This window comes from Trematomus bernacchii, unplaced genomic scaffold, assembly GCF_902827165.1.
Source record: "Trematomus bernacchii unplaced genomic scaffold, fTreBer1.1, whole genome shotgun sequence".
Taxonomy (NCBI): Eukaryota; Metazoa; Chordata; class Actinopteri; order Perciformes; family Nototheniidae; genus Trematomus; species Trematomus bernacchii.
The window spans coordinates 743,583-815,671 of record NW_022987608.1 but is presented as its reverse complement, the minus strand read 5'-3'; the positions used below and the strand labels follow the sequence as shown (position 1 = coordinate 815,671).

Sequence of the window (72,089 nt, the reverse complement as noted above, 5' to 3'; positions counted from 1 at the left end):
ACACACACTTCAACACTTAAGTACACCACACACACACACACACACACACACACACACACACACACACACACCACACACACACACACACACACACACACACACACACACACACACACACACACACACACACACACACACACACACACACACACACACACACACACACACACACACACACACACACACACACACACACACACACACACACACACACATTCTCCTGCCTGATGAACTATTTTAAATTACATTCAAAAGCTGTAATATCATACGTTGTGGCTTCAAACATAAATACCAGTTACATTTTCCTAAAGACACAAAAGCAGCACATAAATACACTTGAAGTACAAACAAACACACACTTCTACACTTAAGTACACGTGACACACACACACACAAACACACACGCAGTGAATAGCTGGGACTGAAATAGCAGCATTTAATCATTTCAGTGAAAGAAACTTTTATAGTCCACTGTCTTTTTATGGTGTTGACTGCGCTGCTCTTTAGTGCCTTTGTTCACTTACACTACACAAAACACAGTTTAGTCTACAATGAACACAGTGTGTGTGAGATGTGATGCACACATTGTGTCATTATGTGCCGATGTCTTCTCAATTTATACATGTCGTTTGTCTTCTGGCCGGCTCAGTTTCATCTTCAATCGGGTTGCAATGGTGGACTTGTTGGATCCAGATTTATTTTAGAAACATAGATAACCAGATACTGAAAGAATACAAGGAGCAGTTTGAAGTGTTTTAAAGGTCCCATGTCATGCTTTTCCGGTTATCACCCGTCCCCTTGTGGGTTATGTCGCTCTCTCTGCATGTAAACGGTCTGCAAAGTCAAAAACCCTCAAAGTACACCCTGTAGAGAGTAAAACTCTGACACAGAAAAGACCTGTCTATGCTGCCCCAGAACGCCTCGTTGGACATTTTTCTTTTTCCATTTTTTTCTTCCTGAGTATAGTGACGTAACGCCGACCAAATGGACCAATCCACGGAGCCTTATCTTTTCTCAGCCACGGCTCCGCGGATCTACGCACACACACACACACACACACACACACTCACAGCCTGTATGTGCTCAGGCTGAGTTCCGCGGTGTCTCGCTGTCTCGCAGACCCCACGCAGCAACCAGGAAACGACACCAGTAATACAGCTCACACTGTCCGCTCCTCGAGCCTCACAGGGCGGAGCAGCGAGCCCCGCAACGTCCCGCCAACACGGCACCCAGACCCCACGCAGCATTCTCATCTGTTTGTCATTACTGGTGTCATTTTCTGGTTGCTAACAAACGCCATTGTAACACATAATCACTGATGTTCCGCTGTAACGGTGGTGGACTCATCAGAACAGAGTGGGCGAGCTGACCAATCAGAGCACAGTGGGCTCATAGGGAGGGAGGGGGGGGCAGGAGCTCCAACAAGCCGTGTAGGACAGAGAGTGAATACACATACTATACAGAGACGCTGTATGAGAAACCAATGTGATTTTGGAACATTGAACAATGTAAATATATTCTAGTCGACCTCAACAATGGAATTATGATCAGTAGAAATGGCCATGTACTCACTCTGGTACTACGCTTAAGGAATAATGCACATTTTATTAAGAAGGTGAATGAAGATGGGGAAGAATGAGATTTTTGGACAGTCCAAAAATGAAAAACAGTTAAAAAAAAATCAAAATGCACGACTGGAAATATAAGGGAAGTATTTTTCGACAAACATGAAAATAACGTAGGAGGATTATTGTAATTTTTTGGAATGATAAACCTGTATATAAAGGGAGTCTGTGCTACTGTTGGTAAGTACAATCACAGACAGACACACAGAAACACAGAGATGCCAAGGACACAGCAAAAGGTGAATAAATCAATTACATTTATAACCTGCATTAAGCACATTGGACAGTCTGGGTTGCAATTGAAAAATGGGGAATGTGTGCAGGCATGCATCACACACACACACACACACACACACACACACACACACACACACACACACACACACACACACACACACACACACACACACACACAACACACACACACACACACACACACACACACACACACACACACACACACACACACACACACACACACACACACACACACACACACACACACACACACACACACACACACACACACACACACACAGTCAGAGCACGGGCAGCTGTAAGCATCATTTTAAGGGGTGCCATTATGCAAGGGGAAATGTCATTAGCGATTTTACAATTTCACGGATCAGTGCTGCTCTCATGTATATATGGGAGATGGCAGAAAAGCTAAGGGCCTGAAACTCTGAGAGCAAAACAGTGACTGAGAGGAGAGAGAAATCTCTGTAGCAGACTCTCCCTTCCTCTGCACTGGAACATCACCGAAAACCCTACATTTTTGCTGGAATTAATTCCGTAGGTTGTTTTTTTTTAAACACAAAACAATGGCAACAAGCTAACACTATAGGGTATGACAACACATAGAGAGGAAGCTCCTCACTGTGGACTGGAGCTTTTTAAACACTACAATTTAAAGGTGTGGTCATGTTTGGGCCGATCACACAGGTTGTAAACAAACACAAAGGGTTAGTCCAAGTTATTTGGGTAAAGTAAAGTAAGAAATACAGTCATATAATCACCAAAAATGTCAACGTTGGTGTTTGAACTGCTGCAAAAATCATACATGTTTTGGCTTGTGAATCTTTAAATTGGGATGTTTCCTGTGAAAGGGGACTACTTTCTTAAATAACCAGGCAAAGCTTGTTTTGTTGTATGTATCAGGTTGTTTGCTGGACATTCGTCATTCTGAAATGTACAGTTTTTGTCCTAAATCCAATCATTATTCTAAACTTTTTAAGTGTTATATTATCTGTATATCAGCTAGCTTTTAACAGAATCAGGGAGATTGTTCATGTACAGAGTCTTTAAGTGCCATGAAAAGCAGTATATAAAACAAATGTATTATTATTATCCAACTAAGCCGTGTAATAAACTAACTAACACCGTCCAGAAACGTTTCTGTTTTCCATTTAAAACCATCCAAGAGGCTTGAAAGTCAAAACAATGAGTGTCTCACCCTGGGAGATGGACGACTCCCCCTTCTCACATTTCAGACTCTGCCAGAGTTTGCGGATCAAAAGAAGTTATAATTAAGCCTCGTCCTCGAGAGACGTCTCAGAGGATCCAACAACAAGCTGTCAGCGTGTCAGTCTTTGGGAAGAGGACACAGAAACATAATGAGCGATGCTGAATGAGTGACTAAGCAGTGAATTAAATACAGGGTTCATACACTTTTTCACCAATGATTTTCAATGACTTCTCCATGACCTTTACCTAATTTTCCATGACCAAAAAAAATGACTTTTTCTCAGCGGTACCACTGAAAATGGTTTATTATAACATGGAACAGGAAAATAAGGTCTGCATATGAAACATGTTGTAAAACAAATAACTTATATCAAAATAGTAGGCTCCTACAGGCTAAAGCCACTGTAGACTAGAGGGCGTGATTGTAAACATCTCTCACCAGAAAAATACAGCGACAGTTAAAGGTCCCCTATCATGCTATTTTTAGGCAATAGCATAGGTCTCAGATATATAAAAAATATATAAAAAACATGTCTATGAAGTGTTTTGCTCAAAAAACCAAACAGATCACCCATTCTAGCCATGCCTCATATCCCTCTATTTCACTTCCTGTTTCAAAAGTGATGATTCTGGGTATAAACAGGTCTCTCTTGAGAATGAGACCCTGTGTCTCAATGAGATTTTCACCTGTATAAATAATATAAAGGCTAAATAAAAAAAAAATATATATATATATATAAACTGAAAAGAAATAAAATAAGAGGGGGCGGAGCTTATGCTGGCTCATGCGGTACCTGGCAGATACTGTCTAAAATGCTGCGGTGATGAAACGATAGGATTATTAGATCAAGGATTATCTCTGAAACAGTATGGAGCTCAAAGGCTTTCTCTCTTGCCGGTTATACCACAAGGTGAGTTCCTTTTTATTTCCTGCTTCTTCACACACATGCTCTCCAGTACAGGTTAGCTCTGAGTGTTAGCGATGCTAATGTAAACACCGACCATATTACGTCCAAAACAGTCGGGCATTGTTTCTGATAGCAACGTTTCTGATAGGGCCGTGGGTCCACATTTCAGATATTACGTCATATCGGAGGCAAACCTGGATCAGCTCCGTTGTTCCCCCGTTTTTAGAGATTTGGGTACGGAGGAAAAGAGAGAGGGTTTTATTTTCTGACGCTGCGTGAGTTCCCTGACACACCGGGGACACATGTTTATGTAGAGAAGACATCAACAAGTGCATTTTGCATGATAGGTCCCCTTTAAATGCCATTTTACGTTTCATTACTATACGATACAGTATTTATTATCATTATAGTATTACTATTTCGGCGATTAGATCAGATATAAATTATATTTGATGCAACTTTAGTTACATTTTCATGACTTTTCCAAAACTTTGGGAAAAATATTGTTTTCCATAACTTTTCCAAGGCCTGGAATTTGCATTTTCATGACTTTTCCAGGTTTTTAATGACCGTATGAACCCTGTAAATATAATGCACAATAACTTTATAGGGAAGGACACTGTGTTTCTATTTTTGTTTTTACACCCCTTGTGATCCATGGACAATAGGCGCTTTCACACCGAGTACTTTGCCATACTTAGTTCCCAGTACTTAGTTCATCAGAACTCTTTAGTTCCGATGAACTAAAGAGCAGTTCGCGTTCACACCGGAATAAGTCCCTGAGGGAGGATTACGCAAATGAAGCCGCTGACGTCACTTCTTCTTCTTCTGCTTTGGGTTTACTGGCAGGCCGCAAACAACTTCACGGCGTATACTGCCACCCGAAGTCCCCGGCCGGAAGTCCCTGGAGTTGGGGACCTTCAGAGTAAATCACCAGAACGCCGACACCTCCTCATCACTCCACCGCTCCCATGTTTTTTTTTGTGTTACCATAAGTTAGTCTCTCTGCGTTGGTGCGCTGGGCTAATGCTAATAATGCTAATGCTAATAATGCTAATGCCAGCAAATACAATGGCGGCTTCAAAACACTTTTCAGAGTTTTACGGGGCGTGGTTTGCAATTCGCCCAGCCAATCAGAAATTGGAACCTTTTTCTCCAATGAAAGTACCTGCTCTCTAGCAGGGACTGATAATAGGAGACCTTTAAGTGTTTCCCTTTAGCAGAGAAATGCTTGAAGTGCAGCTCTTCAGAGTGATTATTAACTTATTGAAACATCGATCACAAAGAAGTAAGATAAGATAAGAGGTATTTTAATGATAAAAAATTGGGAAATGTTTGCGTTGCAGCAGCATAGAAAACAAAACAAAACAAGGCATTGCACATAAGTAGAAACTAAAGAGTAGAAATAAACAATACTAGAATTTAAACATCTAAACATAGAATTAAAACAGCGTTACAAAATATACAGTAGACCGTGAAGATAAAATAAATCTATGAACTTTTACAATAAAACACTTTTGAAAGGCTTTAGACGCAAAATAAAGCAGGATATTATTTACATTAAGAGTGAAGGGAATGGAATATTAAATTAAATATAAATGGAAAATGTAAGTAATTCCCATCAGTAGATATTATATACTTTAATTGTCCTGTTATACTCTCATGGCATGTCTACAAAGGATGATGGGACATTAAGCTAGTCTCACTGTGACACATATTCCATAATTGAAATAAATAATGAAATATAATACCATTTCTAGATTTAAATGTAATTTATCTGGTCCTGTTCAACTTTGTTGAGCAGAAAAATATCGAAAATGGTTTTAAATCTTAAAAACTGACTGATTTTTTGCATTTGCAGTGTATAAACATATTTTATTATATATTCCTAATGCTTTTGTAGTTTTACCTGAGCTAGATTAGAAATAAGAAAAATATTCTTGTGTTTTACTTGAAGCAGAGTATTTATAGTAATGCTTATAGTACTTTACCTGTATACATAATCTTTTTACATAGCGTTTATACATAAGGTCAAGGTGACTGCTGGATCAAAAAGACACACCACAATAAATTGACAGAGCGAAAATATACAAACTGTTTAGTAAAAATGTAGTTATTTATAATTTTAACACAGCAAATCTCAATCACTAAGCTCCTGCACCGGTCACCTTAATGTTGCACAGTCACAAATTAAAATCCATTTAGACCGTGGAGGATAATTTGTTCGCCAGCTAAGCCGCCTAATGGGGGTTCGATGCTGAGGTTTTTGGTATAAACGGCCAATTGGATTAAGGGAAAGCTGTGGAGAAGATACTGTTTGGAGGATTACTCTTAGCAGATGTGAATAACACATCAAAAGGGATTAGAGAGTGTCGGGCGGCGGTGGATTTATGCGCTGAGGGAGAGAAGGGGCAGAATCTCTGCAGCTGGCCGTCTTTGTGTTTGTAAGAAAAGGAGCTTTCTGAAAACATGAGATCACAATGTCACCGTGAAACATGACATGTAGGAAGAAGTACACTTAACTGAATCCTACACATACAAACATAACAAGTATTGAGGGTTTTTAGGCCTTTTCTCTCAACTTATTGAACAAAAAGACAGAAAAAGACACATCACATCAGTGTTCATTCAATGAATTCAGTGTATTATGAACAGAGATATATATATGTTAAGACTGGAATATGTTACTCATTGTAAGAAGCTGTGTCAAATATCATAATGGCAAAAAGCTAAGTGCTACAGCAACCAGAGCTTCCATGTAAACTGGCTTGGGTTTGTTTTCTTATGACGCTTTTCCACTGCAGCACGTAGTACGGTTTAAGCAAAAAAAAGCGGGCCCTGGTCCTCCAAAATCAAGGTTCCCTCCATTAAGCTGTGAAACATCACAACCAACCAGCCATCTTAAAGGTTATGTTATTTTTCACCCACTTTATTTAACCAGATTGAGTACGAGCAATCTAGTTTAATTTAATAATGTCTAAAGTGCTAACCCAACTCCTTCAGTGTCTTTTAGCTGCTGAGTTACACCTGCCTAAGTGGATGTGACTGGATAATTGGACTGTTCCATTTACGGGAAATCAGAGGGGTGTTCACAGGAAACACTTTCCCCAAGCAACCCTTCTGTCAGTAAAGAAGTATTTGTTTCTATCCCTATACAACAAAGGACTATGTTTGTATTATATATACTTAACAACTTCTTCATCTTTGTTGATTGTATTACCCAATCCAAGAGATTTGTTATAATTTGGGTAAAGAAAGTCCCTATTTTTCTCAACCTTCACCTGTTCTCCTAATGTTTTTGTGGAATATGTTTCTCACAGAGCTGAGAGGAAAGCTGAATTGGGATTTCTGAACATAATGATTGAGAAAATGGACGGTTTTCACATTTCTGACGTCCGACGGAAATGGTTGAAGATCAAATTGTCAAATTTAAGTGGCAAGACTCTTGTTAGTTTATTCAAACAGTGTATTTCCAGTAAAGTCTGTACGCTTCTGAGCTTTAAGAAGAAGCAATATACTAGTAAATCATTGAAGAAAAATAACCTATTTTTTCTGCTTTCTACTTCTTTTGAAATGGAAAATGAACGACACCATCAACAAGTCACCTATTCATTCACACCATATTTCCATCCTTAATTAGCCCGCACAGAATAATAATTAAAGACCTGCTTCTTCCAAGTCTAATGAGTGAGTCAGAGGAATTAAATAATAAGAAGCTGTCGGCCACACACACATTCCTGCATCAATCTAATTATCCCAGTGTCCTTGTCAGGTTGCTCAGCCTCTGAAACACATCAAAGACGGGGGGAAATGGCGCTTTGCAGATCACCTGCGATGTCAGTTGGCAGTGGGAGGGAGGAGACGATTAGGTTTTCTTTTTATCATTCAGTATGCGTGGCGTGTTGGAGGGATTTCTATCCTGAGAGCAGAGCGGCAGACACAACCTCAATCTTCAAGCTGCACAATGACCCGCATTTAAATTCAGTCCTGGCTCTCCTGTCACTCCTCCGAGACACACACTCTTCAAACCCCCCCCCCCCCCCCCACACACACACACACACACACACAGACCAAATCAATATGAATACATGTCACGGATATACACACACACACAGAGACCCTTCACATCTCCATATGGTGAAAAACCTACGCCTGCAGTGCATACACAAACATGGACAGAGGCACACACAAAAATGAGATATATCTACACACACATCTACACACACTTGCCTACCTATGTTTACAAACCATCTTGACCAAACTACAGTGCATATAATAATGTATGGGCACTATAGCAGCAGACAAAAGGTACATTTCCTCTTTAAATTTGGACCAAAACCCACATTTCGAAATGGATGTTAATCACACTTGGGCTCAACAAACACACATTACATGCACAGTCAGAAACAGCTCAGTGTGCCTGAAGCTGTGTGTGTGTGCGTGTGTGTGCGTGGGATTGCATTGATCGTCAAACACACCGGCAGCGGACCCTCCACTAGGGCTGTGCGATTATGGCAAAAATCATAATCTCGATTATTTTGGTCAATAATTGATATCACGATTATTAAAAACGATTATCCATTTACTTTGAAAACATCCATATATTGAAAATAAAAATGTGAACAGTATGTTTTTAACAGTTGATTACTCTGAACTTTAAGTATAATTCAACTGAAAAACCAATAAAAAAAAATAATAATCGTTTTATTTCGATTACATTGTTTTCGTAATCGTTGCAAGCCAAAATCGTAATCGAGATTAAAATACGATTAATTGCACAGCCCTACCCTCCACGCTGTCTTTTGCATTTTTTGGAAGAGGCAGCGTCCCAGTTTATTAAAAAGCAGAAGCTCAGAGGAGGATGAAAAGCAGAGTGTTAAATTGGAGTGGATATATGCGGGATTTTTGAGCATTTTCCCAAATCCCCATTGGAGCCACTCTCTACCAAATATGTAAATGTGCTTTTTTTATAGCAGCTTTCAGAGCAGAAATACAGCAGCTTAATGCAGCATCACAGCGTGGATTAAATGCATTACCTCTGAACAGATATAGAAAGATTTAAATCACATTTTGCTTTGCATCAACAGTGTTTTAGTCTTCTCTTCTCTCTTTGTTGGCTGCTCAGTTGATTACATTCATATGTGAGTAGGAGGGAGATGGTGGGTGGGGATGTGTTGCTTTATCTGAATCCACCACCAGATTGAATGTTGTTATAATCACACATCTTAATCAGAAATTAATGTTACTTCTAATTACCTCAATTGAATACTTAGCTCAATCTTGCTGAGTCTTAAAAATAATCATAGAGGGTTTAAGATATTAGGAATTGGCAAAGAATGTTATTGTTAAGGAATTAACAACCGTCGTATTTAGGTAGTGTTGAATACTGAATAAATGTGTGTGTGTGTGTGTGTGTGTGTGTGTGTGTGTGTGTGTGTGTGTGTGTGTGTGTGTGTGTGTGTGTGTGTGTGTGTGTGTGTGTGTGTGTGTGTGTGTGTGTGTGTGTGTGTGTGTGTGTGTGTGTGTGGTGTGTGGTGTGTGGTGTGTGCACGCGTGTGTGTGTGTCGAATTTATTCATGTATTCGTGTGTGTGTGTGTGTGTGTGTGTGTGTGTGTGTGTGTGTGTGTGTGTGTGTGTGTCGAATTTATTCATGTATTCAAATATAATTTTTTTAGTCAATTTTTTTTCTTTTGTTTACTTCTTTATCTCATGGCTAATAGGATTTCTTGGCACTGCAGAATCAAAAATCTTTTTCGAAGAAGATGACAATTATTTATTATTTCTATTCAGTTCTGGCACTGTTTGTGTGTATTGGGGGAACAACAAGTTCAAAGCTTTCACAAACTTTCTCCTCGTTATCGAAAGAAACCCAACATTATTTGGGGATATTGTCAGTTTGTCCCAGAACACTTCCAGCTTCAAGACATGACATAGAAACACATACACAAATACAGAAACTAAATTAAAGAATAATAGATACAGTATGCAACGCTTTTTATTTGTAGCGATGACAGTGAATATCTGTACCGATATCAAAAACAATCTGTCCATTATATTTTTAGTGCCCTGTCATTTCAGTTCCTTATTTCTAGCCGTCTTCTGGTAGGCGCAAATGCATGAATACCCCTGTGGCCGTAAGTGTGTGTGTTTGGTGAGTGTGTGCCCAATTGTTTATCAGTCCTCCGTGTGTGTGTGTGTGTGTGTGTGTGTGTGTGTGTGTGTGTGTGTGTGTGTGTGTGTGTGTGTGTCACCAAGGGTTTACCAATGTAGTGCAATGTAAGCTGGCCTGATCAGTAACCATAAGGCTCTGAATTTAATATTGTCATGAGCGCAAAAACTGATAAATTACCATCAACAATCGTCTTGAAATTCTCTTGAATAACGAAAAAATCACCGCATCACTGGAAGTAAGGATGTCTTAAGTTGCCAGTTTTCAATCCTCTCAGTTGACAGGCTGTTAAGAGCAGAAACTGTGATGAGAAACAGATTAAAGTCTCTGGATAAAACCAAACAAACATGTCTGATGACAGGTCAAACGTGGGTGAGGTGGCCTGGAAGTTAATTGTTGATTATTTGAATAAATAAATTACGAAGTCTTTTGCAATTTGGGAGGAATTAGCGTTATCCCCTAGTGTATTATCGCCACCTCCAGCAGCACTTCTTATGTAAAAAAGTGAGAAACAACTGAAAGAATCCCAAAAAGCGAGCAGCCTGGGAAACTGGTCATAAAGTAGAGAGTGAATTTAAGCGTCTAAAGAACTGAAAACAGAGAGAAGAGCAGCTGTTGCACTGAACTCAGTGTGTAAAGAACACAATGACCGCTCTTGTTTCCTGCTTTCTGCTGAGAGCAAAGGACTCGAGTCCACATCAACACACACACACCAAAATATGACAGCAAAATTGAAGGTTGGCAGAGCATGAGAGAAAAGCAAATGGAATAAATAGACTTTAAAGGACGATGTTGAATCGATATGACGTCATTGAAAGCATTGAAACTAGTCATATTTATTTAAAGGTTAGCATAGTTTTTTGGAGAACAAAGCTCCTTTGGGGTTGTATAAGTATTGCACACACAGTGTGTGTGTGTGTGTGTGTGTGTGTGTGTGTGTGTGTGTGTGTGTGTGTGTGTGTGTGTGTGTGTGTGTGTGTGTGTGTGTGTGATGCAACAGTCTGTCTCAAAGTATCATAATAAACCAGTGTAGAAGTTTGAAGTAATACTGTACTGTGAATATTAAACTGCATGTAGTCATTGTGCAGATTGGTCCATTTCAGAATAATATATATGATATGTTTTATAATGATTGATCATGAAAGTGTTCTCAAAGCTGGTAAAGGTGCAGCTAGTTTGAATGACTTTGTATACTGCAGGGTAGCTTGTGAATTTACTCCAGGTGGAACTAAAGTCTGATTTAACACTTGATTATATTTCACATCATTCATCCAGATCTGTGAAGTAACTAAAGGTATTAAACACATGTAGTGGAGTCAAAGTACAAAGTAGCATAACATGGAAATACTCAAGTAAAGTACAAGTACCTCAAAATTGTACTTAAGTAAATCTACTTAGTTACTTTACACTGCCCTTCAATCACTTCAGAGGAATTTTCTACACGAGTACAGCAGTGACCACATCTTTGTACTGTAAGTCATCGCCTGTACGGGAAAAATTGGGGACTTTTTTTTTTTGCTGCTGTGTGTCTGATAAGAAATGAATGAGGGCGATAAAGTAACTGCAGGCCTTCATACTTCCTGAGTGATCAAAGCAGCGCTGCATGACTGATCTGGTGATTCATGGGGAGCTTACATCCTCACACAGCCGGGCTTTTCCATTTCGGAGAAGCTCATTAAAAAACAGTGCTGTGGAGGAGTCAGCCCTGCACAGAAACACTCATTAAAACAATCTCCCAAATATTAATTTAAAGGTCACCTATTATGCAAAATCCACTTCTTCATGTCTTTTCTACATCAACACGTGTCCCGTCTTCTTCATGTCTCTTCTACATCAACATGTGTCCCCTCTTCTTCATGTCTCTTCTACATCAACATGTGTCCCCTCTTCTTCATGTCTCTTCTACATCAACATGTGTCCCCTCTTCTTCATGTCTCTTCTACATCAACATGTGTCCCCTCTTCTTCATGTCCTCTTCTACATCAACATGTGTCCCCTCTTCTTCATGTCTCTTCTACATCAACATGTGTCCCCTCTTCTTCATGTCTCTTCTACATCAACATGTGTCCCCTCTTCTTCATGTCTCTTCTACATCAACATGTGTCCCCTCTTCTTCATGTCTCTTCTACATCAACATGTGTCCCCTCTTCTTCATGTCTCTTCTACATCAACATGTGTCCCCTCTTCTTCATGTCTCTTCTACATCAACATGTGTCCCCTCTTCTTCATGTCTCTTCTACATCAACATGTGTCCCCTCTTCTCCATGTCTCTTCTAAAACAGTATAATAGAGGACCTTTAAGACCTAACGTAGTATTGTTCATCCAAATCTAAATAAGTGTCATATGTCTCATTTATGCACTTCAGCTGCACCTGATATTCTTCTTGGTGAAGTATTCTTCATTTTGGAGAAGCTTGTTTCATTACACCAGTGCTGACAGAAACACACTCATTAAAAGAATCTCCTAAATATATTAATTGAAGACCTAACGTAGTATTGTTCATTGTTAAACTTCCTGTGTGTTGGGTATACAATGTACTAACATATATGAGTTGGGAGGGTTATAAGTAATAAAAGTAATTGAATCTGATTATTTTCCGTTACTTTTGGATAACCTCATTATCAAAGGCAATGCACATTGTTTTGTATCCTGATTACGTAATCTCGTTACATGTAATATTGCATATTTTATATCATATGACCTCTGATTTTAATCACTCACAGCACACACACACGAGTTTCGAAGTGTTGCTGCCTCTACTTCCTGTGGTGTGTGTTGCAGTGTTGACGGTGTGTGTGTGTGTGTGTGTGTGTGTGTGTGTGTGTGTGTACGCCTGCTTTCCACATGTTTTATACTGGGAACACACGCTGCTGCTGCTGCTCATTCATTCAGAGACAGATAAAACAAGCCCTAGTAGTTGCTTTCTTGTTCCTGAGTGAAATCAGTGAGGCTGCACCGCTGACAGGACTGTTTTCAGAAGCAGATCAATACACAGAGTTATACTGAGCGTTTCAAGCAGCGCGGTGATGTGTATTTGAGTCAAAATAAACTAGTGTGATCATGGTAATGAAGTACCATGGGACCCAGTGGGGCTCACTCAATCATTTTTGGGAATAAAATGCGCTTCTATAGCACAGAAGAAGACGTTATATAATAACTTACTTTACAATAACAATAGCAGAATTCAATAGAAAAGACAAGAGTTGGTTCAAAGTTATAACATTCCTCGGCCATGCAATTGAAAAGAAATTGTATGTTAAAATAGTTAAAATTCACTTGAGTAACGGAGCGTCCACACAGCAGCGTTAAAAAATCTTGAAACGCTTCTGCCCATTCACTTTGAATGGGGTGACGTCACTTTGCCTCACTTTTCGCCGAACTGCATTGTGGGCAGGCGAGCGGAGATTTTCAGGATTTTCAGGATTCAAAGTTGAACAATGTTCAACTTTTGAAGCTGAGGTGGAAGCGTCAGCCAATCAAATCCCGTGTATGCAAATCTGACAGTTCAAGCGCTAGCCAATCAAACGGCGTGTAAGCTGGGAGAGACATACCGCAGGTCATTTCCTCATATTCCAAAACATGGAGGAGAAATTAGGGGTAGCGAATCACCCGGTGCTTTATGACCAGTCCCTAATTACCTACCGGGATACAAACCGGAGGAGCCAGGCATGGAGGGAGGTGGCAGAGACAGTGGTAGGTTTTCGCCTGTTTGGGGAGTTTATATCCAGTTTACTTCAAACTTTTTTGCTTCGTATGTCGGGGGCGGGAGATTCATGTGATTGGTTGTTGGTCGCAAAAAATCCCCAAGCTTCAGATACGCCCACCTCCAAGATTTTTTTAACGCTGCTGTGTGGACGCTCCGTCACACACACGATTGACAGTTCTGGAAAAATGTGAAAATGTACAAACACAGCTGCTATAGTTCCTACAATTAAACCGTTTTCAATTCAATGTTTCACGTCATAAAGTCGTGTGAATGTAAAGGACTAGTTAGGTGTTATTTACTTTTTAATGAATGGTATAAGTGTCTTTCTCAAGCCCTTCAGCACAAAACCACTTCTTTATTGCGTCATCTACACTGTAATTCAAATCCAACGAGTCGTCATATGGCTATTCTTTAACTGTAGTCACACAAGGATGTTGATGTCTAATCCGTTGCATAAGGTATGAGTACAGCAGATCAAAAGTTCAGGTAAAACCACTCCTTTCTGCAGCTTATCCTCCTCTCAAGGTGCTCTGTCTGGATTATTATCATCTTTTACAGAAGCAAAGACGAGACCCGCCTGAACTCCACTCAGCCTTTCTTTGCTCCTTTTCTCTATGGTTTAATATCGATCTGAGCGTGGCCTCGGCTGCACAGATAACAGTACCTACATGATAGATATTTCAATAGGATCCCTGTCTGTAAAACCCATTTCTCTGCTGTCTCCCCGTGAGAACTAAGTGCCTCTGGGATGTTAACTCTTATCTACGGTGTATCAAGCTGTATTCGTGACTGCCCACATAGAGCTTCAGCCCGAGGTTATATTCTCTATGACTGTACTGTTGCTCAGATCTGCCTTTTCGCCCTCTCTACCTGTCAAACACTGCAAGCTCCTACACTAAAAGCCAACACAAACGCCTCGTTGGTACCGAGAGGCAGAGACAGCTGTAGTGGAAATAACTAAACTTAAACTCCCACTGTACATTTTACATGTATGTTCAATTTAATATTGAATAATCAATGTATTGCACAATAATATCCTGCATTATATTTGTTACTGGAAAAGTTGCACATGTATATAACCTATTTTTTTCTATTTCAGAAATATTTTTGGACTGTTTATTTCTTGTGTCTTAATTTCTCTTATGTACATTGCCTTGTTTTTTATGCTGCTGCAACGCAAACATTTCCCAAATTGGGATCAATAAAGTACTATCTATCAATCAATCAATCAATCAATCTATCTATCAATCAATCAATCAATCTATCTATCTATCTATCAATGTATCTATCAATCTATCTATCAATCTATCTATCAATGTATCTATCAATGTATCTATCAATGTATCTATCAATGTATCTATCAATGTATCTATCAATGTATCTATCAATGTATCTATCAATGTATCTATCAATGTAACACACACACACACACACACACACACACACACACACACACACACACACACACACACACACACACACACACACACACACACACACACACACACACACACACACACACACACACACACACACACACACACACACACACACACACACACACACACACACACACACACACACACACACACACACACACACACACACACACACACACACACACACACACACACACACACACACACACACACACACACACAATAGTAACCAGATTAATTACTTCACTTCCTAATTAGCCCACTAAGCAGGAGAGGAAATGGTTTCTGACTGGCCTTCTGTTTCCTCTCTATCTCGTACAACAAAGTGTGAGTGTGTGTCCGCCTCGTTTGATCTGAAGTCAGCTCGGCTCTCTGACAGCTGCCAAATCAATGGCCGTCACATGTTGCCTTCACTTCCTGTTCGTGTGAAGCTCTACAGAGCCAGGTCTGGAGGAGGAAGTGTGTGTTGACCCGTGTAAAGGGTGACCAGATCCAAACATACCTAATTGGGTTTATTTTGGGACAAAGTAGGATATTTTACGAATGCTAGGAGGTAGTCCTTAGGTTTTATTCTGCCCCTTAGCGAGTAAACTCTATGCTTTGCCCTCTGGTTGATTCAGGAGCACACAATAGGATATGCAATTTACAGGATAAGCCTATTTTCTTATTCCTCTTATCATTTTTGCTTGAATATATAGGAGAAAATTGTACGATACCCTAGCTACAATTTGGGACATTTTTTTCTCTTTGTCGCCTTGATCTTAGTTTTTAAACACTGAGTTCTTTAAAGCTATTCTGTCTCTTTTTTTACTGGTTGGATGCACGCTAAATCAATATGCATATCACATCCTAAATTTCAATGATTGGATCAGGTGACGATAGTACTGTATCAAAATAATAACCTGTTTAATATGTTCACCTTCAACTCACTTCAACCTTACACTTATAGTATCAGCAATAACATAATTACTATAACCAAGGCATCATTACACAGATAATATGAATACTCAGGTCTACCCCTAGGTCAGTGACGGAAAATAATCAGTCCTTTCACGGTCAAAGGGAAGCCATTTGAGAAAAAGAGATGTATTTTCCAAGTCAAGTCAAAAAAGGGGAAAGTTAAAGTCTGTATTTGGGGTTGTGCACGTGGTGCTTGTTGTTGAGTGTAAGAGCGGCGCATCCTGGTACTTTTTGTGATGTTTATCCTACCTTTCACAGATCTTCAAATCCTGGGATGTAAGGTCTCATCTGGTCGCCATCATCTTCAAATCAACTCGAAGAAAACCTGACCTGCAGTGATTGACATGGCCAGAATTGTTGATTAGAAACTGTCTTTCTGATCCAGCAAAAATGCTTCCTTTAACTTGAACAAAACATGTACAAATAAGATAAGATAAGAGGTACTTAATTGATCCCAAATTGTAAAAAAAAAAGTTGAAAATATACAGTAATAATGTGAAAATCTGCAATAAACACATTTTAAATAACCTTTAAAGTAAAATTAATAACCGGCTCAACAAACTAAACACTATACAATGTAACTTGACACAATGTTGTTAAGACTTGTTCTTATTTTAAACCAGATTCACTATACAGATGAAATAAAATACCTTTTAAAGTAACTTAAAACAGCCATAGAAAACATTGAGCAATTAAAAACTAAATGTACTGTTTTTATATTCTGTCATGTTAAGTTGTCAACAGAGACTGTTTATAATTATAAAAAGCTTTACCTTAGCTCTGCTGTACAACAGTTAGCTAATTGCTATGTATCATTGCATCAATTAATGCTAATGTTTTTAGCCGGTTAGCTTAGCCTAGCACGTCATGACGTAGCAGGAGTTCTTCTGTCAGTTGTCAGCTTTCAGTGAGCAGGGCTTCTCACAAACACATCTACAACCTTACAACGAAGTACAAAGTGTTACCGTTTTGATTTGACGACATTAATTGTGTTTTTGGTTTTTATCTGATAGATAGACATATTGTTAGCTTTCTCTACAGTGGCACCTCGCGTCGGACAAGCGTGAACAGTCTAGCCTGCATTCTGATTGGCTAAGGCACTCCCCGTGATGAAAAGTCTGTGTAATGATTGGCTAAAACACTTCTAGTTGAAAACCTTTTAATTTTTTAATGTTGTATTCAAGAACATATATGCCATCATATATCGGGGGTAGACAAAAAATACATACATTCAATTACCATGAGTTTAGATTGTATATATATATCCTTTATTTAACCAGGGAAAAAGACTCATTGAGATTAAAATCTCTTTTTCAAGAGTGACCTGGCCAAGAAGGGCAGCATGAACAAAGTTACAACAGATAAAACACAGACAAGACAGGCAGACAAATACATCTGTAAAACACAAATAAAATGGCACATTAGCCAGTCAATATGCGAAATAAAACAAACTATTAAAAATCTTTAAAAACTGGCAACATTTAAAACGATTTTAAGATATACGAGCACTCACATTTACCAATGGTGTCATGTTCTCTGTCCTTTAAGATGGACCTGAATTCCCCCATAGTGATTACATCTGAGAGTTTCAGCTCCTTCTGTACATTGTTCCAAGCTGTGGGGGCAGCATGTTTAAAAGCTGTTTTACCCAGTTTTGTTCTCACTGTAGGAACCAGCATCTGATTCTGAATAAAATCTTGGGAGCGCAGGCCATATAGATTTTCTCTTTGACACATATATTGTCTTTTTATTCATAATGTTTTTAATAGTGCTACTATATTGTTTTAGTTCTTGATTCTATGTTGAACACTCTGAGTTAGCTGGGTGCTATATAAGGATATGTGCAAAACTACAGATTTATTTGCATATTTAAAGACTAATACAAATAAAACTACTTGTGTTTGGGGCAAGTAAACGTGTGCTTTTGTAATGTACTTTACTACAGTTAAAAACCCTGTATATTATTGATTTTAAAGGTATCAAATGACTTTGTGCACACTGATTATAAACAAGTTGTACCCTTGTTTTGGACCCTGCAGTTTTCAGTCTCTCTGCCTCCCTATTTATATTCCCCAGTAATAAAATGCCACACTGATGTTTCATAAAGTGTGATGTTGTTTGTAAAGACCAACCAGATATAACTGATATTGCATCATCTTGACAAGGCCTCACTGCCCAAAGCTAAGAATAAGCCTGAGTCATTTAGCAGCTATGTTTCTGTTGGACTCCCAGTTTTTTTGTGCTTTATTCCCTGTGGGTTTTCTCCCAGCCGCCCCCTGTGTTGTCTGCTTGACGGTCGTCTGTCAAGGAGCCCCCTTATCTTCGTTTGTTGCCATAGAAACTATCAGCAGCCAGCAGAAAAGTACAAGTGGGTGAAAAACGTCTGGGAAAAAAGGGACATTTATGGTGTTAGCGATGGTCGGCCACGCCACGCTGACAGACAGCTATACCAACAAAAAACAGCAGAAAAATATATATAATAAATATTTGCAATAAAAGATAATTAAAGCAGAAAAGAATAGCAATATTTCTACAAACATAAGAAGCTGAAAATCAAATAAAAGTAGAATAAATATTTGCAATAAAAGATAATTAAAACAGAAAGTAATAGCAATATTTCTATAAACATAAGAAGCTGAAAATGTAATAAAAATCGAATAAATATTTGCAACAAAAGATAATTAAAACAGAAAAGAATAGTCATATTTCTACAGACACAATAAATTGAAAATTAAATTAAAAATTAAATACATATTTGGAATAAAAAGATAAAATAAAATAGAATAACAGTAAGACTTTTGGGATGCAATATTCTCATTGTTCTAGGTATTTAAAGTCAAACTACAACTAGATCCTGTGTCGGTGATACATCTGAACCCTGTAAAATACTCCACAATAAACTCAGAGACGTTGTATGGGAAATGGCAGCCCTTTATATCATATTTTAATTAATTGAAAGTCCTACCCCCTGATTAAGTCTATATGTCCCCCCTCTAGTTATTATTATTTTTTAATTTATTTTGTATTTCATCTTAATTTTTTATATATTCTTTTGTTTTTAGTTAATTATATATATTTATATTTATTTATTTTTGCTCTTTATCATGTGAAATGTATCAGGATGTGTAAGCGATACAATGCTGTGACCAATTTTCAGTATGCACAAGAGGTTTTTTCTTGTTTTTCCATTGTCTACAGCTTTTGTTAAATAAAGCTCGCTTTTTGTTATACTTTGTACTCCTTCTCCTCATTCTGCATTTTGGGTCCTGATAACCCCCAATCCTGACACTTATATATTGTGATACTCAGATTAGGTTACTGATTACATTTTTTTACATGTAACAAGTAATTGTAACGGATTAAAGCATTTTTAAAGCAACCCTCCCCGTCCTGACAAATACAGCAGGTCTAGTCATGTGAATGGAAACTAAAGAGTTAAATGTTAGCAGGAAGTGTAAACTCCCAGAGCAGGAGGGGGAAGGGACTTCTGCTGAAACGAAACTCAACCAGGAGTTCAGGACAAGCTTTCAAAGAGCACAGCTGCTGTTTAACCTGCTACTTTACAGGTAAGAGATTCATAATTTTATAGAGGAAGAATATGAACTACTTTTATAGCGGATTAATTTATTATAAGTGTTGTAATTGTAGTATTACTTTTTGTACAGATATGGCAACTGCTAGCAGTCTGCTGTCCGAGGAGAAGTTCCTATGTTCTGTCTGCCTGGAAGTGTTCACTGAGCCAGTTACAACGCCATGTGGACACAATTTCTGCTCTGCATGTATCCACAAGTACTGGGATGGCAGTGCTATTTGCCAGTGTCCGCTCTGCAAAAGAACATTCTCTCAAAGACCTGAACTACAAGTCAACACCATTGTCTCTGAGTTAGCTGCTGAGCTTAAGACGTTAGTTCAAATCAAAGCCTCATCAGACCCCCCACTTCCTGGAACAGAAGCCGTTCTTTGTGATATCTGCTCTGAGATGAAGGGAAACGCAATTAAATCCTGTCTGACGTGTTTAGTGTCTTTCTGTGAAGTGCACCTCGAGCCACACCAGAGAGTTGCTGCTCTCAAGAGCCACACACTGTTAGACCCAGTGAACAATCTTGAAGACAGGATGTGCAAAGTGCACAACAAGATAACAGAACTGTACTGCAGGACTGACCAGGCCTGTGTTTGTGTCTTGTGTATGAAAACCCATCACAAGAGTCACGATGTTGTCCCAATCGAGGAAGAATTTGAAGTAGTGATGGCAAAAAAAGATGAGACCATGGCAAATTTCAAAAAGATGATACAATCCCGGTCCGAGAAGATGGCTGAGATAGAAAGCTCAGTTGATGTGAGCCAGAAAGAAGCAGAGAGAGAGAAAGAAGCCAGTGTGCAGGTCTTCAGCGACTTGATCAGCTCCCTTCAGAGAAACCAGGCGGAGCTTGTTGAGGTGATTGAGGAGAGGTACAGAGCAACGGAGCAGAAGGCTGACGGCTTTCTCACTGATCTGAGGATGGAAGTTGCTGATCTCCAGAGCAGGAGCAGCCAGCTGGAGCAGCTGCCACAGTCTGAGGATCACCATCAATGTGTTCAGACTTTCCAAACCCTGTGCTCTCCTTTAAACAAGGACTGGACCAACGTCGGTGTCCACTGCCAACTGTCCCTCCAGGCAGTGAGGGGTGCTGTGGGTCTGCTGAAACAGAACGCTGATCAGATAGTGGAGGAGCTTCCTGAGATCAAGATGAAAAGAATGAGAGAACATGCAGTGGACTTGACCTTTGACCCTGAAACAGCAAATTGTTCACTTATCATAAGCCAGGATGGAAAACAGGTGGTATATGCAGACACAGAGCAGATTCTTCCCTCCAATCTAAAGAGATTTGAAATGTTTCCGGAAGTTTTGTCAAAGGAGGAGTTTACAGCAGGGAAGTTTTACTATGAGGTGCAAGTGAAGGGAACAACTGATTGGGTTATTGGAGTGGTGAGAGAGTCCTTTGAAAGAAAGAAGAAAATAGGTTTGTTAGTAAAAAATGGTGGCTGGGCCATTGAGTTTGAAGAGGGATCATACTATGCACATACATCACAAAAAGTTAAAATGACACAGAGAGAACATCTTCAGAAGGTGGGCGTCTTTGTGGACTATGATCAGGGAGTGATTTCTTTCTACGACGTGGACTCTAAATCACAAATACATTCTTATACTGGCTTCCACTTTACAGAGAAAATGTATCCATACTTCTGCCTTTACAAAAACAACCATGGAACAAACTCTGCTCCTTTCATCATAACCCCTGTACTGCAAACACACTGAGTTCATTACTTCTTTAAAGACCACAGAAAACACTGGTCTCAAATCAGTTAACACCTCTGTATTGTCTAAATTACTTTTAATCCATGATGGATATGTAAAAGGAGTAAGACACTGCTTCATCATTAGCATGTTGTCCCTCTCTCTTTATTGTATGTGTGTGGATGTAAACTAATGATACTAATGTTACATAATGTTGTCAGATCCTGTTCGATCACATTGGCTGAGGTCATCAATGTCATTTATCAGGATGTAATGTCATTTTAGTTGCATTTTAAAGATGAGGTCATTTCAGCAAAAAGCCTGCATATCTCAAGTTTTAGATTTTGTTTTTGTGCTTTTAGTCAAATATGTAATATGTTATACGTCATTTTTGGCCACTTGAAACAAGACATTATATAAACATGGACTTCCCTGGTTATGATTTATCATAACACTTACTTAATATGACTTAAGGGACATTACTGGAAATACCAGTCAGTATAAATTCGTAGTTCTTCTTTTTTCTTGTAACTCAAAGGGGCTTTTGTGTAGTTTACAAATATTGCTGAATTCACTGCACATGTGAACTAATTCTGTCGTGTAATTTTCTACCTGTCATAATATTAAAGTCATCGTTGTAAAGCATTTGAACAACTCTTGCTCATTGATGTTCTCCTAGAGAGAAACCGGTCCTGTTTTAACTGCTATACATTAACACAAAAAACATTAATCATCACCAAATCTCATTTAACACCCTTTCAAACTGAACATATTGTATCAGATTACTGGTATACATGAACAACTGCAGTAAATATGCAGAGAATAGTCACTGAACATGTACTGCGTGTGCCAGGTGTGATCCATGTGGGGGGATGGGCACATAAGAGGGGGAAGTGTGTGTGTGTGTGTGTGTGTGTGTGTGTGTGTGTGTGTGTGTGTGTGTGTGTGTGTGTGTGTGTGTGTGTGTGTGTGTGTGTGTGTGTGTGTGTGTGTGTGTGTGTGTGTGTGTGTGTGTGTGTGTGTGTGTGTACACCATGGGTGTTACAAAGTTGACTACATCATCCAAAACTCAATGAAAGAGGTGATCAGCCATTTGATATGTTCAAAGGTCTCCTGTGAAGGATATCATAAAGCCTTAATGCAGTCGAATGTAAAACAAAAAAGTTATGATTGATGAAAGCAGTAAATCGGTCAGATTTGACCCGAAGACAACAGGAGGGTTAAGGTAATTAAACTATATCTGCTCTCTCTTTTACGGCCATCAAACATTGTATATGCTTCCAGCTGATCTTAAAACATGTTTAGATTTTCACACTTTTTCCCTTAGTGCAAAAAATGCATTCTAGGCAACCAGTCTTGCCAACATTCTGTAATATGAGATTTAAATGAATTTAAAAATTATATTTATATTGATAAAGTACTAGTTTTTATATTTGATACACCTGCATTTTGATCTGTTTTAATTGTTAGCGTGATAGGAGATAATTTAATGTGTGTTGATTGTTAGACTACAGATGGAAACTATCTGGCATATAGCATCTCTTCTCTTTTTGAAATTAATGTATTTTAAGCATGGTCCTTGTTCAATAAAGACATATAATAATAAAAATAATAATAATAATAACACTTATATAATAATATTAACAATAATACATGCATAATAATAAAATAATAATATAATAATAATAATACTAATATTGCATTAATAATAATATAATATAATAATACTAATATAATAACAATCATATAATAATATAAATACAAATAATAATAATTGAAATCAGATTACCTAATCAGGATGCAAAAAAAGCTAACTGTATTCCCTTACTGTTACATTAATGAAAGATGTAATCAGATTACTGTTACATTTTAAAAAGAAATGGGGATTACAAGCAGGATTACACTGTTACAATTCATCTTAAAATAGAAATGTATATATAAGTAGACGTCTTTTTTGAATGCAGTTGGTGAAGACATTATTTATTAATCACAAACATGTTTTTAATTAGAGTATTAAACTAAATCATCATTTGTTAACCTTACTATTCTGTAAGCCTATTCTATAATTTAAGAGGACACATTTGTTATCCTAAATATCTTGGTTTCTTCTTTTCTGTTTTCTTACATTATACATTTAAATGTGCACTCCTTAATAAAGAAATTAAAACAAAAAAATCCCCACAATGCCCAGCTTCATCTCCTGTGCTATGGTTTCTCTCCACAGAAATCTGTCTACTATGTATGTGTGCGTGCTAAAATATTTGAAATAAACAACAACAACAGTAAACAAAGTGCATTGGTTTGTATCCGACACACCAAAGCACGTGTTGTCGTACTCTACTGAGGTCACATTTAAGAGATGGGGTCACATTTCCTGGCACTTTAAGGCATGAAGACGTGACATTGAAAAGTAGATCACGCTGCTGCTGTTTGTTCCTTTGTATCTTTGTAAGATTTGGGCACATTCATGCTTGCGTACTTTACTGAGAAGAGGATGCATATGAGGTGATGGTGCCAGTAAATACCAGAGTGTATGAGTAACATTCATGGCATGTTCATCTTCTCAAACTTCATCTCAATAATGGATGGCGGTGGTTCTCAACCTTTCTTCTTCTTGGAGCCATTATCTACCCCTAAGGCTTTCACTGTGCTGTTATCCTGTGAGATATAAAATATATTTTAATTTGCCGTATCCTGGATCCAAGCGCTTTGAACAAAAACCTCAAAAAAGACAAATATACTATGTTCTCTCAAACATTATAGAGACTCGTAAACTAAGAAGATTGGACAACAGGCAATGTAAATATAGAAGAAACACATTTGCATTGTGTAAAAGGCGCCCTCTGATTCTTAAAAGATACCAACAATGCAGCAGTAAGTAAGTAATAGCATCCTATTTATGCACATCATCTACCTCACACGATTACATTTCCTAAAATCGCATGTTGAAGACCGTTTGATTTTTGTATTTATTGTTTTAATCTAAGCCGTCTTGTTCCTACCACTTTTTACTACAAAGTGCCGCCCTTGATAGCAGCTTAGTTTAAATCAAGGGTACCAATTACCGAATCCTGACAATAACACTGGCCAATGCTAGCTCATTAGCTTGTGTAAACCCATCTTATCCATAATTAATGGATTTAGCTGCAGCTGTGTTTTCAAGCTATGGCCCCCGTGGAGCAGCAGCTGTAGTCTTTTGTACGGTTTATTCATTCTTTATGACTTGTAACACTGCTCAACACATACTGGGATACCTGGGGGATTTAAATGTAGATGTGAAGGTATCATCCCTTTGGAAATGTATCATGAAACTAAAGCTCATTTCAATGGTTAAAACATTTTATCTACATACATTTATCTACTTCCTGATGGAGAGTATAAGATTAGAAGACACAGAAACGTCAGTATCTGTTTCTGTTCAACCAACAAAACCATCTTTCTCTGTATTTGAAATTTGTATTTTCTACGGTTTCTTTGCAGTAAAGCATCAGATACATTTAATAATTGGCACACAATCATTAAACCTCATGGAGTTAATTAACACATACATATTCTAAGCTTCATTGTGTTGCCTTTAGATATAAGATATACATTTGCATTTTTAGAAATGATAGGATTACATATAACAAAATGAGATACAATCGAAACTAAACATTAAATAACTTGATAACAATCCACAAATCAGAATAGAGAACAAAAGACAGAGAGAAAGACAATGCTATGAATAGATAATACAATATAATATAATGTTCTGTTTCTAACCAAATGTTCCCATCTTTCATCATAATATGAAATTGATTTCGATTCCATATATCTCATTTACCAGATTCCTCTACTCCGAATGTATAAAGGTATTATCCTTTAATCACTTACTTTTAATTGTGTTTATTAATTGTCACTTGACCCAAGTTAGAGTAATATGTGTTTTCATCGCATTATCTGTGGAACAATAGCCGCTTTCACACCAAGTACTTTGCCGTACTTAGTTCCCAGCACTTAGTTCCCGGCACTTAGTTCCCAGCACTTAGTTCCCAGCACTTAGTTCCCAGCACTTAGTTCCCGGCACTTAGTTCCCAGCACTTAGTTCCCAGCACTTAGTACCCCCATGGAACTAAGAGCCGATCACGTTCACACCGGAATAAGTTCCCTGAGGGAAGATTACGCAAATGAAGCCGCTGACGTCACTTCTTCTTCTTCTGCTTTGGGTTTACTGGCAGGCAGCAAACCACTTCACGGCGTATACTGCCACCCGAAGTCCCCGGCCGGAAGTCCCCGGAGTTGGGGACTGGCTTCAGTAGAAGCTGCTGGGACTCCCAGCAGCTTCTACTGAAGCCTTCCCAGTAAATCACCAGAACGCCAACTCTCTAGCAGGCACTAAAAAGGGGGGTAAAAGTTCTCCCGTTCTCTTTTTGGTGTGAACGCAAAATTCCAGGAACTATCGGAACTAAACGGGAAAAGTACTCCGGTGTGAAAGAGCCTAAAGCTACAGCTAGCAGCTAGTTAGCCTGCCTTACGATGAAGAATGGAAACCGTATGTCAAAGCTATAACAAAAGCTGCCTTCCTTTTTAAAGCTCACCTTTTGTCTCTTTACCTCTCACTATGTTACAGGTGGTCATGTGCCGAACTATAGCGCTAAAAAACATATTTCAAGCTGTGGTTTCCCGTCTTAAAGCACACAAGAGTAAATCTGTTATGTCAGATTGAAGGGTTTTAGGTACAGCCATGAAAGCCTTTGTAACAGATCACAGCGGTCCCACTTTCATGCATTTATCCCCTCCCTGCATGGGCTTTTTTTCTGAGGTTTGCAGTAAAAGTGAGGCTTTAGTATTTCTAAACCTGTCACTGATCTCTGAGTTCTAGCAGGAAGAAAAGCACAGGGGTTTTCAGATAAAACAAGCACAGTTTAGCATCAGTGCAGCAAGCATAGAGGCGAAAATTATATTAATTCTGCACAAATTGACACTCCTAGTATTCTGGTTTTCATGCATTACATTTAGTTTTTTAATACGCTTGTTTTTAAGGTAACGGTAGCTGAAGTTAATAATTAAAATCTGCTTTTTTTTAACACAAGGCAGTGAGATATACAGGAAGGCAGCAGCCTGGAGGTAAGCGTTAGAAGTTGCTATCATTCATAAAAGCCAGGAATGACAGGAAAGTCTCATCAGCAGCTCACTAGCTACACATTTGTTATGCAACCGCTCTATTTAGGGCATTCTTCAGAGGAATTTGGTCATCAATAATGAATGTCTTGCCCTGTTTTAGAGACGCTGCTGGTTTAATCTTGACTCACAGTAAGGAGCAGTAGCCTTAGAGCTAATTTACTGACTGTACCCTATGTAGGTTACTGTAGGTGCCCACAGCGTACGTTATCCTCTGTGGAGCTGTGTTTGTGTGTGAAGTCGTGATGTAACTGTCACTTGTCCCATTTTGTTATAATGAGGCTCTTCATTTGGCTCTGCTCTCCGAAAGAAATTGTAGAAAAACATGCACGTTGTAGAAGGTACTGTAAGGAAGTAATCAAAGAAAAGGTTTGTTCATTTATTATGCAATGTAGTCACAAGAGTACTGGATTTAAAGAGGCTCTATTGTGCTTTTTGTGGGGTTTCCTTTTCCTGTAGTGTGTTATATAGGTGCATGTAAATGGTCTGCAATGGCTAAAATCCCGGAAAAAGTACCGGAACATAGTGACATCACTTCGTTACACTCGCGCTGCTATTGGCTAGCGCTCCAACACATTGTATGTGATAGGTCAAAGGGCGGGACATCTCTAAGCAGGTTGACCAATCACAACAGAGCCGGACAGATAACCAATCAGAGCAGACTGGGCTCTGGTTTCAGACAGAGGGTGAAAAGAGGTGCTGCAGCACAGGCAGTATGAGAACAATAAAGAGCTTTTTGAACATTAAAGCATGGAGACATGTCCCAGTAGAGACACTACATACTGATATACACCTGAACATCAGCAGGAGAGGACTCTTTAAAGTAGAGACACTACATACTGATATGCACCTGAACATCATCAGGAGAGGACTCTTTAAAGTAGAGACACTACATACTGATATACACCTGAACATCAGCAGGAGAGAACTCTTTAAAGTAGAGACACTACATACTAATTAGAACCTGAACATCAGCAGGAGAGAACTCTTTAAAGTAGAGACACTACATACTAATTAGAACCTGAACATTAGCAGGAGATGTCCTGTTTAAGACAGCCAGATCACGGGTGAGAGGATGAGAGTGCTGAGAGCGAGAAGTCGTTGCTTAGAAAACTAAAACAGATAGCTGAGGGCAGATAGATTTGGGTTTTTCTCATTGCAAGAGACCCCTCTTTAAATGATTCATTGTCATTTCACCCATTGTTGATATACGACTGTAGAATAGAGCAGCTGGCACTTTAACATTCTGCACAGGTTGCTTTCATTTGAACTCAGCTCTCGTCTCTCCTATCCGTCACACTGGTCAGCGTTCAGTGCAATTAAAGACTAAACGACACCCTCCAGCTGAGCCTGACTGTGCTCACTTCAAAATGTTTAGCTCAGACTAACTAATTAGCTCAGTGGAGTGTTGGAGAGAAAAGTAAAACTCTGCAGGGTTTACTGAGCTGTGTGCCTCCGGGTTATAAATCAGTGTACAGTATAGCTGCAAGAAACATTTAAATTCAGCCTCTTCTTAACGCTCATATCTCACTCTGCTTTCTGCACAACATTCATAAAAGGTGACAGCATGCACGACAGAATAGAGATGGGGAGAGGAAAGGAGGGGGAGGAGGGTGAGGAGGGTGACAGAACGAGGAAGTGATGAAGTGTGTTTGATTACAGGGTGACATTGAAAGAAGTCTCTCTGCCCCTTTTTACTCCATCCATCTCTTTCAATATTCACTCAAAACGTGCTCTTCACTTCCCTCTCATCGTCTGCGAGGGTCTCCTGGACGCCTGGTTTCACTTCACCGGTGTCACGGCATTTTCCCAAGGCGAATGTGAATTAGATCATTGTCCTTTATCGCAACGCTGCACAGCAGGAAGCAGGAGGTGACGCACAGATGAGAGGAGAGCTGACAGGAGATGAGGAGAGGGGAGGAAAGTAGAGAATGAGAAAAAGAGGAGAGGAAAGAAGACAAAGGGTAAGAGATGAAAAATGGTTGATGGAAGCGATGAGAGGGCAGGCAAGGAGACTAATAGAGGGGTAAGGGGTGGGGGAGTGAGAGACGGGGAAGAATGAGGGGAATAAATGGTGGAAAGAGAGGAAAATTCAACATAAAATATATTGATTTGATTTATTTTGAATGTGTAAAACAATAATACAAAAAAAATACCTACACATCCGAAAAGGGGTGGGAAGAAGTTTACACTTATAGACAGATAATGTAATATAATGTAATTATTTTGCAGTTGACAGAAAATGGAAGGTTATGTTTTCATCGGTTGTCAAAGGACAGTTGTTGTAATGTCACCCTAAAAAATCAATCTATTTAAATATGAAGTAACAAGTTAATACATCTGTAAAATCATAGAGGCTTACAATACTGCATATAAAACCAAAACAAACCCATATTACATAGCAAGAAGACAGGTTGAAGCAGAAAAACAGAGGGCTGTTCAATGCAATTGATTGTGTTTTTAAAGGATTGAAATAAACTGAATGTTTTGTTCCGTAATTGTTCGATGGTTGGCGCAATCTCTTCCTGCTGCACGTCATGTTAAAGGGCCTGTCTATGCTGCCCCAGAACGCCTCGTTGGACATTTCTCATTTTCCATTGTTTGCTTCCTGGGTTCAGTGACGTGTGAACACCCAGATCAACAACAAATGACCGGATTGGCTCAAATGGACCAATCCACGGAGCACCTCACACACCAGGATCCCTTGGCTAACTAACAGGGAGTCCCATTGACTTGCATAGAGCTCCCTGAACGCTGGTAATAGACGAGTTGGGATGGTGGAGAAATGCTCTCCGCAGACCCATTCTCACAGCGTTATAAACCTTTTTCTTACTCAATATCAAGCCACACTTATTGTTTTTACTTCGGCTGTGAGTGTTTGTGTGTGCTCAGGATGAGTTTCGCTGTGTCTCTCTGTATCGCCGACCCGGAAACCTGTCCGCTCCTCGCAGCAGCAACGAGCCTCGCAACGTCCCGACCAATCAGAGCACACTGGGCTCACAGGGAGGGGGGGGGGGCAGGAGCTCCAACAAGCCGTTTAGGACAGAGAGTGAATACACATACTTTACAGAGATGCTGTATGAGAAACCAATGTGAGTTTGGAAAATTGCACAATTTAAATCTATTCTAGTAGACCTCAACAATGGAAATATGATCAGTAGGAATGGCCATGACATGGGACCTTTAACATATGTGCAGTTGTCCTTGCTGCGAAAAACTGACAATGAGGGGAACAAATGGTGGAAAGAGAGGAAAATTCAACATAAAATATATAGACAGATATGTATTTATTTTGCATTGGATCAAATGGAAGGTTATCTTTTCATTGGACAGATATTGTGAAGTCACCCTAAAAACATAGAGGCTTACAATACTGGATATACTAATAAAAACAATAAAACACAACACATTACATAGCAAGAAGACAGGTTAAAGCAGTACAGAAAAACAGAGGGCTGTTCAATGCAATTGATTGTGTTTTTATAATGTGTTTTGTTCTCTAAGTGTTCCTGCGATTGAGTTATATTGTTGTGCAGATTTAACCTGTTAAACCCCGAGCCTGTTTTCCAGGTCTCAGGCTCGAAAATGACATTCCCAGAACAAATGACCATATCTTCACTTCTAAAAGGGGAAAATTAATAATCTTTTTCCTCAAAGCAATGATAAACCTGTGAGTTGGATGTAGAAGAGTCAGAATCAATATAGATTTGTTTTATTTTAAAGTAAATTCAGATTGAACATAGTAAAAAAATGTAAATTATTGTGTCCGTCCAAAAAAAAACACATTACAGATAGTGAAAACCACCCTTGGATGATGGGATGGTAGACTACAAGCTTTAGGAATCCAAACTATAACATATAATAAGTACCCTGTATCAAGATTGATGCAAAACAAGTGAAATCTGACCTTTATAGAGAGATTTAGCAAAATAAAAACACTTCTGGGGTCATTTGGGTGGATGTGACCTATCTCTGGCCCCCCTTGGTCTTTTGAACCGTAAGAGCCAATAGAATCGAGGGGAAGTTCCACACACGTTACCAAATAAGGAGTGAGAGTGAGGCGTAGCCAGAATACCCAAAACCGGAAGCTGTCATACACTCTGGTAGCTATCATTAGCAGCTAATATGAAAACTCAGTTTTTGACATAAAAATGGAATTATGGATTATCAGTCATTTTTTCAAAGTGACACAGACACATTGGATTAACCTATGGATTAACCTTCAGCCGCGTTTTTCTCGTTTTAATGCCATTGAACACAACTTTTGATCAGAATAACAGCAAAGGTAAGAATTTCTCCCGTGTTTGCTACCTAAAGCTCCGTGTTGTGATGTCTGCATTTGCTTCCCATGTCGCAAGTTCTGATCGCTCAGTGATGATACTTTAGTATTAAGTATTTATACCTAGAGTTCTGTGCTAAGTGCGGTAGCATTTTTTCGCTCAGGGCTAATTTAGACGCTTCTTGTGAGACTTGTGTTTTGTTTCGGTAACAATTGTTCGTATCGTCAGTTAGCTGAGTTTCTTCCCGTTAAATGAGTATGACACATTCATAGTTTATTAAATGTTAAGAAGCCCTGAGACACAGTTTCGTGAAAAAAAAGCCCCGGGCGGGCGGGGGCTACGGGGCTTAACAGGTTAACAGAAAATGTTTGACTAAAATAACTTTTCCTGACCTGGATGATGCATCTCTTCTTGCTGCACGTCGTATTAACATATTTGCAGTTGCTGTGAAAAACAGTCTGAAAATAAGCATAATCCGTCCCCTTTGGTAGCCATTGTCCTCTGTCAATAGATAATCATTCATATGAAAATGTCAGAGATAATTGCATACATATATTTGTTTCTAAGTAGAAGCATATAGAACAAAATGAACAAAAGGAAAACCTAACCTGGGGCTGTTTTTTCTTTCTCTCCATTGTGAAGCAGGTAGAAACGAGGTATCTAATTTTCAATACAGAAGAACAAACACACCCATATTATAAACCCACCTGCAACCACAGACTTACAACTGAAACTCTTTCACATTCCTAAAGACTGAACAATGTGTATCCCACGTCATGCAAAGCAGAAAGGGCAATGAAAAGAGAGCTGCAGAGGATTGAACATTTCAGGTCTGTTGTTTCCTTACAAGGACAAAAGGGTGTGTGTTCATGCAGATTTGGGAAATGTCAGGTCAGCTGCTGTAAGTTGTCATCGAGCCTGAAGGAAACACACGATCTCTCTCTGTCTATCTTATCACACTGCTCATACTCCTGAGGATGGGTCACATCACAGAGAGTACATTTCACTGTGTGTGTGTGTGTGTGTGTGTGTGTGTGTGTGTGTGTGTGTGTGTGTGTGTGTGTGTGTGTGCGTGCGTGCGTGCGTGCATGCGTGTGTGTGTGTGTGTGTGTGTCTGTGTGTGTGTGTGTGTGTGTGTGTGTGTGTGTGTGTGTGTGTGTGTGTGTACTTGTATGTGACGATAAAAGAAGATTACAAAGATCAGTGGGTTATTTTAGAGACGTCGACTCAGTTTAATAAACTCAATCCAATCCAAATGTATTAATAAAGCACTTTTTAAAACCTCTTGACCAACGTGATGTACAAAGAAATACAAAAATCACACAGCACACAGCTCACAAAACCAAAATTAAGTAAAGATAAGAACACAAAATAAACAAAAGTACAAATAACAGCCATATAGTAAAAACACATCATTCACACTTTCCTTCTTACTACGATGATACTCCGGCACAATGGAGTCTAATCGCCAAGCACCATTACATTCATCTGTGTATTTCTTGGCTATAAATATATATTGTCACATCAAAAGCATGTCTCTCGTGATTGAAATGATATGCAATTTGATCTTTTCAAACTTGGGCGCTGAGCGTTGTTTATTTATATTGCCACCTGCTAGCTTGTGCTGCTTAAAATATCTAATTCTTCAAATTGGTTGCACATCGAAAGGTCAGCGAGGTCAAAGTCATAATAATTCAAGAGACTACTTTTGACGTTCTCTCCATAGAAAAACAATGGCAGACGTTTTAGCGTGTATCTTGTAAAGACAGCAATCAAACTGTTCACCAAACATTCAAGTAAGGAAGCAAAGGCCAAGAATAATTGTGTCTATCTCACCTGTCTTAAAATCTTTAAAATCTTTTCTTGTGGATATTAATATTGCAACAAAAACTTGGGGAAACATGGACGGTCATCTGACAAAGAACTTGAATATATATATACACACACACACACACACACACACACACACATACACACACACACACACACACACACACACACACACACACACACACACTTGTACAAGACTTATCACAGAGACAAGACACAGTTGGAGAGGGGGGGAAACACAATCAGACAATCAGGGATAGGCGGGAAAACACAGGAAGTAAAATAGAAAAGACACAATTTCAAAATAAAACAGGAAACACAAAAACGTGACAGCAAATTGTGAAATATGAAAGATCCCTTAATTTAGAAAATATCAGATTTTCCATCTGACCCTTTCCAGAAATGAAATGTTTTGAAAGGAGAAATAGACAAATATTCTGCAGTGTTCAGTGTGTGCTAACCAGTCCTTTTTTCCAGATGAATTTGCCTGCAAAGTGTTTCGCCGTCTCCATTTGCATTTTAACTGCTGTTTTAACTGCTGTCCGGCTCCTGGGAAAAGATAATCCTGGTGTAACAATGGTGGTGTTATCTCATGCAAAAGAGGAACTGAGCTGTTTCAGACAAACAGAGGGAGGTCAGTGATTGGCTGAGACACAGCTGTCGGCCTATCGGTGACCTTGAGGGAGCGACAAGGAGGTTTGTCTGCTCAGCTGGCTGTTATCACTGGCAGACGCCATATCACCTGTGTGTGTGTGTGTGTGTGTGTGTGTGTGTGTGTGTGTGTGTGTGTGTGTGTGTGTGTGTGTGTGTGTGTGTGTGTGTGTGTGTGTGTGTGTGTTTCCCCGTCTACGTGCCTGCATTTGCACAGCCTGAATGCATCTGTGTGTGTTTATTTGCACTCAGGAGTCTGCAGCGGGCACCACCTGCATGGTTTGGTTGAATGAGAAGATAATGTGGGTCATAAATACACAAGTTTCCCGGTTTGCTGACTTCATGTTTTCCTAGCAGCTAAAAAAACAAATGAATGTTACAGGAAGGTGACTCCAATGTCCAGTAAAGTAACTAAAAATAAACCCTGTTTTTAGACTGATCCAAATATTCATATAACTCACAAATAGAGGATAGTAATAAAATGAATTCTCATAAAGCATAAAGAAGTTTTACTGTCTGCACTGCTGTGTGTGTGTGTGTGTGTGTGTGTGTGTGTGTGTGTGTGTGTGTGTGTGTGTGTGTGTGTGTGTGTGTGTGTGTGTGTGTGTGTGTGTGTGTGTGTGTGTGTGTGTGTGTGTGTGTGTGTGTGTGTGCTTACAGCAGAGACCAAGGTGACTCTTATCACAAACTACCTGCTCTAAACTCTCTGCCTCTGCGCACACACAAAAAAAACAGACACACACACACACACACAGACACACACACAAACGTAGGTAGTCCAAGACTAAAAGCCAGCAAGCACAGCAAAGGTCCAAAGATAGGGTGATGAAGGGTGATGAAGGACAGCCAAATCAACACACTTTCCCAAAAACACTTAATCAGATAACACACACACACACACACACACACACACACACGCACACACACACGCACACACACACACACACACACACACACACACACACACACACACACACACACACACACACTGTCGAGGCACAACTATATCACACAATATTTGGAGGGCATGTTAACGAACTGGAAAAGGGCGAATGGCTTAATATACATTTGGTCAAAATATGACTTAAAAGTCTATGATGATTGCAATCATATGAATTTGGAACAAATATGATTACAAAACAAGCATTCGCTAATAGTTATTTTCAAAGTGGAAGAACATCATATCTAGTGATGTCAGAAATATAACTTAAGGTGTGGCCGTTGCAGTTTGAAAACACGACATTCAAGACGTCCGTCATCACTTCATTAATAGCATTAAATACATATGTGTAAAACCGTGGTAAAAAGAGTTATATTAGGGTTACAGTGACCTTGACCTTTCTAATCAGTTCATCCTTTAGTCCATGTTGACGTTTGTGCCAAAATAGAATTCCTTCGAGGTGTTTCAGAGATATTGCTGAATTGGAGGCATAAAGACAGAACCGAACACTAAATCAGTCCCGGTGTTTAAGACTGAACGAGACGGGGAAAGATGCCACAACTGAAAATCCAAATCACCCAAACACATTTACATTTCTTAACATTTGAGTCATTTGCATGGAAAGAACAGTTGATGTTTTGCACAGCAGATGGCTTTATATCCCACACCACACACCACACACCACACACCACACTGCCAATGGCTACTTGCAAAAGGGAAATGGTTTAATGGTGAGAACACACATTTAAAGTGCAGAACAATTCATTTGATGGTTTCCTGTAATCTTCTACTGCAGAATAATGAAACAAAAACACATTTTAAATAGAACACTCTGTAGTATGCATACTTCATCAGATATCCACACAAACAAGAGGCTTTGATTTCTGACGCACAGCTTGAATAAAGCACCATAAAGGCACCATAAAGCCATCCTACAGCTTCCACCTCCCACCTCCACAGAAAACAAATCGCCGTGGACAATCTGCTCTCCGTTCTCTGCGCTGATGAGCTGTTTCTGACGCCAGATGTCTCAGAATAATGGCCCTTTCTTTGTGTACCTGTTATCATTTATAAATAAAGCTGCAATCTAAAGGGCTGCTGCATCCTCTTCTCTGAGTGCTCTGTGATTACAGATATGACGGCGCTGTGGCTCCATAAGAATGGCAGTAATGTGAATAATGAACACCCTGAAGATGGCTTTCATACAAGAATGACAACTGGTCTGCTGCCTGAAGAGTTTTTTAAAGCAGAGGGAGCGATCACAAGAATAAAACCAGAGCAAATCACATAAACGTACTGGTTTCTGTAAGGTTTTAGTGACTGGTAAGACAGCAGGAGTGACTGTAATTTAGACTGATTTGCCTACACACACTGTCTGATGCAAATACTCTTAATGTTTCTTCATGTTTGCATGCAGCATTAAACCCTAAATAGGCTACTGGACAGATGAAAGAAATCACTGTTTATATTTTAATCACAGTAATATCATACTGGAAATAATTAATTTAAAGGTGGGGTATGTAATCTTGGAGAAATCAGCTCGAGTGCGCTAGAATTTGAAAATACACAACCGGAAAAAATCTGCCCCTTCCTTCAGACTTCCTTACAGAGCCCCTCCTCCAACACACACGAACGCACACATGACCAATGAGGGCACAAGATAAGTTTGTGCACAGATGGAAGGCTGACAGGCAGGTAGGCCATCCAGTTATTTTAGCCGGGCCGGCTCAGATGATTGGTCGTGCTTTTTACAGCGCTACGGCTTCCACAGATGACATTTTTGTATGGATTTATTGTCAAAGCACTTAAGATATTCATTGCTATCGGGATAAGAGCATTCCATGGAATATAACAAAAAGTGTTTCTGAAATCAATTACATAGCCCACCTTTAAGTTAAAAGCAGTAGATACTTTTCAGATGCATTGCATTACATATCACAGTTGTGCAAAATTGCATGGTTTTCTACTCAAATGTTTGCAAATGATTCGGCGTTTTTAACACTCTTGTACACTAAATTTGCTAATTATATAGTAGTCTCACATAAATATGTCTTTGATGGTACTGCACAACGACTGAAGCTGTCTCTCTAGATGAGAGCATCTGCTAAATGTCTGAATGTAAATACAGTTAAATGATGGCTTGTGTTAACACCAATGTGACTATTTACAAACTCTCTGTGTGACAGTGATTCTAAAGTTCAGTATTTAGAGAGACAAGCTGCTTCATGTGTCAGAAAGGAAGCCGTCGTGTGCACCCTGTTTAATTCAATTATGAACAGGAGAGAAGTCAGAGCTACATGTGCTTTAGACAGAACAAACAGTTTATCTGAGCGGCATCAACAACAAAAAATGGCTTCTACTTTTAGACAAGGAAACAGGGGTGAAAGGTTCACAATGTAAAGCATGAACAGGTAATTTTGATGCTGCTAAGAAGGGAAGAAACCACACAAGACACCGTGCTGTTTTTTGGTTGTTGTTTTAATGGAATGTATCTTTTCGAGGTATGAAAATAGATCTCACGTTGAAATAAGAAATAGGACAGGGGCTACAAAGGGCACAGCTAATAACTGTGTGTGTGTAAAGATGGCAACACCAAGGCATGTCAGAGAAGCTTCAGACCGATAAAGGGCTCAGATATATTTCTGTGTGGGAGATGACAGCAACACAGAGGCATGTGTTGGTTTGACTGTGATAGAGCATTGGGAACAATTCCAGCAAAAGGGAAACAACATCATCCGTTTTCCTGACGATAGCGTCACCGCTCGACAAAAACAATGGAGAAGGCCGTTATCTGTCACGTTCCTGTAAATATTTCCCTGTATAAAACCACTTCAGTTTCACAAAAGTGACATTATTTAGTCTGTTAATTTTCTCCTCAAGAGCTGTAATGTCCATGTGTAATGTATGTTTTAGATTACAGATGTTTCTTGAACATTTCTCAAAGCTTTGTTGTGGTCAATGTCAGTAGGTGAGTCTGATTTCACTTAATTTAGCTTGTTGGCAGGAAGCGTAAATTGCAAACTCAAACATACAAAAATGGCCACAGCATATGTGATATTGGAAAGTCATCCGTTAGACAAGGAGCTACAAACATGTTTATTTCCTATACGTAACTTTCAAGCCCTTGTTACACAATATTGCCAAGGAAAATAACAAAATATCCTACAAATGACAGCTTTCCAACCATGTTTTTCCACAATGTAAGACACAGAACCTTGTAGCAGCACTACTTTGACTCATGTGATTTCACCAAACAGCCTCAAAACTAAGGGTCTGGCATTATAGCCTGCAGGACTGTAAATCACTTGACACAGATGAACAAATCACAAAAACTCTGAAATGACTCTTTTACAGCCTCTCGGTCCAATAAACATTGAGAGTGACTTCCTCATGTCTCCCTGCACACATGAGTGGCACAAAAACAATTCAGTCTGCTCGGCAAAGCACTGCAGTGTTTGTCCAACAGCCAGAAAAACATTCGCTTCTTTTGCCTGCAGCGATTTAACCTTCTGGTACAACCCAGTCTCATGGCATTTCGTGTTATAGTCATGAAATTAATTTAATCTATTGATTCGTGTTCACCAACACGATTTTTGCATTTTTTTCGTGTCACACAGAATGATTTTAAAAGCAATGTATTTCTATTGGTAGTATATTTCGTGCCTGCACCACATCTTTTTGAATTATATAATGTCGGAGTTTTTTTGCCGTCCGCGAGGAAAAGAAATGGGGCTCAGAGCCTCAGAATACTGAAATCTGTATTTATTTATGTTTTTTCCTTCTAATTTGTTATTATTTGGTGCAGGCACGAAACATACTACCAATATAATTACATTGCTTCTAAAATCGTTCTGTCAGAATACTGAAATCTGTATTTTTTTATCTCTTTTTCCTTCAAATTTGTTATTATTTACATTGCTTTTTTTTCAATAGATTAATTTCGTGACTATAACACGAAATGCCGTGAGACTGTTGGCTGGTAATGAATGGGGCATAAACAACCGTGGCCCAGCACTAATTTAGGTCCAGAAAGTGTTGAAGCAATAAACATCCTCAGGAAATATGTTATTCTAGATGCTGTTTGATGTAGAGATTACTCTCAGGACTAGATGGCGAGCTAAAATCCAACCAGTGAGCCTGGATCATGCTAGTATTAGTTAGTCATGATAGAACTTTTCTTGACAAGCTAATTAGCACCATAGCTAACTTACAGTAAGCAGCAAGCTAGTTATCAATGTAATTCATTTACAGTAGGCAAGCTAGTTAGCTGATTTACAGTAAGCAAGCTAGTTATCAATGTAGCTCATTTACAGTAGGCAAGCTAGTTAGCTATGTTACAGTAAGAAAGCTAGTTAGCACAGTAGCTAACTTACAGTAAGCAAGCAAGTTAGCAACGTAGCTAATTTACAGTAAGCAAGCTAGTTAGCACAGTAGCTAATTTACAGTAAGCGAGCTAGTTAACAGAGTAGCTAACTTACGGTAAGCAAGCTAGTTAGAGATAACGTGGTAATAAATTGACCTTTGCTGATTCAAAAGACCTTCCCTATTTGTACCATTGACTACATTTACCTTAACATGACCCTTATACAACTTGGAATATTGTCATACTCACAAAAACATTGGAATATTGGTGTGCATGTAAACATAGTTTGATGCCTCGGTGCCTCACTGTCAACAAACCATGCCTCTTTAGTGGAGCCAAGTCAAATGTAAACGGCTCACTAACTGAAATAGCTTCTGTTTTGCCCAAGCAGTTAAAACATATCTGAATTTATACAGATTTTTAAATATCATGGAACTTTTGCTTTGTTTTTCGGTTATCAAATTGAAATGGTAGGCTTCCTCCGCCTTTAGAATAAAATAGTAAACCGTGCCCATCTACTCAGATTGGATGCAACCAATTAAATAATCTTTAGCGCTGTCAACATAACAGAAACTCACTCGGCAAATTGCCAGAGAACTAAGCTCTTTACTGTAGCCACTGAAAAATAAACTGGGGTAATTAAATAGTATCTTACTCAGATTTAAGACTCATAAGAAAGCAAAAGATAGAACAAGTTATGTATGAATGATTGAACATTGATGTACACACAATGAAAATACTAAAATGCACTGTGGCTCTTAAATCAAGCAATCAGACTCATGCAGGTTTCTCATCCTATATCTATAGTATTCATAGTATAATCTGAGCTGTAACACTGCACAAGGGAGAAGATGTTATGAAATTATTCTTTGGTTTACTTGAAAAAAAAAGGAAAACATGGATATGTGAGTAACTCTATAGCAACCATCCAAACACAACTTTATGTAAGATTATTCCCAACAGGCTTTGTGTGTAACAGGAAGCTCTTGTTCCACTCTAGCAACAAACACACTGAACAATCAACAACATAACACTTTTTTATAGAAAATATATATACATCTAATAAATAAGGGATAAACCCATTGAACGGTAGCGAACGGTTGTTTCTTCACATGCTTTTTGTCCATCAGTCCTTAGTGAAATACGTCCGTGTGTTGGAAAAGGAGACGCTGGTTTAATGTGGAGGAGAATGGATTTCTGCGATGATCAATATTCATCCTCCAGCTGAGCGTCCAATTAACCTGCGGATGCAATCAATTAGACGGACTGCCGCAGAGTGACGGTGACACAGGAGGCAATTCTGAAGTCATTTCATTCCTACAGTCTTGATCAAACCAGACACACTGACAGAGTAGAACAACTGTTTTCCCCTCAATGTATGTGAAAGTTCAACTGAGGATACATGTATTTCTTGCTCAGCAGGGTCGTATAGCCAGGATTTAAAGAAAAAACGAAGTAAAGACAAGTATTACTCAATCATGGAAAGGCTTTTTGAGTAGAGTCCTTTGAAAGAGAATCATATTGGGAATATGAGCATGTCGAAAAAGCAGAATTGTTTTCTCAGGTTGAACCCTCAGTAATACAACAGCTCACCATGTGCCATAGAGAGCAACTAGCATGGAAATCTGTTGTCCAAACAGAGCGGCTTATCTCTCTGATGAGCAGATGTGCAGTTGGCCTGTACAGCTGCATATTCTGGGCATATGGCACATATTACTGAGTCACTGTATGCTTTAGGTCAGACTGTCAGAGCAAATTTGGAAGTCATTGTATGTGCATTTACTGAAAATCAAAACCTGGCTTTGAACTGCCGAGCCTGAACAATTCATTGAGTGTCAAATGCTAAATATATAGCTTTAACACTGTGGAGATATGTTCATGTTTCCTGTTGTAATTACACTACAGTTCAAATCTATTTCCCTCTGATCAAAGACACAAAGACCCTCCATGTATGAAACATCAAATCTGCCTGGGATTGGATATCCTGATCATTCTTCATGTAGAGGATTTTACCTCCAGTAGTCCGTCAACATTTCTTTCTTTTCTTTCATCCCTTTATGGTGAGTAGTGTGTAACCTTTGATGCACACAGATGTCCTTTCATTGCACACATAATGAATATAATTACACTACATGGGGGTTTAGTTCTGTTTCTCACTGCTTAAAGACATGAAGACCCTCCATGTATGAAATATCAAACCTGCCTTAGATGGAATGGATATCCAGAACATTCTTCATGTGGAGGATTTTACCTCCAGGAGTCTGTTAAACTTTTCAAAGTAAATCCACATTGTGCATTGTTTCGTCTCCTATGATGCCAACAGGCGTCCTCGGTCATTGCATAAATATCCAAGGAGGACTAAAAGGAAACTGTAACATTGGTCCTTTTTTGCAAGGGGGTCCCCAGGTGGCCCCAGAGCCAGGAACCCCGCGTGCATTTCGCTTCCTCTGCACCCGTGATGGTGCACCAATATCCTCCACAAGTCACGCGACGTTTGGAGAGCTGCGCACCGTCTTCTGACCGTGAATCTGACCGGGCATTTGCACCACCAGGAGCTGCTGCTTCTGCCGGGTTGACTTCACGGCAAGGATCGCCTGCCGGTTCTTATACTGCACCATCTGAAGGGTGATCTGCGGCATCCAGCCCTCGTCCTGCGGGCACCTGAAGTCGATCTCCTTCCCCTCCATCATGACCACGGTGAAGTAAACGTACTTGCCTTTACGCTCCACGCAATCCACGGTTTTCATGTTGGCAAAGTGCAGCTCTTTCACTTTCCCCGTGTCTCCTCCACCTCCACCTGGACCTCCATGCTCGTGCTGTTTGGGCTCGTGCTGTTTGGGTGGCAGCAGCAGCACCCCCTCCTCGGTCAGGACGCACCGCTTTTTCTTCCAGAGCTGCAGCAAGCCGTCGCTCCTCTTCTCCAGCAGACCCGCCTTCAACACCACCTTCATGCCGTTTTCCAGCATCTTTCTCCCGGAAAACTGAAGGCTCCCTCCTCCCGGTTAGAGGATAAATGGATGAATGGATGAATGAATGGATGTTTAACCCAGAGCTGCTGCTGAGACTGCGGTGCTGCTGTAGTGGGGGTCTGTCTGTCTGTCAGTGTGTGTGTAAGTGTATAAGTGTGTGTGTGAGGGGTGGGTTTGAGGTGGGAGGGTCTGCTGAAGGTGCACCGCCCCCCTCAGACACAACCAGTCCTATCATTTTTTTGAAAATGTGCATATAGTAGGCTATAGATACAAATAATATATTGATAAAAGTTACCGTTTTTTTCCTTCGTTTTTTCATCCCAGGTTTTTGTAAAGCACTTTGTAACCTTTATACACGTGCTATACAAATACAGCGATTATAAAAAGGCACTAATTCCCAATACACATAGCAGAACCCCTTATAGCCTGCAGATGGAAATGAGCTATTAGCTATAATCTGGCATAATTCATATTTTCTATTTTCTGAGATTAATGTATTTGTATGCATGGTCCTTGTTGAAATAAATACATAACAGAGCCCATAAGAAACATTGAAGTATTACAAATAAATAAGTTATTCAAGATTTGCTAAATGTTATGCTATGCTATTTGGATAAAGTACAGTAGATTTTAAAAGGCTTGAATATTGAAATCCAGACATATTTAAGACTTTTATAAAGTGCTATATAATGAACAGGCTGCAGCCACACATGCGCAAGGGCCCTCTGATTGGAAAAGTAATTTAAATGTCTTTGAAGGAAATAAAATATAACCCCTTACAGCCCATAAGAAACATTAACGAAGTAATACAAATAAGCACATTGGGTGTATGTGGCTCACACTATTACATTTAGCCACAACTCATTATCAAAATAAAAGACTTTCACAATGATTTTCTATTTTCTTTTACGAGGAGAAAATTAGGTGGGCAAATTGGGATGGATTAGAAAACATTACCTGCATTTGTACATTGAAGAGGTACAATGGCGCCCTCTTCTGGCATGTGGATGTGCATACATATTCAGGGTATCTGCACATTTGTCTTCCATTTCTGAGACATCGTCCTCTATGGCTGGTTCAATCTCCTCTTCATCTGGTTCAAAACATTTGTCCAGAGCCTCTCTGACAGAAAATCGCCTACTCATTGTGTCAATGAGTCAAATGTGAGCAAGGCACAAATATAACTGCATGAGAGACAGTAATGGAGGGGCATTTACTGCGAGAAAGTGAGAGGTTTTTCTTTCTCGAGGCAGAGCTTGCACCTGTATGAAGGTATGATACATCATACAGCGCGAGAAAGTGAGAGGTTCCCGTAACTTAGAGTAAATTGTTTTGTCTGGAAGGTGTGGGGGGACATAAGCACAAGTGTTTTTTTTTGTTTTTTTACCCGAAACGCAAGAGAAGGGTTAAAGACCTCTAAAAGGAAAAAATAATACCAATACAAAAAAATCGATGAACTAGACAGTCTAAAGCGTTACTGAGTTTTATTGCATTTGAATAATGGGAAATATTCAGTGCACATTACCCAACATGACTGCCTTTGCATTAACAAAAATAAAATTGTATGGCAGCAGACCAATGGAAACATTGTGCCCCCTTCACACTCATTAATTCTGCCCCAGATACAATTTAATACCAGACCTTTTTAGACTTTGAATATCAAAAAAGACTTTTTAAGGATCCGCAGGGACCCTGATATTATTTACACCACCTGCATTTTGTAGTAACCATGTTTAATTTGTAGAAATATATTGGACAAAGAAAGACGTTGGCAATTGTAAAATCTCGGTTTTGGTCCCAAGTGATTCCAAGACATCGTACACATGAACACAAAGAAAGTCAACAAACCACATGTCCATGTTTAACCAATTTATTAATGAACATACACGTACAGTTATTGAGTACATTAGTATTTTTGTAGCATAGCATTTTGCCTTGACAACAGCTGCTCAGAAGGACCCTACACAAACCCTTTCCAATCAACATGATCTGAATACTCCCTGCAGAAGGAGAAGTACCCTGGCTCTCCACAACTTCAACTAAAAAAGGCATTATTAAAGAAAGATGAAGGGGTCGATGGGGGGGGGGGGGGGGGGTGGGCAGGCTACAGTTTATTCTCCCCCTCCTGGATGTTTTTAAGTATTGCTCGGACATGCTTCCCCGTGGCTTTCTGGGTTAACAGAGGAAGGAGTTTAGGGAGGGAGGGTTGGTCGAAACAATTCCCCTTTTTCTTTCACAGTGATAAAAGACCTCAGGGGCTGAGCTGAGGTCTGATTTTAAGTCACCTGACTAGTCACCAATTAGTGAAATGAGGTAAAAAAAAAAAGGGGTGTGAAAACCTGGTTTATACTTTTTCATAATCTGTGCTACGTGTGTCCAAACCTGGTCCTACAGAGCCTAATCCTCCAGCGGTAAGAAAAGGCAAGGCAATGCACTTTTAAAAACCCAAATAGCACAAGTCTCCACAGAGGGAACTCTACTAAGTGCTGCTTACGAGGATTATCTCACAGCTAACTACCGATAGGACACCACACAAATCGAGTACAAAGTGCTATAATAGAAAAGACAGCGCCACTGCTAGCCTAAGAACTCTCTGGAATGTTAAAGAGAATCGACCACTGACGAAAAAAAGGGGGCGAAACACTTCCGTTTTTTTTTGTTCAATTTGAGATAAAGTCCGTCCAGTTTGTGGAGAAGCGTACTGGAATGTGTCGAGAGCGGGAAAAGTAGACCCAATGCTCAGTGAAGTGGAATAAACTGGAATGACACCTCCGTCCTCCCCCAAAAAAAAAAAGAAAAGAAGATGCTACAGTGCTTTTACATGTGCTTGAACGCCCCCCCCCCCCGCGGCTTAAGGTTAAAAATGTTCACTTGGGACGACCAGAGCTGACCAACCAGGAGCTTTGATAGGAGAAAAGGGGCGGGATGAAGGGAATAAGTTGACGCAACGCAGTCTAAACCACAGCTGTTGTCTAAGAGCAAATACAACAAAAGACTTCACAAGAACCCAAACTAGTTTTAGCAGTGAAGAGACAACTCATGCTTACTTTGAGGGAGATTTTTCATCCTGTATTATAGCTATTGTACAGAGAAAAGAGAAGGAAATAACAGGTCTAGTAAAATACTATGTATATCGAGCCTCTCAGCTCCCAGTATATTACCGTAAGTTTTGTAACAAAAATCGTGAAACTTTTTTGTTCTTCTTCAAATTCTCTACCAAGAAAAATACAAAACATTATAAGGCGGTAACTATTCTTTTTTTTTTTCGTGTTTTAAATCTGGTTTTTTTTTATGTTCTTTTTTTTTTAGATTTGAGAAGCCGTTACAGTGCAGTTGATCCTCAATCAGCCGGGTTTCACTGCTGCTTGCACTCAGCTGGGGGGACCGCCTCCTTCTGAGGGAGAGCAGAGGGGGGTGTTAAGACGTGGAAGAAAAACACACTCTGACACACACACACACTCACTGCATACAAAAAAAAAAAAACTGAAAATCAAACAGCAAAGCCAAGTAAATACAGTTCCTTGAAAGCTCCTCACCTCCCGGTTATTTAGAACAAACGCAGATATGAACGTGGGGAATATGACGCACAGATATTTTTTGATTGAATGCACTGTTTTCAGGATGCTTACAAATGCCGTCATTACAAAAGTGCATTGAATTGTCCTGAAGAATGTGCCGTTGAAAATAGGCCATGTATTGCATAACTCTACTAGGGCTGTCCCGAATACCATTTTTCGGACTCTGGATATTCGGTAGTAATCAGCAGCGAACCGCTTCAACACGTGTATTTCGGTTTATTCACGGCATTCATTTGGTTATTCTACAGTATTGTTGTTTTATAGTTATTTGTTAATGTATATAACCCAATGTGTGTTCTTTGAAATTGAAAAGGATATCGCATTGTGTTTGTTACTTTTCGTTGCAGTTGTATATGTCATTAGTGTAATTTGGCTTGGCTTCCTATTTTGTATGGACATGCTATTATTTTTTAAGGAGAGTTAACGCTGTTGACAGGAAGTTGTTGTTGCTATGGAAACAACGTGACGGAGATTAACGGAGAAAAATCTACATTATAAAGACGGAGAAAGTAAACGATCACGTGTATGGTTAAGTGTTAGCACCCCCGGAAGAGGCACAAGCTCTGACGTGGATATTGGAGATTTCAATAAATTCAATTCGGCAACAACAAAAACGAATATGAAACCCGAATAGTACTCCAACGAACGAATATTCGGGTACAGCCCTAATATCGCAAAAATGTTAAAAATGACCATTAGTTAGTACAGACCAATGTCAGATTATTTGTTCGATAAAAACCTGTTTTAAAAAAAGGTATTTCTTTAATATATAGTGGATTCGATGTACATTTTAAATACATATAAGGGAATTTAATTCAGTCCTGTGTTTATTGACCTATTGGAATGGTTTTATTGATCACAATGCTAGGTGTTACTTGGCATTTAGGAGGTGGTAGTATCAAGGCACCTATTTTGTATGAAAAGTGCCATAAATAAAGTTTGATTTGATAATAAATCTCAACAGATCCTAAGGCCATTATGTTTAAATCATTTAATAATTAAACACTTAAACGTAAAACTCTACACTGTAAGGTCATTTAAGCCATTGTTCAATTTAGCCACGGCTGCACTTCTCACAGTGGAGCCCAAAAATAGCAGTCAATGCCAGAAAGCGTTACAGACTGTAATAAACATCTTGACAGCTTTTTTGTTTACATCTGCTGTACGAAATCTAGTTTAATATGGAAAAAAAGGCAACTAGATAGAAAACACTGGTATTTTTGGATTCCTGACAACTTTAAGTAAGGCCTTTTTTCAAACAAATAGTCCTCCAAAGCCATTATACCAGCATAAAAGCAAGTCTATAGAGAACACAAAGCACGAGACGATCTAAAGCATGGAACCAATAGGCGCTTTCACACCGGAGTACTTTTCCCGTTTAGTTCCGATAGTTCCTGGGATGTTGCGTTCACACCAAAAAGAGAACTTAGTTCATGAGAACTTTTACCCCCTTTTCAGTCCCTGCTAGAGAGGTGGTACTATCCTGGGGAGAAAGAAAGTTCCCATTTCTGATTGGCTGGGCGGATTGCACACCACGCCCCGTAAAACTCTGAAAAGTTTTTTGAAGCCGCCATTGTATTTGCTGGCATTAGCATTAGCCGAGCGCACCAACGGAGAGAGACTAACTTATGGCAACACAAAATAAAACATGGGAGCGGTGGAGATGAGGAGGTGTCGGCGTTCTGGCGAGTTACTCTGAAGGCTTCAGTAGAAGCTGCTGGGAGTCCCAGCAGCTTCTACTGAAGCCAGTCCCCAACTCCGGGGACTTCCGGCCGGGGACTCCGGGTGGCAGTATACACCGTGAAGTTGTTTGCGGCCTGCCAGTAAACCCAAAGCAGAAGAAGAAGAAGTGACGTCAGCGGCTTCATTTGACTAATCCTCCCTCAGGGGACTTATTCCGGTGTGAACGCGATCGGCTCTTAGTTCCATGGGGGAACTAAGTGCTGGGAACTAAGTACGGCAAAGTACTTGGTGTGAAAGCGGCTCTTGATGCTAAAATGTGTATGTAAAAAAAAAAACATCCATGAACAAAACAGAATTCATGATAGACAAAAGTCCCCTCCTGACAGAAACTCAAAACGTTGTGTAAATTCAACATGGTGGAGAAATAAAGACGAAAAGGGAGGGCTGGACTGGCTTCAACATACAGAAACAATACAGGTGCAAATGCAGACGTTGCTATGGGGTTAAAGAGAAACAAAAACCAACAGCAAACCGGTGAGTTAGTAATTAGGGAGGGGTGCAGCACGGCAAAAGAGGAAGGGGTGCAGAGAGATGAATGGAGGATGGAGAAACAGAAGGAAAACTAAAAAGGTGTTTGAGAGGGAAAGGGGTGATGGTAGTAAGCTGACAATTCACAAGCTGTACCTACCAGGAGAGGGTTATTTTTCTACTGTCATCACTTAAACCTAGTGAGGAAAAATTTAAAGAATAGCTGACAAAGGATGCCAAAGTGACCGGAGGTGAAGCAACATCAATGAATAGGAGAAACACAAAAAAAGCCAAAAAACCAGCAGAATACAGAATGTCAAAGGCGCCTTTTTTGGATTTGAAAGGAAGCAGAAGTCATGCTCGTTGTATCGTGAAGTACACTGCAGCAAGTGTGCTTTTAATATATTATGTATCTGGACATTTTGTACATTGCACTTTCAATTTGTTATTATGTGCAATGCTTTGTTTTACGCTGCTGCAACAAACAAAAAACCAAATTGGGATTATTAAAGTTCATTTTATCTCGTTTTAACCCTTAGATGCCCGAGTGACTGGACCCTACACTCTTCCATAAGTGGGTCAAAAAGGACCCGTATTAGAATAATGTGTTATTATGCCATTTCTGTTAAGAAAAATCACTTTTATAATATTTTGGTTCACACTAGAAATATTTTACTATTTATAATTTCAGATTTTCTTTTAACATTTTGAACATATCGATGCAACCATCTGCGCCATTCTGAGACCCTTACAGTATTCCAGTCCCTCTTCTCCTCTTGTCTACTCATAGCCCACCCCCCATCAATCCATGCCGGTTGATCAAGTTTGATAGTCCCATACCCCCCACCCTAACCTTCCCTTATATTGTAAAGCGATTTTGAGTCCTTGAAAAGCCCTATACAAATATAATGTATTATTATGATTATCATCATCCTGACAGGTATCAGATCTTGCTGTGTAAAATAATCTTCCTGAGAGGTGTCACCTGTGATGTAGTCTGTGTGGTCTACAGTGAATGTATTCCTGACAGCAACAGGTGATAAGAATCAAAGGTTCCCATAGGATCCCATAGAAAATGCATGCGGGTCATTTTTGACCCACTTATGGAAGCTTGGGGTAGTAATACAAAAACTACAATTTCTTAAAATGTATACAATTTAAATTTAAAATTTGAACGGCATGATATCCAAAACATGTTTTTTGAGGAATAGCTGGAATATGAAATGATAAAAAAAATGTAATTACAAAGATACTTCAAGAAAACCACCTCACCGGGTCAAAAAAGACCCACTTATGCATCTAAGGGTTAAGACAGTTTAGCTTGTATAACTTTTTCTGCTGTCTGTACAATGTTTTTTTATTTAATTCACAGCTGCTTTACCTCCATCAGGAAGGCAGTGAAGCAGAACATAGTACAGAGGGAGAGGAATCTCAGTGAAATGACTAGAAACCTCTGCAGTTTGTCATTACATTTCATTCAAAACTACTTCCTAAAGCTACATTTTCTCCAAGACAAAGAATGCACTGGAATTGAGGCTCAAAGTGAGTTTTGTTTAAGTAAAAGTGTCCTCCTCCTACTTCTCTTCAATGCATATAATACTGGATCTGTGTGTTGCAAAAGGTTAATGTTTTAGTAGCAACATGCAACAGCAAGACCTCACTGATTCTGAAAATACGGTTCAAGTCAAGAACAATGTAAGCAAACCAGAAGCTGGTGCACGATGAGATGCATTTGACAGAATGTATTCTGTATGTTGAGCAGCTGTTCTCGACCTGCAGCTCAGGCGTAATGCTTAACCTCTCACTGTGACATTAAAGTTCCCTCAGTGTGTGAAGAGAGAGATCAATGGCCGACAGTGAGAGGCGCTTTACTTTTTGAGAAAGAGCCTCCTGAGCCAGAAAAGTTGAGAAGAGCTGAGCACGGTCTTTCTCCTGACACCAGAGATCTTTAGAAAAGGGTGTGTGTGTGTGTGTGTGTGAGTGTGTGAGTGTGTGTGGTCTCACCTTGGGATCATAGTCGGGGTCGTTCTCCTCGTCTGCCTCCTCCTCTCCTTCCTGCACACACAGCAAAGTAAAAAAACGTCAGACTCCTCGATGTCTTCAACTCTAAATGGATGCACGTCTTAAATGTCATGTTCAATTGTTTTTATACAGTAAAAGGACGATATGCAATGTGCAACCACTAGAGGTCTCAGTCAAAAAATATTAAAACAATAAGTCTGTTTGATGGGAGTCGGCTTCTTCCTGATTCTGTCAATGTTGAATGTTCAGGAGGTTTTTGATGAAAGCAGATGTCCTATTCTCCTTTGATGTTTTGTTTTTTCTAGTAACTAAAGATGCAGAAGCTCCATGACTAAAATCATTCATCCGATTAAAGTACAGCGGTAAAACCACAAAGATCCAAACTGTGTATTGTGACAATGTGGCTTATTACTGATTAAAAGTTAGTTTATAAGGAGGAGATACAACATCCTTACAGTTGCGTGTTGGCTTGATATCAAATTACACATCTCTTGGGAGTTTAAAACATTTATAGAAAGATTAGGGATGGTTAGTCTTACCTCATCGTCTGCCTCCTCTCCCTCCTCATCATACTGTAAAACAAAAACATGGAAGGAAAAAAAACATTAAACTTGCTTCATATTTCTAACCCAAATCCAGTAAAAAAATGATCCTGATACTTTAAGTTTATTCCACTTTAAAACGATCAAGGAATCATGTATTAGAAGAGTTTATAATTCTCTTTACTATAAAGCCAAAAAACTATGAAACAATAATGTCTCTCCAAACCCAGTCCCAGAACATTCCTTAAAACATTTTTTTTAGTAAAGCAGTTAAACTTCTTTATTACACAGCTAAGTTGAATACACAATTCTGATTGGAGAGTTCTAAATTGACGAGAGGTCTGCAATTTTTTTTACTAGCAGACTGTCGCTAAGGAGAGCAGACTGTCTGTCGCTAAGGAGAGCAGACTGTCTGTCGCTAAGGAGAGCAGACTGTCTGTCGCTAAGGAGAGCAGACTGTCTGTCGCTAAGGAGAGCAGACTGTCTGTCGCTAAGGAGAGTCTGTTGCTAAGGAGAGCAGACAGTCGCTAAGGAGAGCAGGCTGTCTGTCGCTAAGGAGAGCAGGCTGTCTGTCGCTAAGGAGAGCAGGCTGTCTGTCGCTAAGGAGAGCAGACTGTCTGTCGCTAAGGAGAGCAGGCTGTCTGTCGCTAAGGAGAGCAGACTGTCTGTCGCTAAGGAGAGCCTGTCGCTAAGGAGAGCCTGTCGCTAAGGAGAGCCTGTCGCTAAGGAGAGCTGTCTGTCGCTAAGGAGAGCCTGTCGCTAAGGAGAGCAGACCGACAGTCGCTAAGGAGAGCAGACCGACAGTCGCTAAGGAGAGCAGACCGACAGTCGCTAAGGAGAGCAGACCGACAGTCGCTAAGGAGAGCAGACCGACAGTCGCTAAGGAGAGCAGACCGACAGTCGCTAAGGAGAGCAGACCGACAGTCGCTAAGGAGAGCAGACCGACAGTCGCTAAGGAGAGCAGACCGACAGTCGCTAAGGAGAGCAGACCGACAGTCGCTAAGGAGAGCAGACCGACAGTCGCTAAGGAGAGCAGACCGACAGTCGCTAAGGAGAGCAGACAGTCGCTAAGGAAAGCAGACAGTCGCTAAGGAGAGCAGGCTGTCTGTCGCTAAGGAGAGCAGACCGTCGCTAAGGAGAGCAGACTGTCGCTCTGTCGCTAAGGAGAGCAGACTGTCGCTAAGGAGAGCAGACTGTCGCTAAGGAGAGCAGACTGTCGCTAAGGAGAGCAGACTGTCGCTAAGGAGAGCCGACTGTCGCTAAGGAGAGCCGACTGTCGCTAAGGAGAGCAGACTGTCGCTAAGGAGAGCAGACTGTCGCCAAGGAGAGCAGACTGTCGCTAAGGAGAGCAGACTGTCGCTCTGTCGCTAAGGAGAGCAGACTGTCGCTCTGTCGCTAAGGAGAGCAGACTGTCGCTCTGTCGCTAAGGAGAGCAGACTGTCGCTCTGTCGCTAGGAGAGCTGACTGTCGCTCTGTCGCTAAGGAGAGCTGACTGTCGCTCTGTCGCTAAGGAGAGCTGACTGTCGCTCTGTCGCTAAGGAGAGCTGACTGTCGCTCTGTCGCTAAGGAGAGCTGACTGTCGCTCTGTCGCTAAGGAGAGCTGACTGTCGCTCTGTCGCTAAGGAGAGCTGACTGTCGCTCTGTCGCTAAGGAGAGCTGACTGTCGCTCTGTCGCTAAGGAGAGCTGACTGTCGCTCTGTCGCTAAGGAGAGCTGACTGTCGCTCTGTCGCTAAGGAGAGCTGACTGTCGCTAAGGAGAGCTGACTGTCGCTCTGTCGCTAAGGAGAGCTGACTGTCGCTCTGTCGCTAAGGAGAGCTGACTGTCGCTAAGGAGAGCAGACTGTCGCTAAGGAGGATCAAGGGACTATTTGCAGTCATATCAATCCGCAGAAAGAAGTCCGGTCAATTTAACGACAGCTGTGGACAACAAACATCAGTTTTCTCCATCGTAATAACCGAGATAATGCCCAGCGAGGAGCTCAATAACGAAATTAAAGAACGCCACCACTCACATCATCATCATCATCCTCGATGGCCTCTCCTGTGAAGTAGAGCACCGCCCGGGGTACGATACGCTCACGGATGAAGTGGCCAATCTCAAAGTCTGCAGCCAGGACCGCATCCGAGTCCTCATCCTAAAGAAGAGGAAAAAGTCAAGACATGACGCTTTTAAAAAAAGTACAAAGTAATTGTACATCTTAAGTTTGTCGGTCCGAAATTCCCTTTATAATAATAAAAACAGCAAAAAGTACAAGTGATCAGGCCTTCACAATAAAATCATACGTTTGTAAAAAATAAAATCTGGCCTATGAGGTTTTACGAAATCAGTCCACTTTCTCCATCGTGACACAAATAGTTCCTCTCGATTTTACATGATACTTTTTTTAATGCCATTTTATTGATAGTGTTGACATTTTGGAATGTTTATTTCTAGTCTTTTAATTTGTATTGTACAATGCCATGTCTTTTTATGCTGCTGCAACACAAATGTCCCAACTGTGGATCAATAAAGTACTTATCTTATTGTCAGATATGCAGATTTGTTATGCTCAGGTTTAGAAAAAACGTATTGAATTCTCTTTTAAATGGCAAAGATTAATATAGAAAACATTTGGTTATTTTGGCTGAACAGCAAATATTTACTTTACCCTGGAAATCTCAACTAGAGAGGAGGGTCTTTATTGCTTTTGCTGTGTTAGTCAAGATAAATAGAGTCTATAATTAATGTAAAAGTGTAGATTAAGTACAGCGACTTACCAACTCCCCAGTTTCTGGAACTGTAAAGAAACAGAGAATCAAAGTTAGTTAACCCCAAACATTTTCTAAAATACTGAATCATCTGAAAATGTGACTGAAAGATATAAGGTCAATATACTGTATTATTGTCTGAAACAAAACAAAAACACAGAATCATGTGTCTGAACGCTTTAAGATGCTTAATATTTCTGCCTTACCCTCTGGGGGGGTGAAGAAGTTGAAGAAGGAGTCGTTGGGCACCGTTTTGGTGACAGTCCTCACCGTGCCGCGGCCCTTGTGCTTCTGCTTCTTCTTGATTGTTTTCAACGTAACATTTTTGCCCTTTGTCCAGTCAATCGTGCAACTGTGGTGAAAACACGAGGAGAAAGATCAGCATCCTTTACTCAAGTAGAAGTACAGATACTCCTGTTTAAAAATACTCTGGTGAAAGTAGAAGTACTGACTAAACTTCTTTACTCAAGTAAAAGTAAAGAAGTATGGGCTTTGAAATGTACTTAAGTAAAAAGTACCCATAACTACCATCTGTTTTAAAGAGTAACTGACGTCCCTTTATATTAATAGAACAATAGGTGCTTTCACACCAAGTACTTTGTCGTACTTAGTTCATGAGAACTCTTTAGTTCTGATGAACTAAAGAGCAGATCGCGTTCACACCGGAATAAGTCCCTGAGGGAGGATTACGCAAATGAAGCCGCTGACGTCACTTCTTCTGCTTTGGGTTTACTGGCAGGCCGCAAACAACTTCACGGCGTATACTGCCACCCGAAGTCCCCGGCCGGAAGTCCCCGGAGTTGGGGACTGGCTTCAGTAGAAGCTGCTGGGACTCCCAGCAGCTTCTACTGAAGCCAGTCCCCGGAGTTGGGGACTGGTAGAAGCTGCTTCAGTAGAAGCTGCTGGGACTCCCACTGAAGCCTCGACTGAAGCCTTCCGAGTAAATTGCCAGAATGCCGACACCTCCTCATCTCCACCGCTCCCATGTTTTCTTTTGTGTTGCCATAAGTTAGTCTCTCTGCATTTGTGCGCTGGGCGAATGCTAAAAATGCTAATGCGAGCAAATAAAATGGCGGCTTCACAAAACCTTTTGGGAGTTTTACGGGGCGTGGTGTGCAATCCGCCCAGCCAATCAGACATAGGAACCTTTTTCTCCCATGAAAGTCCCTGCTCTCTAGCAGGGACTGAAAAGGGGGTGAAAAGGTTCTCATGAACTAAGTTCTAGTTCCGGATTTCTTTGGTGTGAACGCGACATTTCCGAACTATATCGGAACTATACTGGGAAAAGTACTCTGGTGGGAAAGCGTCTAATAATGTCATTGTTAGCTAATGAATGTTTCCATGCTGAACAACGGCAACATGACAACGTTTTCATTGGTCCCTCTTCTTTAGAGACAACCAGGAAATGATGGATACACGTTGGAGTGTAGTTGGAGAGGTTTTCGATATCAACTTGAATTATTATGGATTCTCACCCTGTGCAGCACATGATCTCCGGACCGTCGAAGGAGAACGGGTCGGTCTCGTCGGGCTCTGACCTCATCTTGTAGGTTTTCGTCAACAAAGTGTTTGTGAAGAATTCGTTGGGCTCAAAGAGGAACTCTAACGTGAAGCTCTGGGGGAGAACAGAGAGATCACATTTACAGCCTGTTCAAAGATAACACACTGGTTTTAAAGTTTGTTTTGAACACTTCTTACTCACCATGGGCTGTTCTAGGTCTGAGAACTTTACTTTAATATCTTGTAAATGTTTAAGGATGGGTTCGTCGTGTTCCTGAGGAGAGAAAGAACAGCATTCACAAGAGCATCCAGCACTAGTTTCTGATTTAGGAATATATACACATACAATGTTTTCTCATAAGGCCTGTGTCCATAGAGCACGAGCGTCTTTTGATGAAATGCTGAATTTCTAACACAAAAAGCCGCTCTATAGACACACTATCCACACTGTTAGACGCCATGTTCAACACATCTAAGGCCTGCAAGTAAACCTAGAATTCAAAGATGCTTTAGGAATATAACCACCATGTTTTCTCATAAGGCGTGTGTCCATAGAGCACATTTTAGCGCGGCTTGGCAACCGTGTGTGGCGGCAAAGTACATAGAGTAGCGTCTTTTTTTCAATTCATAGCACTGAGAACAGAGCGCATACACACTCATGTGGATACCAGCATGTCTTTGATGCTGAATCAGCCTTTCTGCCAGAAAAAGACACTCTATAGACACACTTTCCACACTAGTGGGCGCTATGCTCAACACAACTACAGGTGGAAGTAAACTCAGTAAACACTGCGTCTCATTTTGAGCCGTCTGGACGAACGTACCTGCAGCATGTCGCTGAGCAGATCCACATTTTTGAAAACCGTCGACCAGAACTCGGGGATTCCTTTGGGGTCTTCCTTCTCCTCGTCCTTCTTCTCTTCCTCCAGCTTGGCCTTCTCCTTCATCTCGTCCTAGTGGAGGAAGAAAGGTTCTCTTAAATATGATGCTTGATCAGGCTTCTCCCCCCCCCCCCCCCCCCCACACACATATATCATGCCATGTAAAACTAAGTTCTCACCGCCTACAACCCACACATTGGTTAAAGAAAAATGAGCCCAGAGAAAGCTACATTTACGGATCAAAACAAGTCAACTAGACAACGCTGATATCTGGAATCAGTCAGTGATAAAACCAGTTTTCATGCCGTTTGAAATAAAAATAACACTCACTTAACAATTCAAGAGACAAACAACATCAATTGCTTAAGCCCCAAGTCTGTTTTTCAGGTCTCAGGCTCGAAAATGACATTCCCAGAACAAATGACTATAACTTCACTTCTAAAAGGGGTAAATTAATAATCTTTTTTCTCAAAGTAAGGATAAACCTGTGAGTTGGATGTAGAAGAGTCAGAATCAATATAGATTTTTTTTTATTTGAAAGTAAATTTAGATTGAACATTATTATTGTGTCCGTCCAAAATAAACCTCTCCCCAAATTTTGGGTAGAGAGGTTTATTTTCTCATCTGGATGCATCATACGTTACATGCATGATGTGAAGGTGTTCAGACACACAGGACACATGCAGGTGTCACCTGTACCTGCTTACTTACTGTCAGCTCTTCCTCCTCATCTGCTTTCCATTCACACTCTTCATCAGTGGGCTCATAGGCTGCTTTCACTATGTCGCTTCTCTGGAGAAAGGGAGAAAAACAAAACGATAAGCATGGAGCATCATCCAGACAACAAGTACACAGAATATTATTTCAGCCTTACACAAAACCCTATATAGCTGCAGAAATACAAGTCACAATAAAGGGAGTGTATGACTGACGTACTTTGTCGAAGAGGGGCTGGTAGAGGGCCGCGTACTTTCTCTCCAGTTCGTGTACTTCTTCGTAGAACTTGGCCTCAATGTGGGCACATTTGACCTGCAGATTCTTCAGGGCGTTCACACGTCTCTTTACGACCTTTGGTAAACTGTGGCAAGACAAAATGGACAAGTATGAGGACTATCCTGTGCAAAAAAGGTGCTCAAAATGTTAGAAAGAGTGATGAAAGGGGGAGATAAAGGAAATGACATGCATAAGAGTAGCGTCCACCCCAATAAATAGCTCGCCAGTGACAACCAGCATGTTTTAATCAAGTTAAATGACATCCTTTGCATGATGGGAAGCTGGTAGAAGCCTACATAAAATCACCTTATTCTCATTCAGTGATTTTGAGAGTGATCTCCAGGCTGCTGAGTGTTTTTCTGCAGTATTGGAGATTATAAACTCCTGCACTATCCTCACAAGGGGATGCGTTTGGGATGTTGTAGCGGTTGAGTTGGTTGTTGACGGCCTAATACTTGACAAGATGATCAAAGAGCGGCTGGCTGATGGTTTTGCCGATTAAAGGAGCAGTGGGTGGCACAGACGAGACACCAGACTACATTCACTGCAGCATCCCAGACTATCACTGGTTTATCTCTGCACCAGCTCTACGCTAAATGACACCTCGTATTATATTCATCACATCATTGACCCGCCTGTCAACAGATCCATTACAGTTGAGTCAGGGTTGCCCCGCCGGCTCTGATCCTCATTTTAAACGCATTTCTAAAATGTTTATTAAATCCAATTACTCAGGCAGAGGTTGTGTATCAAACTAGCAAGTGCTATGGACAGTCTGGCCCTAATGTACATTTTTCACAGATTTTGAAGTGACTTTTATTTTGTATATATTGATTGTTGTGCTTTTATTTATGTCTTAATGTGTGCATATGTATAAAATGTGTTTGAAGATTGACAATAAAAGTTGACTTTCGAGAGAAGGCTATAGAGACAGAAAGGAGAGTGTGTGTGTGTTAGGAGAGTTATTTATGATTTTGACTAAACTGCCAATCTGCCGCTACCACCTGCACGTCATCTCTGATTAACTCAAGATAGCTTGGCAGTGTGTGGCAGGTAAAGAGAGCGAGGAAGCATATGTGTGTGTGAATTCAGCAGTAATGTAGATGTGCAGCTCCTAAAGACCATGTGCTTGTAAACGTGAGGCTGCAGATGTGATAAGATGGTGTCTCACCTCTCCATGTAGCCTGACGGCGATCCATTGAGCCCGTCGAGCCTCTCCTGCAGCGCGGCCAGGATCTGTGGGTTCTGCATCATCTGCACAGTCAGCTGACGAGCTAACAACACAAACATACGGCGTCAAAAGGGCAATCTGAAGGCAGTTGCATCGTTTCAGGAGCATTTTTTTCCTCCTGTTTTGATTAGAACTGGACTTGTGGTTGGATTAAATTAAAGGGGCCATATTCTGCTCATTCTCAGGTGTATATCAGTATGTAGTGTCTCTACTTTAAAGAGTCCTCTCCTGCTGATGTTCAGGTGTATATCAGTATGTAGTGTCTCTACTTTAAAGAGTCCTCTCCTGCTGATGTTCAGGTGTATATCAGTATGTAGTGTCTCTACTTTAAAGAGTCCTCTCCTGCTGATGTTCAGGTGTATATCAGTATGTAGTGTCTCTACTTTAAAGAGTCCTCTCCTGCTGATGTTCAGGTGTATATCAGTATGTAGTGTCTCTACTTTAAAGAGTTCTCTCCTGCTGATGTTCAGGTGTATATCAGTATGTAGTGTCTCTACTTTAAAGAGTCCTCTACTGCTGATGTTCAGGTGTATATCAGTATGTAGTGTCTCTACTTTAAAGAGTCCTCTACTGCTGATGTTCAGGTGTATATCAGTATGTAGTGTCTCTACTTTAAAGAGTCCTCTACTGCTGATGTTCAGGTGTATATCAGTATGTAGTGTCTCTACTTTAAAGAGTCCTCTCCTGCTGATGTTCAGGTGTATATCAGTATGTAGTGTCTCTACTTTAAAGAGTCCTCTACTGCTGATGTTCAGGTGTATATCAGTATGTAGTGTCTCTACTTTAAAGAGTCCTCCTGCTGATGTTCAGGTGTATATCAGTATGTAGTGTCTCTACTGGGACATGTCTCCATGCTTTAATGTTCATAAAGCTCTTTATTTTTCTCATACTGCCTGTGCTGCAGCACCTCTTTTCACCCTCTGTCTGAAACCAGAGCCCAGTCTGATTGTTTAGCTTTGAAGTGGGTGGGAGAGCAACTTGTTCCGGAGGAAACTTGGGACGTTATCCTTTGCATATCATTAACATGCACAAAGCCTATATAAAAAAAACACACTACAGGAAAGGGAAAACCCCAATTTCATAATAGGGCCTCTTTAAATTAAAGTAGGGCGGCGCGAATCATTGGGCCACACATCGGCATCTTTTGGTTTTTAATAATTTACATATCTTATTCGACTTGTGGGTTTCTCAGAGGTTGTTCCTCCTGTGTAAAATAAAGTGAGGTTTCTTAACAGCAGTTTGCAATGCATGTGTGACACTGAGTTATTTATAACCTCCCGTCAGCTTGCAGACCTTATGCAAAGCTTTCCTGACTGTGGTTGCGTCCACAGATCATTTGTAGTCTGCCAGCATGAGCCTTCTTTCAAGTCTGGCTTTTAAAAGACTATTCAAACTTGTTATAAATAGACGAGGCCAAACAGCCGTCTAAATCTATCCACAGTGAGCCGACAGGAGGCCAATATAAGAGAAGCCCTGTGGATCATTTATAGAGTATCAAAAGGATGCATAAACAGTCTTAAGATCCCAAAATAAAAACAGATTAGTGTCTGCCATCTCTGAACAGCGCAAAATCATTTCATGCTAATCACTGTTTCTCAGTTAAAGTAGCAGCCAGTATGCTTCTTCTTGAATAACTTGTACAGACCATCATTTAAACTATTAAATCTGTACTAGGGATGGGAACGATTTTTTTTTGGGAGGGGTGCCTAAGTTGATTACATATGATCAAATGGAATAATTCAATGTATACAACAGTGCCATAGCCAAGTGTGTTAGGTCTAAAGGTGTGTTTTGCTCCGCTCACCGGTCCCTCACAGCGGGCAGAGCTGCAGGTGCTGATCTCTCTCTCTCTCGCGTCCGGTTATACTTCACTCACGTTTCTGTCCAAATCCATCAGATCTAGCTAGTTCGAGCTAATGGTATGGCTGCTGCCCCTCCCTACACGCAGATCACGCAGACTCAAACCTCATCTTATGCCCAAATGCGCTCCGCAGTTACCCCATTGCAAGGTTCCGGCGAGTTCACGAGTGTGCTCTTTCCCCCCCCCCCCCCCGCCAACGCTCGCGACACATGAGTGGGCAGCCTACACAACAATAAGCACTGCTTGGCAATCGTGTGTGGCGGCAAAGTACAAAGACATTTTGACAGGAGAGATTCAGTTTTGCCGGTATTCAGCATATTTTACCGGTCATAGTCCAGTAATTATTTACACTCTAACGGAGAGTCCTACACAACAGACATGGCGTCAAAACCAAGTTATGTTTTAAGCATGAAAGCTGTAGGCCTATAGCTGTCAACTGTTCAAACTGTGATCACCAGTTCAATACATTTCACAAATTCGACTTGGTTTGGATATGTACATTGCGGTTAACCGTTATTTTGGTGATCGAATATACATTTGCTTCCAAATTCCCATCCCTCATCTGTGCCGTTGCGTTTTTTGCAGTACAACTTACCTTTGCTGTTTTCATCTTCTCCCGTCTCTTCCTCTTCCACATCTTCAACATCCTCCATATCTGCCGGGTCTATCTCAGCCTGGTCTTTGCTGCAGGGAGACAGAGGTCATTGTTACACAGGGGGCATGTTTAGGGTTCATCTTTCACTGGATTTGGCCACCTTGCACTCTGTTTTGTCGCGTGACCAAGCAATGAACTCTTTATTTATGCTTGGTTGGCTTCAATTATCCCAGAAAAAAGTACAACTGAAGCTTCAAAGAATGGTCATTAAACGTGAATCTATGCAACAGCTGCAGCATGTCTTCCTCAAGGTCACTTTAGTCTGTAATCGAGGAGTAGTTGTCATATAACATGTCTTTAACCCTCCTATTGTCTGTGTTCACCCCCCCCTTACTTTGGTGTTCGCGGTCAAATTTGACCGGTCCTGTTTTAACTGCCATTACATTAACACAAAAACCATTAATCACCCAATTTTATTTAACACCCTTTCAAACTGTACATATTGTATCAGACTACTGGTATACATGAACAACTGCAGTACATATAAATCAATGGCCAACAGTGAGAGACTGCGTCCTTTTCTTGATGCAGTGATGTTACGATCTGCTACTCAAATGTTAGGATCTGAGTTTTGGCGTGGCATCCGAAACAGCCCTAATCTTGATCAAGTGGTGCAGTGATGACATTTGTAGGCTACCAACAATTGGAATTGCAAGAGAGCCCCAGCGTCAAAAAGCACATGTGATCTTTTCCATGAGATTTCGGAAAATTAGACTTGTTGAAATCGCACATTAATGATACTTAAAACGTTTAGTTCAGAATGATAATCTCCACATATTTACCCCATTTTGTGATTTTGGAAGCGTAAATACAATCGCTAAAAGTTATTCTATAAAAGGAACTACAGCACGGTCACATAACCACTGCTAAGCTAAAGGCGGCTAATGTTGTGTATGATGATGTTAAGTCTTCTAATTTACACTAAATTCACCGTATTTCAGTCCTCTAATAGACGATGCATTTATAAAAGCGTTGACTTTGAGACAAGGGAACCAGAAGTGGTCAAATGCTAACTCATTCCCAGGTTTGAGGCCTCATTGGGAATAAAGTTACAACAGTAAGATCTAAAAAGGAGTGCACAACATAATGATGCGTTAAAGGTCCTTTCAGTAAGAACAGTGGATATTGGGCAAAGGTCAATTATAACATTACCACGATGTGACACTGATGATCACTTACAAATAACATCATTTTCTATAGGAACAAGTTCAAAATGACTTCAGGCAAGTTAAATATGGAAAGATACAATAATATTAAACCCCATTTCTTTATTTTTTGAGTTATCATCTTGACCTCAGTGATATAACAGCAGGTGATTTCCTCTCATCTGTCAGAGACGCCATAAGCATTCGGCTGAAAGAGGAGACAGGTGGCGTTGATGTCAAGTGTTTGACACATCGCTGGAGGAAGATGTACTTACTTGTCGATGTCTGCCATTTCAGCTGAGTCTCGAGTGATGCTAAGGAGAGAGGAGGAGGAGAAGTAATACGTTTAGAAACACTGGATAACATTCATGTGATTTTTAAATTACATTTCAGGGTCACCGTCATAGCATTAGCAAATAAATCCTGATGCTAATTATAGGATGCTTAAATTATAACGGAAGGTTTTTTTTTGTAGTTTAGTGCAAAAACACTTACATATTACACAGCTAGCATCCTAATAGACTTCTTTAAAATAAGGTCCAATCTGTTTAATACACATTTTGTTGGTTCACCTTCAATCTTACATCTTCTACTGGTAATCATTAGAAACAGGCCATTAAAAATGAATCTTTATGGGTCTTCTATTTATAGATTGTTCAGCTCTGTTGCCCAGTCATGATCCTATACCTGCAACAATATTGCTGTATGTGCAATCCCACTGGGAGGAAATGCATAAAACATGGATATAAAAAGAACCCGATGCAGCAGATGAGCTGAACTCAAACCTAGCCAACAGCTGAAGATGATCATTATTGACATTGTTTTAATAAACGGCAGCTTTGACATTGATATCAGCGATACAGAAACATTAAAAATGCAAGCTGAACCAAAATAAAAAGTCTTCCTGGTGCTTTAAAGTTTCTCCAGCAATTTTCCACAAAAGCATGCAATAAATATTTCATCTTAAACCCTTTTCTAGTCATGCATTAAACGCCAATAATATTATATTTGTAGCGCCTCTTAATCCCCATATTGTGCCATCTCTCTCTTGTTGAATGACAGCTGTACATGTTGAAGTTGTTTTAAGTTGCATCTAGATGAGGCCATAACTTCTTCCAAAGAAACATGTATATATAGTATATTATGTCGTCATTGTATTACAAAATAACTCAAGGCAAGCTGTACTTAAAGTCAAATACGTTTATAAAGACTCACTCTGTTAAACGCCATGCATAACTATAGAAAAACAGGTCTTTTGAATGTTGATAAATGGAAGAGTTGGCAAACAATTATTATACAAAACCCCTCGTTTCTGCCGCTACTTGGACTATTCCACATCGCCTTCTAACAGAAGTACTAATCATACTGTTGATCTAATTTAAGAACATTTAATAAGTGTCAATTAATGATTTATAGCGTTAAATAATTGTGAGTTCATGAGAGAACTCGGCCAATTATGAAACCTCTTTTGTAGAGGAAGCTTTTAACTCTTAAACTATCAACCTGGGACCCCCGCAGGTGCTTTTATCTCATCATTTGTCAATCAATTTGCTTCTAAAAAACGTTATAACATAGGTTCCCCTTTTTGTTTTGATAGTAAGTGTAAATACTTATGTATAGGTCTCGTGGGGGAAGCCATACACATATGTCCTCAGTCTATAATAATATGCAAATGTCCTGTAACTTCCTTAAAAGATGATATGCATGTCTTTAAATGACATTACATAACTAATCTTCTGTATTATGTGGCCTACATTCAGCTAATAGAGCGATACAGCTGAACTACAGAGCTGATGTGACAGCTGACGTTATTCTCCTTCATGCCAAATTATTGATGTAGAAAGCTTTTGGCTGCAGCACACTTAAAAGAAATGTCATGTCTCTTTGTTCCAAGATGGGTTATATTATTGCTTTTTAATTAAGGACACATGATTGCAGTTTAACAATGTATTAACTGCGAGACCAGGCTCCAGCATTTCAATCAATGTACATGTCGCAAGTTGTCAATCATCTAAAAAGCTAAGAGGATTACATTCAAGAGACATGTTTAATAGACAATGAATGAGCTTAAAACATGTCATGTTCAGTTTGCAATGTTACTGCAATAGAAAAGAGTATTTTAATCATCTCACACCTGTCACAAAAGTCAATAATTACCAACTAGCTACTGGACAATTAATTAAATTGATATACCTCACTATATTTCAGACAGTACATGTATTTAATACCTTAAGTTCCACCTGGAGTAAATCCACAAGCTACCCTGCAGTATACAAAGTAATTCAAACTAGCTGCACCTTTACCAGCTTTGAGAACACTTTCATGATCAATCATTATAAAACATATCATATATATTATTCTGAAATGGACCAATCTGCACAATCACTACATTTACTGTCGCTACTTTCACTATATTTTGATGCCAATACTTTTACTTGAGTAACCTTATGAATGAAATACTTACTATTGTCAATGTAACTTACAAAAGGATGTTTAAATCCTCTCACACCTGTCACAAAAAGCCAACAATTACCAACTAGCCTCTGGGCAATCCCTTTTTTCCTAGAACTGAAATGCATGCGTTACAGACTTTCTTTTCTTTTTTACTTTCTGGCACATGCCTTTCTCTCCTGATCCTGACCAGCGACCACGTGTTGCATACTCAGGTCTAGCAAACCCATCAATGACTACCAAACCTCCCCTTGTGGATGCCTGTCTGTCTGCACACTGGAGCCACATGTGTAAACTTCATTTGGATCAAACCTGTCACGTTTACTGTCCCACGTCAAACAATGAAAGTAGCATTTGGTTCCCATAAAAACAAGCCGAAACAGGCTAGTAACAAGCTAGTAAACAGGCTAACTTTAGCCGGCCTACCCGGTATTGTCAATGCCTCAATGGGCTACTTAAACTAGCTTATGTACTGCTAGCTTTATACGCACTATTTGGGCTGTTTAAGTGGAAAGAACAGCATCAAAAAACAATGGAACATGATATAATATAATATCATCCAGTAAGTACTTAAGTTATAAGCTTTAAACAGTGCGAATAATGTGTTTAGCTCCCTTAAGCCTAGTCTCCATCCCCACCCCGTTATCATCCTGCAAAAAAAAAATTAAGGTCATGTCCTAAAAGACACAAAACACGTGTCAACAAATATCGACAGTAACGGCCATTAACTGACGTTCTGTCGACTGTTTAAAAGCACTGATTGTCATAGCAACCCAACGGTAAAGGTTATGAATTATAGCCGTTTTTTTTTTTTTTGTAATCGCATAATGGTGGAGCCTCAATGGCTGCTGTCTGACTTCACTAGAGGGGGGAAAAGCGGCCTTTCTCTTCCGCCCTTCCGTTAAAGGCAGTAAATGTACCGTGTGAAACCCCGCACACGATTCGGGGTGTTGTCCACGGAGCTCGTTAACGGGTAGCGAGTCTCTTACCTTCGCTGTGTGACCGGAGGTGGTGAAGCGGGGCTGCGCAGTGACGAGGTCCCGGTGGAAGAAAGACACTCCGCTCCGATGGCGGTAAAAGGAAGAGAGATCCCGCCGCCTGCGCTCATATACATCCGACGTCATCACGTAAACCGGCAGTCACCGTGGCAACGCTGGAAAAGGGGAGGGGCGGAGATGAGGTGCCCCAAAAAGGGGAAGTATAAGGGATGAGGGACCACCACCATCATCGTGATTAAATCCTCCTCTTCCTCACCTTTTCATTCTTAATTACACCGTTTTAATTTAATTTTGTATATTTAAATGTGGTATAAATACTTGTCTTTATTTTTTTTTCATGTTAAACCGTTCTTTTTACATTTTCTTTTTATTATCGTTATATTTTTGACCTTCTCCTTCAACTTATTTACTTATGTTGTTAATATTTGCACCAACATACACCAAATGTAATCCCTTATATGTGTAAACGTACCTGGCAATAAACTTAATTCTGATTCTGATGTTTCCTTGTTTAGCTGATGCTCAAAAAACTCTTAATAAAAGTTATTATTTATTTTTATTGTTGCTGTTGAATTACTTACCGCTTGAAACAAACAAGCCCGTTTCCCCGTGGTCAAACTTCTTAAAAGATGTTAAAATACTGTATGTTTTAGCGGAGTAGCCTATTTAATCTGTTTTTATTGGTTTATGTATAACCTGTGAACAAGTTGACACTGTTTAAAATACACTTAATTGATGGCTTGTGACTTTTTAGTACAACTATTTATATCACATAATTTGTCAACCATCTTTCTTTTCCCCCCGCTTCCACATCATCAATGTCCTAGTCATTTTTAGTATATACTTCAAACCTCATGTTCATGTCAATTCAAATCAGTTTCTTTGTTTAGCCCAATATCACAAATCAGACAATTTCCTAATGAGGCTTTACAATAATTACAATATACAACATTGGACTACTTAACGACTAGTTTAATTGTAAAAAAAATAACCAAATAAAAAGCAGTACATGAAGTGAAGATAATTATATTTTGTGAAAATGATTTTATGCATGCACTCATTTTGTGAAAGTAAATGTCGGTTCATTTTTCAAGAAGTGTCATATTTTTTTATAACGTTTTAAATAACAAGTAAGCACCTTCTCTGAACAGAATCCTCTCCTCTGAGTGTGCAGTTATGGCGGCAGATCGCTGTCAGCAGGATATCTGATGAGCTTCAAACTGAACATGGATCCTGAGAGCGACAGTATTTACATTTCACTTAAGTGCACCAAGCAGAAGTCAGAAAACAGACACTGATCTGAGACCTGCTGCAGGGATAAGAATCAGGTTCCTATTAACAATGCCGCAGATTCTAGCCTCAAAATGTCATAGTGGGGTTTGTGTCTGGACCCTTAGCACTGCCACCAACTTCTCCACTGCTTATGAGAGCAATGAGAAACCTTCAATGTCTGTAAAAACTCATTAAGTCAGTGGGTAACCGAGAATTAGAAAGCTGTAAACGATCATTAGAAAACTGCACTAAAATTGGTTGGCAGGTAGTGATTATTACTTAATTTCTAAATGTATTTAAGGAGAATTACTCTGAAATGCAAACTTTATTTACATTTTTAATTACAGAGCTGTTATTTTAGTAACAACAGGGCATTGTAAAAAGGATTTCCCATTAGATTTTCTCCAATTAACAGCCGTAAAAATAAAGTATAGCATTACACAAAATGGAAAGATAAGAAGAGTGGTACCACATTTTAAAATTGTATTTACAAAATTGTAAATCGGCTGTAATTTAGAGAAGGTTGTGAACTTTAAGACCATGTAAAGTAATGGACTAAATACATTTTGGATCCAAGCTTATAGCTACCAAATTGTTTTCCTTTCCTAAAAGCAATTTGTACATAAGAAAATAAATAATGTCATGTGTTTATCCGTTTGAATAGAAGAAATTAGCTTTGCACTCCCTGAGTCACTTCTAGTAAGTAAGCTAACATTTTAGAGCTACAGCAACTAGGTGAAAAACTGTTTCTATAGTAGAGATGTGTTGCTCGTCAAGAGCTACACAACGTGTCTTGCACTTGCAAAAATAATAAAAGGAAGCGAATAAAACTTGAAATATTCAGTCTCTACTAGTTCGTAAGCTAACAGCTAATCATGTGTTGCTAGCTAAGAATCTTGCACTTTTGCTAACCCAAACTCTAGAATAAACCTCCACTTCTAGTTAAAAAAAGCTGACATTTTACAGCTAAAGCAAATAGGTAACAGTTTCCAACTATATTATAAGTACTGAAACAACATCATGTGTTGCTAACTAAGAGCTACATAACATGTCTTACGTTTTTGCTAACCCAAACTTCTGAACATTTCAGTCACTTCTAGTTAGTAAGATAACAGCTAATCATGTGTTGCTAGCTAAGAGCTACACTTTATATTTCGTAGCTGCTACATTGTACTGCCATGTGGTAAATGCTTATATGCTGCTCATGCTCTTTCTGCATATCATGTATTTATTTTGCTATGTTTATAAATGTCACGTTCTTAAATGTTGTATGTGAAGGACTACGGATGGAAACTAGCTCAAAGCTAAAATCCGGCATGTTTACGTTTTTAAAGCATTATTTGTTTTAAATGTTCATCAATGTGCACTGTCCCTCTTCAAATAAACGATTAAATGAAAAATGAAAAAACGACAGGCCTTTTCATTTTGGCAAACCCAAACTCTAGAAAATATCCTCCACTTCTAGTTAAAAAAAGCTGACATTTTACAGCTAAAGCAACTAGTTTACAGTTTCCAAAGTACTGACACAGCATCATGTGTTGCTAGCTAAGAGCTACACGAGAGGCCTTTGCTAACCCGAACTTCAGATTCAAACTATTCAATATTCATTTTATTTGCAGACATATCTGTAAGGATCATAGATGGAAATTAGCTATTAGTTTAAATCTGGCATAAATCCTATCTTCTCTTTTCTGAGATTACAATCCAGTCTCACGGAATTTGTGAGGAGGCGTGTGGTTGTGTGTTGGTTTTCGGATCAGGTGGTGGTCACAGGTACAAACCCCACTGCAGTCAGCATGTCGTTGTGTCCCTGAGACACTTCACCCCAAATTGCTCCTGTGGGGATTGTCCACAGTATTGAGTATGTAAGTCGCTTTGGATAAAAGCGTCTAACAAGTAACATGTAATGTAATGTAGGTCCTTGTTTAAATAAATACATACATTGTAATTGTAAACCCATACAGCTACAAAGCTAGCATATCTAACCATATTAACAATATGTTGAGCATCATCAATGCAATAAACATCCTGAGAAAACAGCTGACAACATAGCACAGAGAGCCTTTGTCCTTGGGGAATCAATCTAAATGTGCAGTGTGGACCGTGTTTGGAAAAACACCTTTGCTCATGTTGGCTCATATGAATTAGCCCGGCCTCTAAATGTCATCTGAAATGTCACTGCCCTCCTGGAGCAGATCTGTGTTCGTCAGGGCGTCTCAGTCTCACATTGTTCACTGGGAGATTCACAAGAGATATCAAGTGCATTAATAGCTTCGCCTTGTTTGCACACAGTGACCTGAGTTTGAGGGGAAATGCACACCGGTTAGTTACTGCAAATGCTTTTAAGTTGATCCCTCTGAATTATTAAGAGACAAAGGGGGCAGACCTTCAAGGAGCCAATTAAGCAACAAATAAATAATAACATGTTGACAGCGTGCACAAATTGTGACACGCCAGTAATGATGAAGTACTTCTAGTAGAAATTAAGAGTGTCTGCAGGAACGTCACTGATATTTTGTTTCAAATATTTTTATTGAGAAGAAGCATACAAGTGTAAGCAATAGTTCAGACTTCTTTGGGGTGGACATCCTGCTTCTCTTTTTCAACATAGAAGAAGCCAACAAGAAATAATAAAGAAAAAACATAGCAATACTTAATGACATGCATAGTCATAGTGGGAAAGAACATAATAATTACAAATATTTTTAAAAGTTTTTGTTGACTAAATCCTGACATAAAAATGATTATTATGTCGTTTTTAGAAATGGCATTTGACGTGTAGATTACTCCTTATGTTTGAAGACATAATAATAATACATTTCATTTGTATAGCACGCTTTAAAAACAACGTCATCTCAAGGTGCTTCACAATGCTATAATAATAAAACAAATAAAATACAAAGTTATCTAAGGAGCATATTGAATAAAATATGATAATATACATGTTCCTACTCCTCCTTTAGTGTGTGCAGAACTTGCATTAAGTTCATTAATTTCCCAAGAACATCTAATGTAGCTCCATACTGCGTCTGCACACGTCATGCACAAAGTTGTTTTACATGCACTACGACACATTGTTGTTCACACGTACTGAATGTCAGACTCAGCACAAACATAAAATATTTATAGACTGAATTCCTTGTGTTACAGAAAACACTTTTGCAGACTTATATGAAGATTCTGGTCTGTGTGGCTTTAACACTGCACTTATTATCATGTACATTTATACTATTACTTATTTATACTCATGCATTTAACACACTTTATCATAGATCCCATATTTTATGTATATTTTACACATTACATTGTTATATGTTGTAGTATAATGTACATTGCTTTATATATTTTTTACTGTACATTTGTATTTCAATATATGTATATTTTCTACTTTTTTTAATGCTAATTTATTTCTATTGGAGATGTTTACATTTTTGAATTGTTTATTCCTAGTCTTTTAATTTCTCTAATGCACAATGCTTTGTCTTTTTTAGAACCAGAATTACCTCCAGAGTTAAGTGACGTATTTCTGATCAACAAACACATGCAAACATTGGACATTTTGACATTGAAATGTACAAACCTTTAGTGAATCAGCCTCTTCACAAACAGTAGACACTACAGGTTTTTCTGTCCTCACAACACTGACCAACAGCAGCAGTCTTAATTTAGACATTCAAGTGAGTTTAAAGTGGCCTGGTTAGACTTGTCACGTAACTAAAGTGAGTGGAAATACAGTTATTTCATCTATGGTGACGTTAGATGCACATTTGAGTTCCTGCACACCCACACAGGTGTTTTCTATTGTGGCGGATTTGACCTCTCCTCAGGTGGAAGTCGCAAATAAATCCTAAGAAGAGACCTGATCATGTAAAGGAAAGTTAAAATACCTGTTAAAAAATAAGCTTTAAAGATTATTTCTGCTTTATGTAGGACTAAACACATCGACACGCCTTCTTTACTTTGGTCACAATCTGATTGGAGTTTGACACGTGTTTTGGCTCTCCATCGTCCACTTTTTCTAAATGTATAACTGCACGTAATACTGTGAATATTGGATGCTATTTGTTAGCATGCTAGCTCCCCTGCTTTTGGCAGTACATTTTATTAGCATTTGTCCTATTGCATTTAACCTGGTCTCCAACAACAACAAGCAGAAAAGCCCAGGGGATGAGATTTATTTTTACACTTCTGCCCCGTTTCAAATGGTGACAAGACTGTGACGGGTGACAGACTGGACTCAGTGTGTGTGTGTGTGTGTGTGTGTGTGTGTGTGTGTGTGTGTGTGTGTGTGTGTGTGTGCACGGCTGTAGTTATTCTCTCTAACAAAAGGCGGAGCGTGGCTTGGCACCAGGGGTTTAAGTTATCCCCAAATGTCACACACACACACACACACACACACACACACACACACACACACACACACACACACACACACACACTCACCCGGAGGCTGAAGCACCGGTCGTGACGTCTGGGTTTTTTACTGCGAGCACACACACTCTTAATGTGAGGAAAAATAGATCAAGCATGGCCGTCTCCAGATTACATAAGAGGCTTGATAAATACTTAACCAGCCTGTAGGACATGGCATAAAAAACCTTATTGCGTAAGAAGCTCAGAGGCTGACAATGGATGCAGGTCAGAGGGAGGAAGGTTACAGCGACACTCGTTTAGTTCTGTCTTTGTGAAGCTGTGATCTCCTGCTTTATTGCCAGAATGTGAACAAGGAGATGTTGAATACCCCAAAGTTTTATGATAGAAATGTAAAGTACGGGTCCCCAGCACATAGAAACTGCTGGATGCTAACTGGCATATGTTGGCCAATTTGCACAATTAGCATTAATAAGCATTATAGTCCATGCAGACGATGAATTTAAAAAATGGCTTGGTCGATTAGGACCATTTCTGAGTGTTTTACGGGGGTTTATTAGGGATGTTAAATCCATTTCTAACCAAAACATTTCCATATTTGTGCTCCCAGTGGACAGATTTTGATGAGTTTTGGGTCCATTTTTAAGTTTTAAAGGACTCTGGATCATTTGGATTAGACAGGTAACTTCTATCTTTTAAATAGGATGACTTCAGAATGCAAGTTAGCATACGGCGGTTTCTATGTGCTTGGCACCCATACTATACATTTCTATCATAAAACCAACACAGTCTCACGGCATTTCGTGTTATAGTCACGAAATTAATCTATTGATTCATGTTCACCAACACGATTTTCCCATTTTTTTCGTGTCACACAGAACGATTTTAAAAGCAATGTAAATAATAACAAATTAGAAGGAAAAACAGATTTTTAAAAATACAGATTTCAGTATTCTGACACAGAACGATTTTAGAAGCAATGTATTTATATTGGTAGTATGTTTCGTGCCTGCACCAAATAATAACAAATTAGAAGGAAAAAGAGATGACAAAAAATACAGATTTCAGTATTCTGAGGCTCTGAGCCATTTCTTTTCCTCACTGACGGCAAAAAAACTCAGACATTATACAATTTAAAATAAAAGGGATAGGGTTAGGCTTAGGGTAAGATATTGAGTAAGAAAATGTGTTTATGAACCACACAGCTTCCGGTCTTCCAAGACCCGACCGGACAAAAAGACGTGTTGCAGGCACGAAACATACTACCAATAGAAATACATTGTATTTAAAATCGTTCTGTGTGACACGAAAAAAATGACAATCGTGTTGGTGAACACGAATCAATAGATTAAATTAATTTCGTGACTATAACACGAAATGGCGTGAGACTGGGTTGCATAAAACACAATAGGACTCTATAAGCTGGCAACTAGACTATTATGTTCACCCTTGGATGATGTGGCTGAAGACACACAAGGACTGTTAGATCAAAACAGCCTTTAAAATAAAGTTATTCAAAATCAAATCTGAGTTAAAATGATCAGCATTTTAAAGATACATTTACACATGAACATCAGCTCAAGGCCCTAAAATGGATATATCTGCAGGAGAAAAGACGCCCTGCAGCAAAACAGTTTTGTCAAGAAGAACAGACTCCGACTGACTTGATGAGATAGAAAAACAAAACCAGGTTGCATAAAGAGGCTGCATACAGAGGGAAGAGACTACAGAAGAAAAGACAGATCATTCACTGTCATCACTGCTAAATTATGTTGTTTCATTATCATGAAAAGACCCTCTCTCTCTCTCTCTCTCTCTCTCTCTGTCTCTCTGCAGGCAGTTTTGACGGAGCTTAAAATAGCCTCACGATGATATGAGAGCCTCTAACA

At 39.7% G+C, this 72,089-nt stretch overlaps 3 protein-coding genes across 6 annotated transcripts; 1 reads left to right on the top strand and 2 right to left on the bottom strand.

Annotated features, from left to right (window-relative positions):
- Positions 1-19,753: 19,753 nt before the first annotated feature.
- Positions 19,754-22,191, top strand: LOC117483307 (E3 ubiquitin-protein ligase TRIM39-like). 2 transcript variants are annotated; one of them, XM_034131579.1, is made up of 2 exons: positions 19,754-19,839; positions 19,939-22,191. In XM_034131579.1, the coding sequence occupies exon 2, from the start codon at positions 19,941-19,943 to the stop codon at positions 21,567-21,569; it is 1,629 nt and encodes a 542-aa protein (XP_033987470.1). In that variant the 5' UTR covers positions 19,754-19,839; positions 19,939-19,940; the 3' UTR covers positions 21,570-22,191. The 2 variants fall into 2 exon arrangements, with proteins under 2 accessions (XP_033987470.1, XP_033987472.1); XM_034131581.1 differs by having other exon boundaries at positions 19,759-19,839; positions 19,922-22,191.
- Positions 22,192-39,694: 17,503 nt separating this feature from the next.
- Positions 39,695-41,852, bottom strand: phlda1 (pleckstrin homology-like domain, family A, member 1). The gene has a single exon (XM_034131382.1). The coding sequence runs from the start codon at positions 41,736-41,738 to the stop codon at positions 41,256-41,258; it is 483 nt and encodes a 160-aa protein (XP_033987273.1). The 5' UTR covers positions 41,739-41,852; the 3' UTR covers positions 39,695-41,255.
- A 1,743-nt stretch (positions 41,853-43,595) lies between these two features.
- On the bottom strand, positions 43,596-64,656 carry nap1l1 (nucleosome assembly protein 1-like 1). 3 transcript variants are annotated; one of them, XM_034131381.1, is made up of 16 exons: positions 64,549-64,656; positions 61,384-61,422; positions 59,904-59,992; positions 57,388-57,490; positions 56,160-56,301; positions 55,923-56,015; positions 55,167-55,295; positions 54,545-54,616; positions 54,318-54,457; positions 53,049-53,194; positions 52,852-52,871; positions 52,107-52,229; positions 50,092-50,124; positions 49,535-49,585; positions 47,691-47,727; positions 43,596-45,135 (listed from the first exon to the last, which is right to left on the bottom strand). In XM_034131381.1, exons 2-15 carry the CDS (start codon positions 61,398-61,400, stop codon positions 47,722-47,724), a joined length of 1,164 nt encoding a protein of 387 aa, XP_033987272.1. In that variant the 5' UTR covers positions 61,401-61,422; positions 64,549-64,656; the 3' UTR covers positions 43,596-45,135; positions 47,691-47,721. The 3 variants fall into 3 exon arrangements, with proteins under 3 accessions (XP_033987272.1, XP_033987269.1, XP_033987270.1); XM_034131378.1 differs by lacking the exon at positions 47,691-47,727; XM_034131379.1 differs by lacking the exon at positions 47,691-47,727 and having other exon boundaries at positions 55,935-56,015.
- Between the last annotated feature and the right edge of the window lie 7,433 nt (positions 64,657-72,089).

Coding starts and splice junctions, on each gene's coding strand:
- LOC117483307 (XM_034131579.1), top strand. CDS start 19,941: ATGGCAACTGCTAGCAGTCTGCTGTCCGAGGAGAAGTTCCTATGTTCT.
- phlda1 (XM_034131382.1), bottom strand. CDS start 41,738: ATGCTGGAAAACGGCATGAAGGTGGTGTTGAAGGCGGGTCTGCTGGAG.
- nap1l1 (XM_034131378.1), bottom strand. Junction 52,872..53,048: donor CTTCTTCACCCCCCCAGAGG/GTAAGGCAGAAA, acceptor GTTTCTTTACAG/TTCCAGAAACTGGGGAGTTG. Junction 49,586..50,091: donor GAGAGGAGGCAGACGATGAG/GTAAGACTAACC, acceptor CTGTGTGTGCAG/GAAGGAGAGGAGGAGGCAGA.